General features: G+C 38.8%; 3 protein-coding genes across 4 annotated transcripts in view; 2 read left to right on the forward strand and 1 right to left on the reverse strand.

Annotated features, from left to right (window-relative positions):
- Window positions 1-3256: 3256 nt before the first annotated feature.
- On the forward strand, window positions 3257-50744 carry poc1a (POC1 centriolar protein A). Of its 2 annotated transcripts, none has more exons than XM_044349616.1 (11): window positions 3257-3624; window positions 7827-7911; window positions 8081-8252; window positions 8483-8662; window positions 8851-8958; window positions 9515-9630; window positions 11494-11627; window positions 17313-17381; window positions 17639-17782; window positions 37582-37848; window positions 49108-50744. In XM_044349616.1, exons 1-11 carry the CDS (start codon window positions 3610-3612, stop codon window positions 49216-49218), a joined length of 1401 nt encoding a protein of 466 aa, XP_044205551.1. In that variant the 5' UTR covers window positions 3257-3609; the 3' UTR covers window positions 49219-50744. The 2 variants fall into 2 exon arrangements, with proteins under 2 accessions (XP_044205551.1, XP_044205549.1); XM_044349614.1 differs by lacking the exon at window positions 3257-3624 and adding an exon at window positions 6831-7358.
- On the reverse strand, window positions 5896-6697 carry b9d2 (B9 domain containing 2). Its single transcript, XM_044349617.1, has one exon. It carries the CDS (start codon window positions 6578-6580, stop codon window positions 6053-6055), a length of 528 nt encoding a protein of 175 aa, XP_044205552.1. The 5' UTR covers window positions 6581-6697; the 3' UTR covers window positions 5896-6052.
- An 18751-nt stretch (window positions 50745-69495) lies between the features above and the next one.
- Window positions 69496-72089, forward strand: part of dusp7 (dual specificity phosphatase 7) — an 11724-nt gene continuing 9130 nt past the window's right edge. The window contains exon 1 of the mRNA XM_044349069.1: window positions 69496-70660. Coding sequence (XP_044205004.1) covers window positions 70252-70660 — 409 coding nt within the window. The 5' untranslated portion in view covers window positions 69496-70251. The remainder of the gene's footprint in view (window positions 70661-72089) is intronic.

A 72089-nucleotide genomic window follows, 5' to 3' on the forward strand; every position in this document is an offset into this window, starting at 1 on the left:
AATTTTATGTTCAATACAGGGACAATTAGCTCAGTGGCATGATTAGCCTAGCGTAGCGCAGCAACTGGCAGCATGGGCAGCTGCTAGCCACAGTCACAAGTGAACAAATAAAATTTTTAAAATGTAATAAACTTCTTTCAGCAACTCCCAAAAGTATTTTTTACACATGGTATCCTGTTCACCAGGAGACTAGTCACCAATACATCCAGGAGTCAGCTGGGGTTTGACACGTTCAGTTCAAAGCTAACAACTTTGCTACGCTACTTCCGAGATATGCAACCACTGGGCCCAGATGTCACAAGCAAAAAAATGCTTCAATCTGTATCCTAACTGCTCATTAAACCACAATGTCTCTCTTTACCAAACATTTTTAATGCATACAACATGCAGGTTATTGGAAGGCCTTAGTTAAGCTAGCTGTTTCCCTCTGATTCTAGTCTTTGTGATTAGCTTAACACCTCACAGAGTGACCTCTCGACTGACTGTACAGATATGAAAATGACGTTGATAAGACAACAAATTTCCCAAAAATATCAGAGTTCTTTGTGCACGATGGAAAACGGTAGCTCGTAGCCTCAGGAAATCACATGGATCCTGGTGAAAGTTGAAAGGTTGGTTGAAAAGATAAGATTAAGGCCCTTTGCAGGTTTAAATAGCAGCCATAAATTACTCAAGGACTCCACACACATACACTGACAGAGATACACACACAGAAATAAACCCACGAGTTCAAGATTCAAATGTTTTATTTGTCACATGCTCGTACAATATGTGCAGTGAAATGCAGGATGGTATACTCTGCTAAAAAAGGCTGGTATGCTATAAAGAATAATGATTAGATTTAGAGTACAAATAAGAATTAGAAAGAAATGAAAGGAGACAAAAAGGAAAGATAAAAACAAAAATCTGAATATATGTAATATAAGAGCCCACAGACATGCTAGCAGCTCTGTGAGGCTGTACTTAAGAACAGTGATTCCAGTCTTTGTGATGAGTTTAACACGTCACAGAGCAACCTCTCGACCAAATGTACATATATGAAATTAATGTAGATAAGACAACAAATTTGCCAAAATATCAGAGTACTCTTTATGCACAGTTGAAAACAAAAAGAACAAACAATGGTAGTTCTCAGCTTCAGGAAATCACATGGATCCTGGTGAAAGTTGACTGTAATAAAGATAAGATTAAGGCCCTTTGAGGGTTTAAACAGCATCCATAAATTACTCAAAGACTCCAATAACAGATAAAACTAATCACAACAAAGACATTTGCTCTTACCGAAAAGGAAACTGTGTCTGTAAGCCAAACCCTGAACTATATCCAACTTCCTTTGAACAATGTTCACAATGGCTTTGGGCACTTTGGACATGTTCACATACACACACAAACACAAACACACACAAGGTCATTTGAGCAGTTTTCAGATGGGTGAAGTGTTTAAATGTTTAGTTTAAAGCCCTGTAACCTTGATGTGATGCTAAAGTGAGCAAACCTGCATAGCATAGAGTGTGTAAACACCTGGGTATCGTTTACAGTCCTTTTACAATTACTGAGATATGAATATTAATCATTAGTTGTATTTAAAAGGATTTCAGTTAATTTGTCTGTTTCTCTTCCTCCTTCCTTCTCCAGGAAACGAGGGGTTTTCATTTAACAAGAAGTAGAAACTGTTGTAATCAAAGGATATGATTCTTTTTTTAAAAAAACAAAACTTGCTGACTTGCATTGCACGATACAGTATGACTTTAAACACACAGTGAGTGTGCACTGTGTGAATAATGTATTATTGTAACTATTTAAAAAGAGAAAATAAACCTGCAGCTGTTTTTCATATCAGGTTCACAGTCTTATTCAGTATAATTAAAATAAGGGTGAGGTTCACAAAGGGGAACTTTGATTCTCATTTTGTTTCTTACAGGATGGCATTTAATACCTTACACAAACCAGTTAAGACACAGTACGCCTGGAGCTTTCAGGGCACTGAGATACTTGGCTTCTTTGCCCGGTTGGTAACATGGGCAACATGTTTTCACCATAGTTAACATTTACAATAGGTTACCCAACTGAAAATAGGTCAAATCAGATCATTTTACCTGATCTGTAATGTTATTTGCTTCAAATAATATGGCTTGGCATACTGCCAGTAAGTGCAGTTATCATAATTCAGAATACAATAAGCACTGCATTCATAGGGCTGCAATGAATTAAAACATGTGGAAAACTTTAACAAAAACTGCTTAGAAAAATGTTGTTTCAGGCATTAAAGTGTGATATTTCAAGGGTTATTCACTCAAGAAATAACTCATTCTGTTGACCTATCCAGTGTCAGCACAAATTCTTTCTTAACCAATTCTCCTGCGGATGATTTCAGCAGGATGGTTGCTGTGTCACATAGTCATTTTGTATTGTGTGACTAGCTGTAATTATGTTGTTTTTCATGTGCCAGTATTATTTTCACATCATGTAGTCATGTTTCTGTTTTAGGATGTTTGAGATGAATCTAATATTGAGTTAAATAAGTTCTTTATCTGCTTGGAGGGTGCAGGTAAGATGTTTGGCGCTGATATTCAAAGTGATTTGCGTAACCTTCTTGTTCAGATATAAGTCAAAGTGGGCCTTTTTGTTAAGCTGTAACATCATCCACTCCTTTTTAAGATGGGTCCTTCTATATTACCTGATCCTGAGGCCCTGTCTTGAAGATAGAAAATCTAGTTTTAAGGTTTTTCCAGGTTTTTTTTTTTTTTTTAAATAAATAATTGTTGTTGGAATACATTGTGATACAGATAATATCACATTTAAAAGCATTCAATAGTTTTCAAACATTTGAGATAAAACTGTTTTTCCACATCATAGATCAGTAGTTCTCAAACTTTTTCACATCAAGGAACCCTAGACTGATACAAATTAGACCATGGACCACCATTTGAAAAGATTTTGTCCCGGTTTCCCCCATCTGATTTTTTCCTTTAGATGTTTCATTACAGAAAGTGTATGAAACCCATGACCAAAAAAGTCACACAATCTATCATCTATCAGTGTTACTTATGAATGGAATTACAGTGAAAATAAATTATTTCCCTTGTTACCCCTCAAGAACCCCTGGGGTCCCCGGACCCCACTTTGAGAACCACTGTCTTACAACATACATCCATGTCTTACATACGAGATAAATACACTGCTGACATCTGGTGGTTGACTGCAGGTCACTACACTTTAAAATGGCCTGGTATGACCTTCACTTTCACATGTACATGGATTTATATAATATGATTAATTTACTTATGATTTTCCAACTGTGTAGCAGTTTATTTTACCATACTTGCACACTTTTATATTATTTTTGCGAAAACACACCGACAGAAACGTCACACTGTCCCTTTAAGGACTCTGACCAGTAGCTCAGCGCCCAATCGCGGCGCGTAAACTGAACTTTGTTGTTGTCAGCAACTAGCAGCTAGCTGCCTGAGAGCTAACGTTAGCCGACCGGTGGGCTAGTAGCATCGTACCGGTTGTCTCATTCACCGTGATAAAGAAGTAGGGTACAATTATATAGCGGTAAAAAAAAAGCAACAAGTCGCTCTCAGCGGGTCTCCGATATCGGGAAAGATGACTTCTGCACTGGTGAGTGAGTGTAGTTAGTTACTTGAGCCACCGAAGGGAAGTTGGTTTCTTATGTGTAGCTTCAACTCTCGCTACTGACCAGTAAAAGTAGAAACACACAGTAGATTTGTAGCAAGAGTAAATCATAAATGGGACTTAACGGCGATTATTTTATCCTTGTTGTACATAGCCTGTGTTAAATGTCACGTAAAAGTTATTTCAGGCATTATTTTGAGATGGAGGGCGGCTGTAACTGATATGTCTATGGTGGAAATATGTCACAAATGAGTGAATGAGCCAGACAAGGACTCAGTTAGAGCTGCAAGTCGATTAAGTTGATTAATCGATTAGTCGATCAGCAGAAAATTAATGAGCAACTATGTCGATAATCAATCAATGGTTTCCTTCATTTGATGGTTCCGGCTTCCCAAATGTGATGACTTGCTGTCTTTCCTTGTCATATTTGACAGTAAATCTTCACATTTTTAAACTCTTTAACAGACAAAACAAGCAAACTGAAGACATTACTGTGGCCTCTGAGAAATTGTGAATACCATATTTTCACTATTTTTTAACATTTCATAGATTAAATGATTAATCAAGAAAATAATGGGTAGATTAATCGATAATGAAAATCAATAGTTTCAGCCCTAGACTCAGCATTAATCATGTCATTGTGTTTCAGGAAATATCTTCTACAGAATGTTGCAAGTCTATACAGGTGCAATAAATTGTTCAAGTTAATCACAACAAGGTCACAAAACCTATTTCAAAGCTGCTGAACAACTGAAATCTCAGGCATAGAAATCCACCCACAGTAATGTGGAAAAGTTTGGATACTTGTTTTTTTGCACTTTATTGTGCCAAAAAATCAATCACGTTTTCAACAATCTTTACATTTAGATTGTTGATTCATGATCAGACTGATTATGTGTTTGTGAGACCCTGATGAAGACTTAAAGTTGATACGCGTTGGTCTGTTTGATTGCCTTTGCTCAAAGAATAAATTCATTATATCGTTAAACCTGAAGACAGAGTGCCTTAGTTTTTTCCATGGTTGTCTGCACCACTTAAAGACAAATATTCAGCAAGACTTCCTGGATTTTTTTTTGTGTGTTTTCATCTCCCCTACTAAAGAGCACCTGTCGCATGAGCCATCATAACCATGCAACGCTTCCTCCTCCTGTTGTGAAACTTTACATTTATACTTGTGTAATAAAGCAATGCCATTGTGGTCATGTAATTCAAATAGGCTATACTTGTATAAAAAATAGCTTAAGTAACTGCATTGACTCATGGGGTAAATTGTGCCACTGTTTTATAAGTTTATATGATATAATTTCATGTATGCTGCTTAGGACTCATATGTTGGTTCTTGTAGTTACAGATTTGGTACATTAAAAGCCCTTCAAAGTGATAGAAATACTGCCCTTTTCACAGACAAGCAAAAATAACATGAATTTCAGTGAGTTTTAGGATGTAGGATAGATTGAAGAGCATAAAATCACGTAGTGCTGAATAGTGCAGTGAGGTGGGAGGAGGTGTTTATCTGGTGGCTACTAGGGTTCAGCATTTCCAGTTTTTAGATGGACATGAACATGTTTTGGTTGAGACATCAGTACAAATGATGTGCAAATAGAAAAAATATATGGCTTGTTACAAAGTAAAAGGCAGAAGATTGTGTATACCAAACTACAGGGAGAAGGAAATTACGAGTCCCAAGGAGAACTGCACTAAGAACCATCTAATCACATAGTTTAAAATCCTGTTGCCTATGAGCTTTACAGAAATTGTTAAATACTTTAGATTGAATCATTTTATTGTCAACTTTTGTAACTATCAAACAACTTCTGTGCAGTTTAGTTCCTAAAACTCAGATTCATGCCTGGCTGGCATCTTCGTCATAGCTTGGCCACAAACATAACCTTGCAGGATCCTCAAACCATCTGGGAGACTTCTCTGTCGCCCATATTTCATGTGATGAGGAGCAGAACAATTCGAATTTAGAGCTGGAAAAATACTCAATAACTTGCAGCTGCTTTGCACCCACTTTGGGTTTTAACTGACTTCTGAACAGTGTAATGTTTTGCAAAGATCTTGGTCTGCATACTTTTGGCCGAGGCAATGTTTATATTACATTTTAACCGAATTTTCAGAACTTTTAAGATAATTATGGAGGGTGAGGATAGGTTTGAGGCATAATTATGGATAATGTGGCTATTTGTGGACTCATAAATCATGTTTCTTGTTGTTTATACTCAGTGGGAAAGGACATACGAACAAGGGACCAACTTCATTGAGACGATAATTTATTTACATACATCTAATATATAAAAATTCAAGCAAATTTTAGAAAAAAGTACAAAACTTTACGTAGTTTGGCCTCAGCCTGCACAATATATAATCCATTACTAGTCCGTAAAGTCCTTCTCATTTCACTGTGTTAGTGTTAACTCTCGACGCCATATTTGTCGAAGTGTCTCATGATAATGCCCAGATCCAGCTCCACAGTCCCCATGGCTTCGGTGTTGAGTCTATATCTGTCCGCCCCGCTGTAAACAAGCTCCGGATTCCGGAGCTGGGGTCCTCCGCCGACAAAGACTTGAGCCAGCTGCTCTTGCCAGGAGCCGAGCGGCCTCCAGGTGACACAGCTAACGCGGTGATGTCCGGGGCTCGACGGGACGTGGCAGTACCCGTAGCCGTATAACTGGCAGCGTCCGTAAGAGTCCTGCTGCCACACTTGGAGGTGAAGCTTTGGCCAGCCTTGGAGTCCCTTGGTCGCGTAGTGCAGATCAATCGGGTGACTCCAGTACGCCATGTCTCCTGTTTGGGGGTTATCCACCTGGGTCTGACCCTCCTTCAACCCAGAAAGAAGACGCCATGCTCCTCCCGTATGAACTCCCCATTTGCAAAATAAGCTGTTCTGCGGGAAATCTCTGGCCCCGACGATCTGACCTATAATGTGCAGCTCCGCCATGTCACAAAAACACTCTTACACAAAAACATGCGGCACCGAAAGTAATCTTTTCTCTTTCTCCGAGTTTAACGGCTAGCAGTGACTAGCACCACAGCTCACGTCTCCTTGGTAACCCAGCCCGCTTTTCCCTTAGCAACATTCCCTGAGTACGGCTTGTCAGGCAGCACTTCCTGTCAGGCTACTAGCAAATACCGCCATCTGCAGTTTAATTTAAAGACTCAAAGACCATCATTTGCCAAATTAGTATTATTTCTTTAAACACAACACCTACAAAAGAGCAGTTTGACTGGAGGTGGTTGTGGTGGGTGGCACGAAATAGGTTCTGCTACCTAACAGGCTAGGTCCAGGGCAAAGTTCCCATAAATCACTGTCTTTGACGTATTTCCTTGTTTTGCATCGTTTATAAAATAACGTCGGGAGTGGTGACAAAATGATCCATCACCACCTTTTAATTTCTCATAATTAACCAATGTTGAATTGCTAGCCTCAAAACGAGTGTTAATTCGTTGGTTTTTGGCGAATTCAACAGGCTTTGGAGTCTAAGGAACATGAACACTGCGAAACAGCGCCACTACACGGCTATATTACGTATAACATGAACTACCAGTTTGTTGCAGAAATTACACCCAATGAGCAAAACTTGTCCACACACTTTTGTGTACTTTTGATCTGGGGCTGTTTTTCATGGTTTGAGCTAAACCTTTTAGCTCAAAATCTTTTGAAACGCCTTCCCAGAAGAGTGGAGGCTGCTTTGGCTGCACATGGGCGTAATGTTTGGGTAAATACCTCAGGCCATGTAATGTAGCTTTATTCTCAGTAGCATTTTAATGATCATTGTCATCAGGACGTGTGTTCTACCAGCCAAAGGTTTACTTTGCAATACTGGCCTACAAGCTGTATTGAAAGCAGAGTACAGTTAGTTAGTTAGTTGCAGGGAATGTCATCAGTTTTAAGCGATGCGTATAACAGTTGTGGGGATGTTTGCTTATGTTGCCAGGCCACTGTCAATCACATCTGATCGAACCCCACCCTCACAGTCCTGAATAAGCAAATCTGTTGAGTTTTTGAGTGTTAAACTCTTAGTAAATAATATCTAAGGATTTTTCAAAACTTGAACTTTGATTGTTGCTTGTTTAGTCATGGGAATTTCATGTCACCAAAAAATACTCAAGATTTGAAACCAGGTTTTTGTGGACTTTATTTTGTGGCTGGTGCAATTTGTCTCTCTGTGTCTTTGTCCATATAGTCTGATCCGACTCTAGAGAGACATTTCAAGGGTCACAGGGACACAGTGACAAGTGTGGACTTCAGCTGCAGTATGAAACAAATTGGTAACTGCTACTACTTTTCTCTGTGTGTTTGTATTCGTCTGTCTGTGTTCAGATATTTTCTGCATCTTGTTGTTATTGGCTTTCTGTTAGTTGATATGTTGTCATCATTTGGTTTTCTGTGTCATACACAATGTGCTCATTCCACTCACCTGTGCTCCTCCTCTCCCAGCCACAGGCTCCATGGACTCCTGTGTTATGATCTGGAACATGAAACCTCAGATGAGAGCGTATCGTTTTGATGGACACAAAGACGCTGTCATTTCTGTTCAATTTTCTCCCTCTGGCCACCTGGTGGCTTCCTCCTCCAGAGACAAGACTGTACGTCTTTGGGTTCCCAGCATGTACGTTTCAAAGTAGTCCACCTTTATTTGTTTTCTCTCATATTATGGTAATCCACTAGAGAACTACCACAGTGAGGTTGACTCATAAAAGCAAAAAAAAACTAGTCTGAAAACTGTTTATCTCTTGCTTCTGCCACCACAGAAGAAGGCACACATTTCTGAACACCTACTGGTCTTTGATTGTTTGTTTTAAACTTAAGTGTTGTCTTGGTGTTTGTGTGTGTTTACAGGAAGGCTGAGTCAACAGTATTCAAGGCTCACACTGCCACCGTGCGCAGCATTAACTTCTCTGGTGATGGACAGACTCTGGTCACAGCCTCTGATGACAAGACCATTAAAGTGTGGACCGTCCACAGGCAAAAGTTCCTCTTCTCGCTTAACCAGCACATCAACTGGGTCCGCTGTGCAAAGTATGAGACACATTTGTAAACAGAGAGCACATCATACAATTTTGTCAACTAACATATGACCTGTCAAATATTGTATACACTTCTTAATTGTTTTGTAACTTTAATGAGTACATGTCATTGGTAAAATAGAAAATGGAGACTTAGCTTATAGCCGATTTGATCTTGAATTTCCAATACATTTCTCACAGGTTTTCTCCAGACGATCGTTTGATTGTGTCATCCAGTGATGATAAAACTATAAAGCTGTGGGACAAGAACAGCAGAGAGTGTATTCATTCATTCTATGAACATGCTGGGTGAGCACATTAGACCAGAATTATGCATTTAAATGTGGATAAGTGTGTACACATTTCCGTATCAATTTTTTTTATTGCATGTTTTGCAAATGTTGAGTATTTATGAGATGATGTATATAGTTTATTTGTTTTTTGGTGCGGGCCGGGGGCAGCATGGTGGTGAGCATTATGATAAGTTTAGATGATTTCATTGTATTAGCTTTTCATGACTGTGGTGAGCTAAATGTTACAGAAACACATATTGTAGGAAATCGATGTCTTTCTTTGTCAGATTAATGTAATAGATGCACATTTATACTGATGTTACAGCAACAACAGGAAAAAGGCCATACGCCATCTCAATAATACTAATTAATTACAAGCTTAGATGAGACATCAGATGAATATAATGTGTCTGTGATTTTAATGGAGTTGTGTAAAAGTTTTCCAAAGTTTCCTCAGTGGGTGTTTTCCAGTAAGATCTTTAAACAAACGTTCCAAGTGTTCCTAGTGTTAGTTGGATTAAGCTGCTGAATGCCTCACTAAATTAAATGTAATGCTTTTTTTCTCTCTCCAGGTATGCAAATCATGTGGATTTCCATCCCAGTGGAACATGCATTGCTGCAGCCAGTACTGACAACTCTGTCAAGGTGTGGGACATCAGATCCCATAAGATGTTGCAACACTACCAAGGTAAAGACACCCCAAAAACTGTAAAAAAAAAAAAAAAAAAGCAAGCATCTGAGGCAATATTTAGTTTACAATGAAGTTGTTTGGAAATTTGATCATTTGCTGCAGCAAAGACAGAAGTTGACTTCACTTTTTTCCCCCTTTATTGAAGTTTTGTATTTAAATAGTAGGCTTTTATTATATGCAGCATCACTACCATATCTACACGTGTAAAGCCACAGCCCAGAGTTTGTGTTTTGGGAAGAAAATGTGTTGGATATTCCGCTTCTCATAATCCTGCTAAAAGAGCACAAATCACTCCCACTAGACTCTGCAACTTTGCTAAAGTAAATCCTCACCTTAAAAAACTTCAGTCGACAATGACTATGACAAATCACTGAAAAAAACACCTGGATAAAATTAAGCTTTAAAGCTCATGATTAAAGTGGTAATCAAGATTCATGAGATCTTGCATATTCAATACATCGAATGTTAATGCCATTTTGTCAGTCTGCCACTCAGTCTGATTGTTTTAATCAGCTCTCTTAAATGGATTTCAGTGGTGAGATCTAATAATGGATAATCACATCTGTCTGAGGAGATGGGGCATGAAGATAAAAGCTTTTCCCTCCTCTCCCCTCTCCCTCTCTTCTGCTCTCCTCTTCTCTCCGCAGCGCTTCACTTCACAACGGTTAATTGCCAATTTTGCCAGCCTAAAGTGTAAAATCGTGGTTAAAATGTGGTGTGGTTACTGTTAGGTATGCATGTGAATTATTAGTATCACAATCACAACGGTTTAAGGTGCCTGATTAGAAAAGTAGCAGTCCTTTCATGGGTGTTTAGTTGTCTTTTAGTCTTAGCTTGCTGTTGAGTGTTTACTTGGCTCATTATCCTTGCGTGAACCTAAGCCACAGAATACATTTCCCAGTGCTCTCAATAGAGGTGAGTGCAGCTATTCAGCATCTTTTTGCAGCTGGTGGTATCAGTATGTCTTGTTATGTGTCGTAGCATCTTTCAGCCAGCAGAGGGACCTTGTCACTCATCAAATGTCTGCTGTCCTCATTTTGACTCTTTCAAAGAACCCACTCACCACATGGCAAAATAATTTCATATCTGATTAGTTGCTATAGGCTACTATACTTGACGTAATAATATGTAAACCTGATGTGAAGCCATTCTCAAGTTACACAGCAACTGAGGCAGGGTGATGTACGGCAGAAGTGCACCTTAGTTGGGTCCAGGCAAACGTGCTAGCAAGAATCTGCCCTGCTGAAGTATCCTTGAACAAGACGCTGTGCTCTTAACAACGCCTGAGGTGCTGGTATATAACTGACCTAATCCTCTGACTGCCTGCAAACATAGCAAGACGGGAAAAAAACTATTCTGCTTGAATCAATAAAGGATGGAATTACTTATGAATTATCCAGAAGGGCTAACTATGTCAAGGTAACTGGACTCGTTTTAGATTCTTGAAGAAGTTTTGCTTCTCATTCAGAAAGGCTTCCTCAGTTCATGCAAAGTCCAGCCTTGGTGAGAGGCCAGATGTGTTTATGAATTGACAGCAAGTTCCAAGTCCAGTTACTCTTGACTTCGCTCTTCTGGATATAGCATGGCCTGGAGAATCTTTACAAACAGACTAATGAATTTCTGTGACCACCAATATTTTTTCTTGTTATTTTTATCTGATATTGATTATATATAGTATTTTGTCTGTCTCAGAAAGTTGGTTCAATGTCGCCTCAATAAGAATGTCTTTTGTCATAATCATTGTCATAATAATGTTTAATGATTCTGTGTTATTTAACAGGCATGGTTTGAATTACAGTGACAAATGTCTGTTCTAGTCCTGTTATAAATTGTGTGTGTGTGTGTGTGTGTGTTTTCCAGTCCACAGCGGTGTGGTGAACAGCTTGTCTTTCCACCCGGCTGGCAATTTCCTCATCACTGCGTCCAGCGATTCCACAATGAAGATACTGGACCTTGTAGAGGGCAAACTACTGTACACACTGCATGGACACCAGGTAGACACACACACACTCACGCACACACACACACACACACACACACACACACACACAATCTCACACACACAACAGATGACACATGAATACTGTTTGGATATCCTACAAGCCTATCTTCACAGTTTACCCGGTCATGATCATGATAGGTCATGTCTCTACTGAGTGTGTGTGTGTATGTATGTGTGTGTGTGTGTGTGTGTGTGTGTGTGTGTGTGTGTGTGTGGAATATTTGGCGTGGACAGTATGTGTGAGTGTGTTTGACATCTCCTTTGTGCATGTTTGATTCTCTGAAGTGTGTGTGTGTGTGCGTGTGATGTGATTTTTTTTTTGTATGCAATGTATTTTAGTACTTGCCAGGCGAGCGGGCAGCCCACTCATGATGACTCATCTCAGGGTTGTTGGAAGGAAACAGAACTGTGTTTCTGCCTCCGTTCCACTGGATCCTCTTCTTCTCTTCCTCCTCCTCCTCTCTGTTTCCGTCCCGTCCTTTTGTCCGACTTTAACGCTCCTTTCTGCTCGTCCACTTGTGCTCTAGGGATGTTTTAGCATTTCCACCATTATCATCTTCCTCATTTTCATCCCTGTCTATATTTTCTCTACATTTTATCTCCTCATCTTTTTCCTACATCTGATGTTCTCACATTTTGGCTGGCTGGACTAGTTGGCCGGACAGCTCACTGACTGTATCTGTTTGTTTGAACAGCTGATGGACTGGCTTGCTGGCTAGTTGTGGAAATCAGTGGCTTGCCAGTACCACATGTGGTCCGTCTGTTTATCTATCCCTCTGTACACGTTGCCTGTCTCTCATTCTGTTTTTTTATTTTCTGTGTCACCTGTGCTTCTCTCCAGCTGGTGCTGCTCGCCAAGACTCTTCTCTTTGTTAGGATAAAAAATTAAAAAAAAAAAAACACATTTTCCCCTTCTCTCTTCACACCTCCAAATTTGTCATCTCCTGCGTTCTGTCTCCATTTCTGTTGTTGTTCTTTTTGGCACAGTGGTGACTCCGCCAATCTGTTGTTGCTGGGAGCGCTCAGGGTGTTAATTGTCTCTCCAGTCGACGAACTAGAGATGGGAGAGACCCCCATCTGTTCGGTGTGGGTGTGTAGGTTTATGTGGATGCTTGAATGTGTTCTGTGTATGTGTGTAGGCCTATGTGCATGTATGTGAAAAACACATGATAGCTTTTAGAGAGTGTTGCTGTTGGAAATGACAAATGTGTTGTTTACCTAGCCTCAGGAGGACCATACCTGGCTGGGTAGAATCGTGCTAATTTAGGTTAATTTGTCTCTCTGTCTGACAACTGACTTTCACTGTGTGATCCAAAACTTTTTATGAAGCAACTCCACAACTGAGTACGTGAGATCACTTCAGCTCTTAAAGACCCCACAAAATAGATGAGATGCTTGATTTCTTCCATAGTTTAAAGCACTCCTGCTTGAAACGGATTGTAGAGTTGGACATAATGTCAGATGAGACTTGATTTTAGAAATTTAAAAAAAAAATAGACACTGACAGTACTCCTACAGTACACTGTATGTATTTATTAAATGCACCATGCAACGTTTTTGACCACTATGATCGCTATGGAGCAACATTTTTAAAAGTGGGTCCCTGTTTTGTTTGTATCTTGTGTTTGTGCATGAGAACGCACATTTACGTATGGTGCATGCGGATGACATGATACACAGTCCTAATGGTTTCATGCTATTTCACTGATCAACACTCGGTGGTGGTAATGTGGTAAGAAGTGTAGCAATGCACCAACAAAGACAAAGAAGAAGAAGAAGAAGAAGACTGTGAGCAAGCAAATATGGATATAAATAACTTAGGTTTCTAATTCTTCCAAATATTAACTATGCAAATGTTTTATGACTAAGAAAATGCATTCAACATATTTATTAGGCTTGAAGGTAACTTACAGTGTGTTTTGGTGAGAAACACTGAATGTAAACATAACATTGTTTACATAAAAACTCCACAGGGTACCTTTTAAGAAAACTCCATACAGTGTCCCTAAAATTTGCTCATCAGGCACATTCACTAAAAACTCACATGTTAGGGCCCATGACACATGTGCACTCAGTCTTTCTCTTGCTGAGCTAGCCAGCTGCCTACGCACAAATGGTACAAAACCATTTTGTTGATATGGCACTTTTTAATTTAAAAATGGCTTAAATTATAATGCAAAGATTTATGAAGGTGTGTGACACTCAGTAAATTCTTCACTATTTTACAGCAATTTAATTTGTTATGGTTTTGAATGGAGAAAAGGGCCGCATCATTTGACCTGCATTTTTGACTGTAGCCACTGTGCCTTATCCATTACCTCCATTATGAAGGAGTTTGAGGAGCTTAAAAAGGGTAGACGTGATTTTGTCCCTGGGTTCAGGCTAAATAGTGTGTTTGTGCCTTTGTCAGTCAGTAGCTGTCAGTGATGTTGGTTATGTGTTGTTACAAGCAAGACATAGAAACATACAAACCTACAAGACCTTTTATACACCCTAAAACCTATGGTAAGAAAAATCAACTGTACAGAGGAGAAAAGTGTAGAATCTTTCACCATAGTGATCCTGATCTATAAACCTATAGTATTGGCTAATAGCGAGTACTGATCTCATACTAGTGTCTTGCTCTTTTTCATTTTAAAGACAGTGTCAGTCATTCTGGAGAAAGATTTCTGATAATTGAACTAAACACCCAAACAGATACACCCCTCCCCTCATGCTCCTTCAGAAGCCCCCCCCCCCCCCCAAATTCATGGACGACACATTGCCATGGCAACGACCAAAAGAGAAATATGGCGGAATCCAGAGCTGTGCATCAGCTGTGGAGTCGCTTCTGTTCCTCTCAAACACTACCACAAGCCAAAAAAAAGACATTATCTCATGTGAGCCCAACAGTCCATCCACACTCTCTGCCTCTCTGCAAACTCCCTATTTCTCACTCAACCTGCGTTCAGCTGCAGCTCCTGGTGAGCTGAGAGAACAGCGGGCAGACAAACTGCCTTCACCAGGCTGACTGACTGCAGAAATTTACGGAACCAAATTGATATGGTTAATAAGTTGAAAACACATATACAGTGGGATATTTGTGTGATTTAAACAGCTGCCTGCTCAGATTACACTTCACTAAATGCAACAGAAAAAGACTTAAAAAAATGCAGGGGTCTCCATGATACTGTCTCAGATTCAATGTGGATTGATACATTTAATAAAATGGAGGCGTACCTGCACCATGAGAAAAAGTTTTCTATGTGAATTGGACACAACCTCTCTCTCCAGTTCACCAGGCCTCTCCCACCATTCAACGGGTGCTGGGGACTGTCATGGCCTCACACAGACAGCTGCTCTGATGACTTCCCTCTGTCCTGTGCATGAGCACGAACGCCCCCTGCTGATTGGCTGGAGTAGTGTCATGTGGCTGTGTTTACATGTGCATTTACAGAGCCAGTTCTGTGTATGAACATCAGGTTTTTTTTTTCAGCACACACAGAAGGGACAGCTAGCAGACCATGAGGAGATATTTGCTGAATTTGACCAAAAGTGTTTTGGATTAGAATTGCTGACTCTACCTTTAAAGTCTTTATTCATTTAATCTGTATCTTTATCTGTCTGTTAAAAAGATTTTGGGAAGGCATTTTTCCTTCATTTGACAGTGGACTATAGAGATAGACAGGAAGTATGGGGCAAGAACAAATGCTTTTCATTGCGATTAGATGGTGTATATCTTATGTATGACAATGAGGCCAGGGGGACGTCTCTATACCTCACTTCTTAGCTTGAAGTGATACATTCATACTGCAACTTTTTTTTTACTGCTGTGGAAATTTTAATTATTATTTTAGAAGCTGTATAAAATTGCGTCAGTACAGTTTATTGCAACGCAGACAAAGAAACAGTATTTGATGTATATTGGTGCGGTGTATGACTACAAAAATGGGTCCCACCTCAAACATTTTAGAAATACTTCAGTGCGTTAATAAAGCTGATGTTAACTAAAAATATGCAGCGCACAAAATAAAACCAGTACAAGCATGTAATCACCTTTATTAGTCAGTACTTTATGGATAGCACCATGTGGGGCCTGTCTGGTTTCTGCAACCCCTGTTAATTTATCAGCATATAAAATGTGCCAGTTAGGTTCATTGCCCTGTCAGACTCACCCTGTGTGTGTGTGTGTGTGTGTGTGTGTATGAGTGTGTGTGTGTGTGTGTGTGTGTGTCTGGCCATGGCAAGTGCCAGCCTGGCAGCAGGCATTAGTCAGAGCAGAGACAGAACATGCTGTCTGTCAGGCCGTCGCGTTGCCATAGTGACACTGTCTGCTTCTCTCAGGTGCTTCTGGGAAACCATTCCTCACCCAAACCAGCCTGTCTGGGTGCCAGCCACAGGACACAGCTCCTTTTTTCTTCCTAGCAGCCTCCCTGTCCGTTTCTTTTCCCTTCTTTTGTTTGCTCTCTCCTCCATCCTCTCTTTGAACACAGTCAGAGGGCTCAGGCTGTAATTGTTGACCCCATTCTGCGATTGTGAGGCAAAGAAAAGAGTAAACCAAGAGACAGCAGGATTTCTGAATTTTAGAACCTGGATGGTTATATATATATACAGAGGACACGCCAAAGTCCCCAGGTGATCCTTTTTGGCTCTGATCATTGTGTGACCTCAGCCCACCTGAGGCTTAGCTTTCTGTTATTGATTGCTCTCCAACATAGTGACTTCAATACGATACCTGCTGAAATATCTTGATACTGATACTGCAAAAACCTAAAACATCAGGAAAAGTAATGGAATAATATATTCGATGACAGAACACAAAACTTAAAATTCTTTGCTTTTTTTATTAACTGGTGTTATTGATCTGCATACTTTTAGTAGATTTTTAGTAGCTTGCAAGTTATGGTAAAGTTAATGTTACCAGTGTGAACGTTGCATTTGCATATAGAGATGTTTGCCACATTGGTAAGTTAGGTGAACAGTCAAAGCCAAATTAAACAGTTATCATTGCCCTTAATTGCCTCATCAAACTCCGAAGGTAAAAAAGTTCGCTCGTCACAGAATAAATCACACTCGTTTGAGATCTTAGATTTGAGTGAATGTAAATATGATACCTATTACATTTGCTAACCTGTCGCTCTTTGAATTATGTATGTTGCGTTTTCTGGGATAAATTGCATAGTGTTTACAACTCCCATGTTTTACATTAATACCCACTCTTTTACCACAGCTATATTGCTTGGCATTTAATTAATAAAATTATTTAAAGCCACTTTGTGTGGAATTTGAAAATGAAGGAATGGGTTCAAAGCAACTAATTGTTATCATTTAATTTTTCCTCAAGCAAAAATGTACAGTATGGTATCAGAATCATTTCAAACATGCCATAATCACATAAACAATTCTCACTGATGCAAAGTATGCAATAGATGGACACATTGCAGGGCTTTGATTTTTTCTGTGCTAATTGTACTACATGTTTTTCTTCATCGGTATTATTAAAAGTTTTTTGAAACAATATTTCATAGAAACAATGACTACACTACATGATTACATTCCTCTTCAACTTGAGCAAACAGTTTGCAGAATGCTGGTTTTTGTTAGGAACATAAGGCAACAGCGGTTCAGACAAAATTAGGACATGACCCCTTTTATTGTCTTTAAACCCATCTTTCCATTCTTCTCTCTCTCACTCCAGGGTCCAGTAACCTGTGTGGCCTTTTCCAGGACAGGAGAGTACTTTGCATCTGGAGGTTCTGATGAACAGGTGAAGACTGATTCTAAAAATTAAATATGATGTAGCCTTTTGATTTCTCATTTGTGTCCTGGTGTCAAAGATCATGTGCCTTCTTCATAATTTATGAAATAAGACTCCTGAAAAACTCCTGAAGAGCTAAGAACCCATAAAAAACAAGCACAACTGTATTTATAGAGTGCATTTCTTTTTTTTGTGCATAAGATTGTTGGTAATTTGACTTTGGAGTGCAACTTTGGAATAAGTAACAACTTATATTTAACCTATAGGTAATGGTGTGGAAGAGCAACTTTGATGAGTGTGGTGACACTGTCAGGGTGCAACGCTCCACTGCTCCCAGCCTGCAGGTGCCACCAGCCAACTCCACAACTCACCCCCCTTTTAACTCACATCCATCTGTGCTCCATGGCCAGGTTAGTTCAGACAGCGGGAGATAAACACAGCAAACTGTTTCATTTAGATCCAGCATTTTATGTATCTTCTTTGCACCTTAACACACATTCCTTTTTTTTAATCTTAAAGACCCAGACACACACCAGTCACACATCACATATCCTTTTTTTCCCTCACAAACCTATCTGTGCTGTCTTTAGTTAATAAATATGTACATGCATACTGTTCAGGCAGTACATACAGTGTGTATCAGATGTGCTACAAGCTTGGTTATAATGGTTTAAAGATAAGTTTTGCCAGGTTTATACTTTAATAGAACAGCAGCACTCATATTTCAGTTGATGTTGCTGTTTCAAGATATTTGAGGTTGATTAGAGCGCACTGTGATCATCTGGAACTTTGACTTGCAATCCATGGATTACCTCAACCTTGTAGAAACGGAAAAACCTGTGTCTACAATTGGTATGGTTTTGGAGGATAGTGATGATTTTGGTATTCTTAAAGCCTTATCAGTAGTGTGGCAAAAAATTGTCCAAAGGGTGGCTCAAGAGAAATGCTCCTAAAGGCTCCAAAATGTTATGAAAGGGAGGCATCTTAGAATCACATTATCACAAAAATCAATAACTGAGTGTGCACACAGATATGTGTCAATTTGTACAAAAATCTACAGAAACAGATATACATGCACAGATGCCCCTTAGTATTTCATGCTGCTTGTGCAGCTGGCTTAGTTCCTTCATGCATATCCTTCCTTTGAAGTCTGCATTTTGGCCCAAAGCTACATTCATATCTCTCTTGCAGGGCAAGAAATACCTACTTAGTCCTGCATCTACACTTTGATATGGAGGATTTTTTCCCCACCTCTCAGGCCTCATGAAATAGAAGAAATCTGTGTTCAGCTTATGTCTACATCCTCTAATGCTAATCATATAGGGATATTTTACGATATTGCATGTGAATTATAAATATATAAATAATGAAAATATAAAAAACTAATAAGCAGTGATGAAGTATGATGGTTTTCCAATAGATGTTTTTAAGCTACAACTTACAGTGATCATTGTGTTTATGAACTGACACTGAGAAACTAAAAGGAAAGATATCAATGAAAATGCCACTCCTGCCAAGTTATGCTAACTTACTCCTCATATGGCATTTCCAAAATTGCTCATGGTCATGTTTATTTTTTTGTTGTCCTATACAATCATATTTTAGCATCTTGTATCTTTGACATTGTGTATCTTAGACATAAAATAGATAGCACATACTGTATTGGTAGATCAGGTGTTGGGCGGGTATATAACGGAAGGCTTGTGATGAAGAACCAAGAACACATTAATGGTATTATTCTTAATGTCACTGCAGTACATTTGACACTGTGCTATTCTCATTCGTCCAGTTTTATTTAATTTGACATCTCAGAGGTTTGGATAATATCCTGAGTGTCAATAAATGCCAAAGTCAATACTAAAAAATATTCAGATGGAAATCAAGCCTTCCAGACTTTTAAGCCCATTTTGTGGCGGCATCTCCTCCATCTCCATGACTTTAATCTAATAGAACTTCATTCTCTGTTTTCAGAAGGAGTCTCGACTAGCACTGATTCCACCACACCCTTTCTGACTGCTGTGTAAATCTGTTCAAGAAGAAAGTGTAGATAATATACTGTTAAACTACCTTCTGCGGATCCACTCTTATAACTTTACCAATAAAAAAGAGTGATCATATGTTTCAAAAACAAGGGTAAAAATGCTTTTGCCCGTAATTCAAGCTTGAACACTTCATAAAATGTTGTAAAGAGTATTCAGTTTTAGAGGGAGAGGGAGATTACAGGCAGTAGCTACTGTAGCAAACTAGAGTTCAGACTGATGTCCTATAAATTAACAGAAAACAGTGGAGGCAGATAAATTAATGATGGATTTTTAATTTTCTGCCCTGATTGTTGATCTTTGAATAGCTCTACGGGAAAGCCTGTAAATATTGTATACTCATCTGTCTTAAAACGTAAACAATCTTCATAAAAATCATTGTAGGACCAATTTTCATCCCGAGTACATTATTTTAATTAACAGCAAATGTGTTTCCTCATCATCTCATCCTAGGCAGGAGTTTGATTACTCATTATGTGAGTGACTACTGTTCATGTAGTACAGTACATTATTATCATTATGAGGTAGTGATATAAAATGTGTGGATATTTGCTGAGTTTACATGTGATTTTTACTTTCTCAAGCCAACATAAAAATCAGCAAACTGTCCAAACTGTGGCTTTAAGCTGAAATCTGCATCTCATATGCTTGTTGCCACAGTTTGGTTTCATCTGCAATTCATCTTAACACAGATGTTGCAGAGCAGACTCATCGCAGTTCATAATTCAAACTGCTTTGAGAAATTAATCAAGACTGTTGAAATTCGGAGTTCAAAATAGGACTGCAACTGCAACAATTATTTTTTATTATCGATTATCTGCCAATAATTTTCATGATTAATAGGTTAAGTATTTGATTAATAAAACATCAGAAAATGATGAAAAACACCCATCAAAACATCCTGAAGTACAAGGTGATGTCCTCAAATGCCTTATTTTGTTGAACCGACAGTCCAAAACCCCAAAATATTAAGTTTACAGTAAAAATACAGTCAACCAGTGAATGCTTGGCATTTTTGCTAGAAAAATGGTTATTTGATTATCAAAATAATTGCCAGTTAAATTTTCTGTCCATCAACTAATCAATCAATTGACTAATCATTGCAGCACTAATTCAAAACAGTCTCACCACATGCTCCATTCAGTAGCATTCTGGAGACTTCAATCATCGATTATCATCATCACCTCATTAGTGGATGGAGTTGCACAGTTGTCATGGGAATGTAGATGTTCAAATTACCATCCCTCTGAGCACTTTTAAGACTTCTCATCTATGTTGGCTCAGAAGTTGACATTCAAAGTATGTCTGGGATTAAAGTTTGATTAATGTGCAGTCCTATACTTTGACTCATGACACTTTGTTTCCTTACAGCTAAAGGAAGTCAGTGTGTGCTTTCTCCTTGCCTACCTTCAGCACCCCTGAAGGCAGAAGAGCAAAAAGAGTTTTGACCCAAAGATAAATGATAAGAAACAAACAAAGCAAGAGAGCAGTGCAGCCATTAGTGATGTTTAAATATTAAAAGACCTTGTCAGATGACTCTCACACACTCACACACAAAGGGGACAGGGTGTCACAGGCTGGCTGGGGAACCTCAGGGAATGGTTTGGATTTCAACCCTTTGACTGCTACAGTGTTACTTACATCAACAAGGGCACAGCCAAGGTCCTCACAAACACACACACACACACACACACACACATACACACATATACAACCTCTCTTTCTCTCCTTTCTCTTATTGATTGCTCTGCTGTAAAGTTTAGATCCACCCACAGTGATGCTGCCAAGCCTTTGCACTTTATTGGCAATCCAGAATAGCTCAGTACTCATAATAAACAAATGCATCTCACAGGTGGAAAAAAACGGACGTGCTGTGATATAAAACTGGTGCTAGTCATAATACTTGAGAATCATCGATTCTTTTCACCTTTAAGTTAGTTTACTCTTAAAAAGACATAGAAAAGATTAGGAAAGCTTAATTGCCATAGTACATGGAACACTATTTTGATGCCAATATGCTGGACAGAATTGATGTGGATAAGATACAATTGTAAGAAGAAAATGTATATATTTTTTAATACAGTTATCATGTAAGATTTGTTTGTCAATCTTTCAGGCTTCACTTTTTCTTGATGCAGTATGGCTTCAGTATGTTGTTAGAGTGATTACGTTGACCATTTAGAAAAGATATAGGAAAATTTCCCAGAAAATGTTCCTTCAGCAACTCAACAATGGCAAACTAGAATTAGATGTTGGTTTATGGATTGTGTTTTTTTTTTCACCTTAGTTGAAAGCTTCCAACAGTCATCTTAGGCCCAATAATGGCGAAAAAAGTATTCTGAAGCAAGTGTTTAAGCAGCATCCGCTGTGTGAGTGCAATTATTTCTAACATCTGCTTCACATCGACTTGAACAATGTAAGCACATGGCTTTCAATATCCTTTTAACACCTGTTTTCCTAATGCCATTTATGGACCCTTCAGGGCTCTTTTTCCTCTATGACTCTGTCTTTCTCTCTTGCTGCTGTGATACAGGGTGGTAAATGGATTTTAATAGCTCTCCCACTCGACAGGCGTTATTACAGACTTGCCTCAAAGGGTGATTCAAAAATGGGCAGCTGGACCCTGTGAAGAGAGATGATTAGTGCAACGTATGAAATGTATTCTCTTCTTCTGAGAACTACTGTTCTTGTATAACCCTATTGAACCTTTTCATTTGGAAATATGGTTTTTCAGCTGTCTGAAGCTTCAACAGTAATGGAAAAGCAATACTTCACATCTGCTTGATTAAGAAATGTAGTGCAAGTCAGTTCAACTCTGGTGTCTGTGTGGGCTCTCTATCCTCTAAAAAGCATGCATTGATGAGATGCACACTTAATTGATGGTACATGTATTTGATTTTTACCCTATGAACCAAATAATTGCAGTCTATGTTTTGTTTCTGCAAAATTTGTTGTCTGGTCAGGTTAGCTCAACTCATGTAGATAGCATTATTACTGTAGTGAACACGTATTATAAAGCAGAGGTCAAAAATCCTCTAATGTACAAGGCCACATTGTCTGAAGGTAGTCCTCTAGAATTCTCAAAAGTTCAGTATTCAAAAGTTAATTTGTCAAAAAATGATAAATACATGTATGAAAGTAAAATCTACATACAGTAAATCACAGCAAATATGTTGTGCAAGGCAGTACAAAAGCTTCACTGAAAACAATGTGCTAGACAAGGGCAAGGACATACAGAGGTCAGAGGACAGTTCACCATCTTGATGGTGTGAGGAAAGAAAAATTTTCTTAGTCTCTCTCTGTTTTGTTTGCCAGAGCACAGAAGTGGGAATAGTCCAGTGCTGGGGTGATGAGGATCATTAATATCACTGTTTATCAATAAATAGATAGTGGATAAGTTTATCCACTTATGGTGTTAGTTGACATTTTACATCTTTATATTCAGTTCAGCTTTATTGTCATTATACTAATACACAGGCATGCAGCATAACGAAAAGATTATATGCTGGTCTCTCATTCATGGTACAACATAGATACAATAGTGCAACATAACAGTGCAGGACAGTAAAAACAAATGTAAAACAGCATTGTTTTGTATGGTAGGATGTATGATGTAGCTTTAAGTATACTGGATGGATATAATGTAACAATGTAATATAATGCATAACAATGAGTGGATCAGGGATGACAGGATGGCTATGGAGAGGTAGAGTTCAATGTCCAGTGTTTGATTGTGTGGGGATAGCAGTTTGACAGCTCTGGGATAAGAGCTGTTTCTCAGTCTGGATGCGCGTGGTCTGTATTGTCTGGAACCTCCTACCAGATGGAAGAGGGACAAACGGAGCCTTGCTGTGGTATTACCATACCAAGCCCTGATGCAGTTGGTCAGTGTGCTCTCTACTGTGCATCGTTAGAACTTATTGATAATCCTGGGGTGTAGGTTGACCTTCCTCAGTCTCCTGAGGGTGCCGGTGTGCTTTTTTGATGAGGGAAGATGTGTGGAGGTTCTATGAGAGGTCCTCAGTGATGTGGACCCCCAGGAACTTGAAGTTGTTGACCCTCTCCATAGCAGTTCCATTGCTGCGGATGTGTCTGTGATCTCTCCCTCCCCGCCTCCTGAAATCAATGATTGGCTCCTTTGTCTTGCTGATGTTGTTTGTGCACCAGTCTGTTAGCAGTTTGATCTCCTCCCTGTAGGCCGTCTCATCGTTGTTGTTGATCAAGCCCACCATGGTGGTGTCATCAGCAAACGTGATGTCAGAGTTTGTGCTGTGCTTGGCAACACAGTCGTGGGTGAATGGGGAGTATAGCAGTGGGCTAAGCACAGAGCCCTGGGGAACACCGGTGTTCAGGATGCATGTGGTGGAGGAGTGATTTCCCTTTCTAACAGACTGGGGGTTGCCAGTGAGAAAGTCTAAGACCCAGCTGCAGGGGGTGTTGTTAAGTCCAAGGGATTGGACTTCTTCGACTAGCTTTGTAGGGATGATTGTCTTGAATGCTGAGCTTAAATCAATGAACAGCATTCAAACATAGGCGTTTGATTTGTCGAGATGGGTCAGTCAAGGTGAATGGCTGTCAGGATTGCATCCTCTATGGAGCGCTTTGCCCTCTAGGCAAACTGATGTGGGTCTAGGGTGTTTGGGAGGGTGGCCTTGATTCGTGACATGACTAGCCTCTTATGATGATAGGGGTGAGTGTGACAGGGTGGTAGTCATTCAGGGATGTGCCAGCAGCTTTCTTCTGCACAGGTATTATTGTGGTGGTCTTGAAGCAGGTGGGGACAGTAGCTTGGGCCAGGGACATGTTGAAGATGTCGGCAAAGACCTCAGCTAGCTGTTGGGCACACAGTCCAGGGATCCCATCAGGTCAGCAGCTTGGTGTCTGTTCACCCTCTTTAGAGACTTCCACACATCATCCGTGTAAGCACCTGGTCACTTCAGGCAGGTATGGCCCTGCAGGGAGGCTCTGGGTTGTTGTCTTCAAAACATGCATATAAAGTGCTGAGCTTGCTTGTCAGGGTGGTATCAGAGGTTGGCACACAGCTGGTTTTGTTTCTGTAGACTGTGATTTTTTTTTGTATGCCTTGACACATGCAGCGTGGGTTGGTGCTATTGCTAAGGTGCTCCTCAATCTGTAGTCTGTAGTTGTTTTTACCAGACTTTATGGCACTCTGGAGTTTGTTTCTTGCCGTTCTGAGTTCCTCACTGCTGCTGAATGCAGTGTCCTGAGTTTGGATGAGGGAGTGGATCTCACTAGCCATTCGGGGTTTCTGCTTGGGCAAGGTCTTTATCTTTTTCTCAGTCACAACACATTAACAAATGAAGCCGGAGACTGATGATGCAGAATGTTTTTAAGAATCTTATGAAGTGCCGGGAACACAAACAAAAGCAATAAAGATGACTGCTACCCAGTAGTTGTTGTTTTTTTCTTAAATGGGACATAACATTTTTGTGATTTTCTGTTATTTTATGCTGTTATGATGTCAGATGTGTATGTGAAACACAGTCAAATTTCCAAAATTTGAGGTGAACATATATAAAAATGCTCCCTGAAAGTCAAAAGCCAGGCTTCTGTCTGCTCTGAATGCTTTGTTTGCAATGTTACCTCTGCTTCTTCCTCATGATGATGTGAGATTGTTGTGCATGCCCACAAGCAGCCATTCGTTGGTATCCTTTGTAGCTAAGGTTGTTCCATGGGTTGTTTGCGTTGTCTGCTTGCATAGTTTGAACCAGATTCAGGCTCGAACATGTACGGATGTATTTTAGAAGTTTCCATTTTGAGTTAAGAATGAGAAAAAGAATCAGGCACAAAGGGCCTGTATAAGATAAATAAGGAGTTTTTTTGACTGTAAATCATGTAAAGATGTGTATGATATGTCCCCTTTAACTATCTGTTTTGTTTTGTGGATATGGGTTTCACTGTGAAAATTAAACATGGTACACTTAAGTATAGCCATACACAGTGTAATGTTTATTTCACCAGAAACTGTGCCATATACACAGTCACTGTACTTTTATAATTACGTAATCTTGATAAATATTGCATAAATTGCAATTACAATAGCTTCACGTGCCCGTCACATCTAAAGTGACCCCAGCCAAAAATTCACAGACACTTCTCTGTGTAGAGACATCCTGTCTGCAACTGTGGAACAGTCACCGCACATCATTGTTTAATGAGGCTTCTTTGACTATGGATTCACAAAGCGAACTGCTAAGGTAGGCTAAGCACAAAGCTAAGTAAACAGTAGCAACGTAAGGCTACCTACAACACTAGTGTCATTTCATAAAGAAAACTTGCGAATCTAGTAATATGTGAACTAAGCACAGAATATAACAGTGAATAAATGAAGAGGTTTTTATATATGTATATAAATAAAGATGTAGCACAATGGCTGGTTTAATTTTGCACTTTTTACTCAGATTTCCACCTCTAAAACTGAGAGATGGCCAAAAAAATTGATGTGATAGTAGTCACAGCTTTTCATTTTATTTACATTGATTTAATAAGTTACAAGGCATGCTAACTTGTATTGTTTTGTTAGGCAGATAAAACACATTTGCAAAGTTAAATGTTTACATTATTCTATTCTTTATTCTATTTTTTATGTTAAACTATTCTAAAGTTTAACTAATGAACCCTCAGGTTTCTTCAGGCCTCAGTCATTAAAAGGATGTTCTTCAAAATGGCAGTATTGTCAAATTATATATCATGATAAATATTGATCAATATGGAAAAAATGATCATGATCATATTTTTTGCCATATCACCCAGCCCTAGCTGTTACCATTAAAGCTTCTTATTCAGCAGCAGGCATTATATCCAAAGGGATCATTTCAGCTTTAATTGAAAGAAGAAATAAAAGATATGTGTTTAAAATTATTGGTGTTGGTACTTGACTTCACATACTAGTTAATTTTTTCTACAAATACATCTTTTCACTGCTAATCCTAATCTTAAAATAATGCTCTAATCATATTTACGCACATTTAGAGTGTATGAACACAATCAAACACACATTAACCTCGATCTAAGTTAGTTCCCGCATTGACATTTCTTTCATCCTCCTTTTATGAATTGTCATCTGCAAGTTGTAACAGTCAGAGTAATGCTAGTAGCTGCACCTGGAAGTGCCAGCTTCCTAGATTTTCCTTTTCATGTATAATTTAGCCATTCATAATTTATTATTAATACAGACCCTTTCATCTATCATAAACTGCCGCAAGTCTCACACACGTGTCGCCTGGAAGGAAGCAGAGAAGAGAAAAATGTCACCAGCTCGCCTAAATGTATTCATTTTCTTCTCTCTTGGAAAGAATATTCAAAGGCTGTATGAGTTTAAAGGGAGAGAAAAAACCGAGAGAGGTGCTCTAATACAGGAAAAGTGGATCTAATGTGCTGTTATAAATTGACTTATTTTCAGAGAGGGAGAATACAGTAAACAGGATGTTCTTTCTGAAAGCAACCGTGAACACTACTGCCACTCATACATCCAAAAGCCAGACTGCAAGATAATTAAAGAGATGCAGAAAATGTGAATATCATCAGCCTGTTTACACTCACGATTATACTTATCATAAAACTGTAATCTTATATTGTAAATTAAAACTTGTGTGTCCAAAAACCTTTATATTTTGGGGGGAAAAAAAACATATCTCAGACATGTACAGTTGATACTGTTACTTATGACTCAAAACTAGGACAAACCACTCTAAGCCAAGCAAATAATGTGCAGGCTTTTACATGTACTCAAGGAAGTAGCACCAAAATAGCTAATTTTGCACAGTACCTAAGTGAAGCTTTTACAACAGTGTTACCTGAGAGGGCATTAGTATGGCTATTTTCAGTAAAATAACATTGTTTAGGCCAGTTGGAAGGCACAGCTCTGTGCCACTAGCAACACCAAAGTCACTATAATCACAGTAATGTAAGTTCATTTTTCAATTTTTTCAAATGACTTACTTAAAGGCAAGAGAGAAGTATCACCAACTAGCCCACTGAGATGTCTAAGCAACTAATAAAGTATGAATAACTGCAGAGCAGAGCTGGAATATGCATATACACATATTCCATTCTTCCTTTTAATGAGATTAATTAATTAATTCTCCCTTCCCTTCTTTCTGAGGCATTTGAGAATATCTTAAAGGAGACGTATCATACACATTTCCAGGTCTATATTTATATTCTGGGGCTCTACTGGAATGTCTTTGCATGATTTACAGTTAAAAAAACTCGTTATTTATCTTATACTGACCCTTTATGCAGCCCCTCAGTTCAGCCTCTGTATGAAACAGGCCGTTTTAGCTCCTGTCTCTTTAAGGCCCCCCTTCCGATGAGCCCACTCTGTTCTGATTTGCCAGCTCCTGGAAGCGGCCCCTTGGCAAATTTCCGCCAGCACCGGAGGCTGCGTAAACAAACTACAGTAGCAAGATTTCACTCCTTTTTCTCATTTTTTATTCCAAATGGAAACTTCTTATATATATCTGTATATGTTCGAGCCTGAATCCAATCTGAAATATGCAAGTGGACAGCGTGAACAACCTCAGCAACAAAGGCTACTGAATAGACAGCCTTTTGTGTGCATGCGCGAACAATCTAATGTCAGTTAGACGGGGAAGTAGATGTAACTTCGTAATCGAAGCCCTGGATTTGGACTTGCAGGAAGTGTTTCACATACAGTAGCAGTCAAATGTTTAACTTTTGACTGGTACTGTACATTCACCTTAGGTTTTTGAACTTTGACCATGTTTAACATAGACATCTGACATTATAACAGTATATAAATCACAAAAAGCAAAAATGCACCATGTGTTCCTGCATTTTGGAAACAATAATATATGTATGCCGTGTGTCAAGCCTTTCAAAAACTAATAGAAATCACAAAAACCATAATACGTCCCCTTTAATGCTTCTGAAACTATTTGTGTCTTCATGTGTGTAACATTTTTTGTGAACATTTAGGTACTTCAGATTAAATTAATAGTGCCTTATATCTGGTTAGAAAAATAGGTCACACTAAAAATACTTTGTCAGACATTATCTCATTCAATTACCAAGCAACATGTTGAGCTGAGCATATATGTTAAAAATATTTCCCTGTTTGTCCAGAACGGTATTAAACAACAACGGCTCCCTTGAGGCCTTGACAGCACTACTGTAGCCAGACTTATGGGATATCCTGTATTTGTATGCTAACAAGGTAATCAGTGTTTTATCTTTAAAATGGCAGTATTTTTTCCCCAGTCAGTATCCTGCGCTGTAAGAAAAAATACTAAAAACTACAACAGCTTGGGTGCCAATAAAATACAGTAAGATAACAGAAGATAACCATCTCATGAAAATTCAGTGATTTTCCGTAATTAAAATACAGTTTATAGCTTTAATGTTATGAAATTTTGTGTATTTTTGGCTTTTAATGATAAATAAGGGTATTTCCACCTATAAAAACAATTAAATTTCCTATAAAAATGTACTGACACTGCTATAATACAAATAATCAGGCTTAAAATTACAGAAATGTACTGTTATAAATCGAGTTTAATTACACTTAATAATGTGTTTATGTAAATTATATATTTTATATTATATTAAGTATATTCAATCAATATTTGATAATAATGAAATGATATACCACCGATAAACATTTGATTTACCTTTTACAAAATGTCAAAATAAAACAAGTAATCTGGTTTATAATTGTGTCAATGTACTTTTTTTCATATTACGTGTAATACGAGTTGCACATTTTTCATGTAATTGTACATTAGACATGTAAATTCACTGTATATTTCCGTAATTATATTGACATTTTCATGTTTTTCTGAAATACAGAAAAAGGTACAGATAGCAATTAAGCTTAGAGTATGGACAGAAAACCTCCTCAGTTAAGTATTTAAGCTTTTCAGAAGGACAAATTAAAGAATAGCTATGAGATAACTGGAAGCTCAGACTCTTAGTATGGAGGCTGGCTTGGAAAGAGGGGCATTACTTCAGCCCTCTAGTCTGTGTTGAAATCGTCTAATGTGACCTAGGTGTTAAAACCATCTCTTCTTGCTATGCTGAACATCCAGTATTACACAATACTGCCTTGGGTTATAATTCATTTTAATAGGAAGAAACTGACTAATGAGACAGTAATGCTGTTTTTATTCATACAGAAGCAGAGGCCACCCATGGCCGTTGCCCTCTCAGAATCAAATCCACAAGGAATTCATAAGAAGCTAATTTGATATGCTGATCCTTTAATGTACTTGGATGCGAAGCTCCACGATAATTTGCCAGTGATGGGCACTATACCAGGAACATGTAGGCCTATTTGTTAAACACAATAAGCCAGCTTTAAAATGAGGTCTCTTCAGCTAAAGACTGAGAATGTGTGTGGTTCAGTCAGGCTGTCTGTCCGCTCAACACAGCTGAGCAAATCTTTATTTGCTGCTGTTTCAGTGTGTGAGAATAGATGCATCGATGTGTGTGTGTATGTGCGTGAGTGCCAACCATTGCTGACAGGCAGATCAGCTCTCTGATCACATCCGCCCTAATCCCCCCCTCCCTCCCCTTCCTGTCTCTAGCTTCACATCTGGGTCTTTCTCCCACTCACGTGTGCAGACAGACGAGTTGCACACTCACAGCAGGCTTCCCTTCACAGCTCAACACACACACACACACACACACACACCACTGCACTGCTCAGCTCAGCTTTAGGATGTGGATTGGACAGTGGGGAGGGGGATCTGAGACTGCAGTAGCTGTATGAACTTCTAACTCCTTCACCATTATTTCATTCATTCACAGGAGATAATAGGGTGCCATAACTATGCTATAGCTGACCAAACTTTATTGGCGCTCGCCTTGATTTAAGACTCAAGAAGAGGGGAAACAATCCATACAGCACAGATGCGTTTAAGCTTTGCACTGTGGACTACAGTTTCTGATATATGTTTGTGATCGCGTGTGTGCATCTTTAAGGTGCTAGCATAGAATAGCAGGTGGTATTGCTCTGACAGCGGGAGTTGAATGCATTTGACAGCAGGGGATAGAGAGCAAAGAAGATAGAGAAAGGCAGGGGGTGTGACAAGGGAGCGTTGAAGACAAGACAGCAATGAGTTAAAGCGGGCCTAATGGTCTAGTGGAGCGAGAGAGCATCAGCGAGAAACAGGGAGAGGGAGAGTGAAAGGTAGGAGAGTGGGAAAACAGGGTGAGCACGTGAGCTAGCCAGACAACATGAGCGCACAGGAGACCAAAAAAAACAGACACCTGTTCATCCTGTAAAGACAGAGAGAGATCGAAAGAGATGGGATCAGGAGAAACTGGAGAAAAGAGAGAGAACATGGAGGCAGACAAAAGAACAGCAGGGAGAAAGAAATGTAGTAAGAGGTGATGAAAAAGAGTGAGAGAGAAACTGTAAATGAGAGTGAGGAGTTGAGTAAGTTTCTTTAATAAAAAAAGGTTTAATGAGAAACACCCTCCCTTGTTGATTCTGTAAGATATAGCCTAGTCCAGAAGCATAAGTCAGAGCTGAGTCACATCACAGGCTTCATTCATCAAAAAGCATCACTAGCAGTTTGTCATAAAATGTTTGCTCCACTGTAATTAACTGAGATGTCAGCAACTGGTGAAAAGATTTGTCTACATCTTATGGTTATATTGTGACACATGCACACACACATGCGCGCGTACACACACACACATACACATTCAGATCCTCTCCCAGTCAATCAAAACCTCAATGGCAAGTACTATATGATCCAATCCTATCTTGCTTTGGAAATATTCAGGACTGTGAAGGGTTTTTAACACTGTACAATGTAAATGTATGCAATAGCTGGTGTCAGTTACCTTTCTACTCCTGGGACCATATTGTAGTTTTGTACAGTATTGATTTTATTCATATGGATAAGGGACTGTGACATTACATGAAAATGTTTCAAGTGATGCTACAATACAATGGAGATTAGTAGGAAAACTGAACAATTTGAAGAAAATTGCTATTTTTCTCATCGATACTGCAGTAACAATTTAAATTGCACACATTTCTTTTAAATTGCAGGTATTTGTGGTCTACACAGTATTCAAGATGACAAATGACAACTCTCCAAGGGGTTTTTTAATTTTTTTTTACTGTTAGTCTGTCAGGAAAAATGACCAGTTTAGCTCACATTTATTAACGTATTATGTTATAGGTATACTTGAACTCTAAATAACAGTCCAATATAATCATGACATTAAAGTGATACATTTAACAGCTGCTGATTTGGCGTATTATGAATGTAATAGTGACAAACTCCTGGTAAGTCACGTACGACAATGTTTTGACATCAAGCTGACAACCCCAAATGCTTCTGTCGACAGATTCGCACTGTAGCTGCTTGAGCTAACATTAGCATCGCAAACTCACAGGACTGCTTCACATGTGCCATTTCAGAGCTTTTGAGCTTAAAATGATGATACAGTGTGACTAAAAGTTTGTCATTTATTGTCATTTACTCTCAACAACTGCAGAGCTACCTACCTGATATTGACATGAGATGTTCACCTGAATCAGTTATGTACAGAGGACTTGCCACTCTGTTGGTCTTTTATGAACATATGTGCATAAAAACACAGCTCACTTGTTATTTTTCAAACATCAAAAGTTTTGTAGAGCGGTGTTTTGATTCCACAAAATCATCTTTGAATAAAATGTACAGACAGACTAGGGGTGCAACGGATCACCAAACTCACGGTTTGGAGCGTATCACGGTTTTCAGTCATGGATCGATCATTTTTGGATCAGTAAAAAGAAAAGAAAAAAGTGGGGGGAGACAAATATCACTTTGCTTTCCATTTCTGTAAAACACTTAAAGCAAAGAACTTTTGCCCATGGTCTTAAAAGAAAACAACAATTAAGATGTCTGATGTTTAAAAAAAATTCTAAAAATATATAAAATATTCAATACTTAATCGTTAAATTAAAGTGCAATATGAGGCACGATACCTTCTTCCTTTAAACATGGGAGTGAGCAAAAGAATAAACTGTGTCCTGCACCTTAGATTGTTGAACGACCCACCAAACAACATTCACCAGGGAAAAGTGCACCGCTAACATCAGTTAGCAGCTAGATAGCTAATTGAGATAGCTAAAAGCTATCAACCTATCACGCAAAGTAGCCATGTCCTTAATTATGCATGAAATATTGTGACTTGCTGTGAATACTGTGATGTTGAAATGCTTAAAATTACTTACCAATATTTAAATTATTATTTAAAAAATCCTGTAGCAAAGTAGGAGATCCTAATTTTCCAGTTAACACAATCCTCAATAGACATTTTTGATGGCAGAGATTTTTTAACTTGTCAGAGCACAGGTGTAACTAATAACATTAATGATCATTTGGTTACATTTACATGTGCCAGCAGGTCAGAATGCATGACAGCAGAGCTCTGGCACCTAAAAGGAATGCAGCCATCATTAATGTTATATGTTACACCTGTGTCTGACAAGTCAGGTCTCTCTGCTGCCTCTACTGCACTGTGAGAGTTGTAGCTGTAGATGCAGGATTTTTCAGGTTTTAGTCTCCATTGTATCAAATAGTCAAACCCAGCTAAAGGCTTGTATCTGTCTCTTCTAATACATGTCTCACTTCTTTTCACTTTTCCCTTTTATTCTTAGAAATTTTCAGGTGGGGGACTTACTCTGTGTGTGAATATGTGTGTGTGCGCACGTGTGTAGTGTGATGAATGGTTTTGCATGCAGCTTGCAGGGTGTATTGATGGCTGGCTGTGTCAGACTTGGAGTTTAATTTGGGCCTCAGGAAATTTTCCACTGTTGGTTTTTCCACTCCAGGTGATTCATTACGAGGGTAGTTACTGTGTGTATTGTGTTTATGTGCACGTACGCGTGTGTACACTTGTGCGTATCAGGGTTTTCCCTGGCCCTACGTAAGGCTGCGGCAGTACAGGATGTGTTGAGTTTGCAGAGCAACATATTGTCTCAACATCAACAATGCAATGTACACATGTCACATTGCAAAGGATGCTATGTTATGAAGAAAATTAAGCCCACAATGGTACACTATAAACCATTTTACTGCTTGATTGCAAATGACAAGTGGAAAAAGAAAAGATTGCTAATATGAAAGACAAACAAGTGTGACAAAGACAAAGTGTGGTATTACATAATAACATAATTTAGTTTGATTTGGCTTCATTTTGATTGTTGAGCATACACTGAAAAAACCCACCAACATTGTGGATTTTTGCATCCAACTAAGTGTAGAAGATTATTGTCTCCATTGCAATTTCCAAAATGTCATAACATGTTTTGTTCTGTCTGACCAAAATATTCAGTTTACTACAGTGTTAAGACAAGAAAAAGCAGCAAATTTAAACAACTTTAAACAAGAGATTGTTTGGATTTTTTTTTACCTAAAAATTATTTAAACGATGAATCGATTAAAAATTGTTGTGATTCATTTTCTGTCGATTGACTGATTGATAAATTGACTAATCATTGCAGCTCTCGTTTTCAGCCGTGTCTTTTCCCCATGTGTTGTTTTTTCAGCTTTTTAGGCGGTCCAAAGAAACACGAGACAGGCTACCTTAGATTTAGGCGGGCAAAACCTCTGTGCGTGCGTGCGTGCGTGTGTGTGTGTGTGTGTGTGTGTGTGTGTGTGTGTGTGTGTGTGTGTGTGTGTGTGTGTGTGTGTGTGTGTGTGTGTGTAACACCAAGTGCATATGAAGTCGATGTTTGCCCCTGCTTTTCTGTATGAGCACGTCCATGTTCATGTTGTACCAGTGCTTTGTGTCTGTGTGTGTTTAAGCAGTTGTTTTAATACAAAGCTGTAAGTCGTACACTCAACAAAAGTTAATCCAGTCTTGGTGGAGCTTGTAGGCTCAGCAGAACGGCTCTCTTATCTCTTCTATCTCTCTCTCTCTCTGCTTCTTTGTACAGCCACCAACAGAAGATCAGAGTGGTAAACTGGAGTCACAGCGAATCAAGCACCATACTAAAAGACAAAATAAGGAAATCTATGGATACTGTGTTTTAATTATTCATCAGATTCACAAGTTAATCACAGAGCTTCTGTAAAATAACTTAAAATAATATTGTTCACACTTAATATAACTGCCACTTAAATATAAATTATCAATACTGCTTTGCAGTAATTATATATATTTATTAAGCATCTTTTAGCAGAATTATTTCTTAGATGATATTACAGTATTCTGATATTGTGACTCCACAGTTTTTCATGCTCCAAAATGTAAAACAAAATTATTTGATGTCCCGTTGACCCAGTTGTCTAAGACTCATACCATCTTATTGTGAATGTTCCTTGTTTGACCTTTTATGAACAGTGATATGTTGTTAATTGATGATAATGGAAATTCTCATTTGCAGGGCATCAAAAGTGCATTTACTCAATCAAGACCTGGACACACTGTGCTTCCAATACCCAGTAAAATTTAGAAAGTGAGAATATGCACCCTGTATGGTTTTGAGATCTCATTGAGTACTGAACCAACTGTTAGGTGGTGGCAAAATTTTTAAGGGCATTGAGTTCCTCTTCTGCCATTTTCTTCCTCAGCATGCAATTGATTCTGGCCGTGGGATCTCATTTTCACATATTACACTCTCTTGCAGAGCTTGCGTCCTTAAAACCAACCAATTTTATAATGTTTTATTCTTTGTCACTGGCTGAGATTTGCCACATTGTATCATTTATTAGTTAAAGACTGTTATTAGTATGTTAATAGTCCAATTTTAAAGAATATGTTAGCACAGTGTTGTCAGAGCTGACAAAAGATAACACAGGAACAAGAAGAAGTCCTATGGAGGAACATCTCGCAGTACAAGACAACAGAACACTGTCTTTGGCAGATGTGTAGAGCCAGGCAACCGCTGACAGTTCAGCTCATCTGGCTTCATTTACGTAGGAACAGCACAGTTTTGGTGTATTCCATTGTTTTCGGGGTAGTCGCGCCGAGCCATGCCGGAAGCACTCAAGTCAAGCTGCCACTGTTTTTCCATTACACAGCACAGCAAGGTAAAATAAGTTGTTTACCTGTTGGAGGTGTGCTGGTTTGCAGAAAATGCAGTAAGAGTCTGTTGTCTACAGCACTTCATCAAACTCAATGTGGCTGTTTCTGCTTGAACTGTTCCTCCTAGAATTATTTCTAACTGATTCACTGAAAAAATAGCTCTAAATATCTCCATGTCTTGTGTCAACCTGTTTTTATTGAAGAATGGCGCCCTAATTCGGTTATAAACACATTTCATATAAATATGTGCAGTAAAAGTCTCAATATTTTGTCATTAAAAAACTTTTAACATATGAAACAGCAAAAGCAGGAAATGTCGGGTTTTCATCAGCAGTAACTTAACACAGCTCTGATACAGCTAAAAGCAATGAGGAAACAGTAAAATAAAGCAGATATCTGAGATTCAGTTAGAAGCTACAAAAGTATTAAGAGCTGAACACAAAGAGACTTTAAAACAAAACTGCTTTCTTTCTGGTCTTCAGCACAGACACACACGTTGAGTCTGCAACACACCGCATGTTTGAGGGTGAGAAGGAGGGGTCGTCATGGGTTGGCCGCGGTCGGTCCTGCCAGCGAGCAGGACCGCAGCAGCGCGGCTGGCCACGGGCTAAAGCGGACTGACCTGGGCTAATGGAAAAACTCTATTTGACAGTGCAGGCTTGAACATGTTTAGCAGAGTGTGAATAGATTTCTTGTTGCGTGGTGACGAGTAAAACTGTTGTTTTCTCCCTTGCTGAGATGAAGAAGAAATGTTGTCTTGAAACACCAGTCAGAGGTCTGCAAAGACGGACAGAAAAACAAAAAAAAAAACCTACAGATGTGTGCACAGTTTTTAGTCACAAAAACATGGTGATGGAGAGATTTGGTCACCGACCGTCATGTGTTTATGTCTCATTGAATTAATCATATCACAGGCAGACTGACTGGCGATGTGTGTGAGAAAGAGAGAGTCAGCAGTTTCCCTCTTTTGATTCCATCTGAAGTCATTGTAACTGACTTCTTAACTGAAACTGGACTCATTCGAGCTAAGTCGATGTTGATTGGTTTCCATTTGCAAGTTTTAAGTTATGACTGTGTTGTTACATTCTAAGGCAAAATATAAGACATGTTAAACACAGTTAAACCAATCAATTAGATGATGGAAAAGAACATGATGAAGAATGAGTCATCTGTGGCCTCAGTTTAAAGTCTATTCAAACCAGACCCAACTTCTCAAAATCTTTTTCTGTTTCATATGTTTCTGTAATAATAATGTGTAATTTCAGATATATCTGCAAACACACAATAATTTGGCGAAATGTTTTTCTATGTATATGAAGGTTATTTATAATGCTGGAAATAGTTGTTTGTTTTTTGGGTTTTTTTTTCAAATAATCACACCAATGAATAATCTCATGTTTTTGATTGTTGAAAATTTCACACCTGTATTTTTTTTTCTTTTATTGGTGGTCTACAACCAAATAAATATCTTACCAGAGCTAAGTTTTGACAGGGTGCTTCAAACTTTGAACAGAATTGATTCTTATATTGTTCAACAATATTGTTAAATAAAAAACAGTAAGACTTAATGAAAAGGAAAGATTTGCCCACCGTATGTACAGTAAGAAGGGGCAAGAGTTGGTGTTAACTGCAAGATGAATATCATTGTAGACAGAAAAACATTTGAGTCACAAATATTTGTGGCTTCAACTGAAGTTCTGAGCAAAATACATTGTTCATACCAATGATAAAAAACGATTGTTGATGATATTATTATACTGTTATCAGGAGGTCCAATATTACTACTACTACTTGTCACATCTACTACTACTACTACTTGTCTACATCATACTAATATTATTCCTGATATGATGACCCCTCATAAAACCTGCTGGTGATTCATCAATGATCTAATCCAATGCGTTGTTCTGTCTTTTCATAAAGACTATCAGTATTAAACACATATAAAGTCTGTTTCATTGTTACAACCATTTCTGTTTTGATTGTACACTTACAGAATATCAAAAAAGGAACATATAGTTACTAATCTATATATTGATGACCCACCCCTCTACAACTGAGAAGTCCTCCCATCACTATCATATTGTCTATGAAGCTTGTGAGGCACCATCTGATTTTTTTTTTTTTTCTTTTGTCTTATCTGCTTTTAGGCCTCTGAACCGACTGGACTTTTTGACAGACAGGACTCCCGAACTGCTGTCCACACTCAGAGCTATAGTCGCAGTGGCAGCCACAGTAGAGCGACTCATCCCCACACCTACAGAGACCCCAGCAGAAGTTCCTCCTCCACCCACCAGACACAGAAGCAGGGCTCACCCCAAGTTCAAGCACAGTCCCACGCCTCAGATGGAGGGACACCCCCTGGTCTGGCTAACACACTGGAACACATTATAGGTCAACTGGATATTCTCACTCAGGTAAGCATAAGTTGTGCTAATCTTTCATGGCAAACAGCATGTACTGTACTTTGGCTGTGGTGCCACCCACTCACACGGTTGAGAACAAAAGCTTCCTTTACTTTTCAACCTGCAGGTCAGAGATGGTTTCAGCAACACAGACACAAAATGATTACAAAAGAACAACCTCTTCCATGCTGCGTGGTACTGCATTAGACTGGCCCACAGACACTCCACTCTACTCTACTCTGATTGATTTTAGTCATCACATTTATAGTTACATTAATTTATTCCATTAGCAGTTTTTCTCTACAGATGGAAGGAAACACTAAGGCTGTCACCTCTATTGTATTGAAGCAGCAGAAAGAACAGTGCGTGTGATAAAACTAGAGCAACAAACCCAACTTTAAAGATCCCCTCCAGACATGTTTGAAGACATAAAAATACCTTGCTTTGACTAATAATTTGTGTCTGATATAGTTTTTTCCACAAAAATTTTTTTTAAGGATTTTTAAATCCTTAAAAATCTTTAAAATTACATCTACTCCTTCTCCATCATTAAAAAAACATAATCTAGTGTTCAAATATTGTTCATTTCAAACGTTTAAATGCTGGACACATGATGTCTCCTACTTCACTGTAAAGTCCATTCTCAGTGTATGTGCACTGGAGGCTTCAAGTTTCCACATCACACTGGACCAAAATTGGCTCCAAAATTGTTTTGATGTCACAAATCATGCTCGTAAGTACATGCGTTTATCTCTGATTTAAGGTGAGGACAGAGAAACCTTCCACTTTCAGCAGCAGCCTTCCAGTGTCAAACTCTGCACATACATCATTCTTTACCGTGAAGCTCAAATATCCAACTGAAAGACCTAGAAGAAACATATATTTTTGACTGGAGGGGACTTTACCTACCTGCATGGCTACAGCCTGCCAGGGATGAATTGAGTCTTTGCAATTGAATTGACCCTCAAAACATGCATCATACACCTACACACACCAGTGTACTAGCTAATTGTAACATTATAACATTATTACACTAAGACAAACATTTGTGCTTTAATTTGTTCATTTATTACCTCTATAATTTTTGAGGGGAAAGAACAGTAGTGTGTAATTAGGCCCTAAGCTTATTTTGGTTATTGCCTCATTATTGTCATTTTTATTTAAATAGAAAGTCATATTTTTGTCTTATTGTTTCTCAACTCATGTTCCTGATACTAATGACCATGATGCTCATGGAGAGATTAGACTTAACCAATTAACTAATCTTAAACAAGAACTTCTTATTTAGGATTTCTGTCCTCAAAAGAGAGTACAGTTTTTCTGTCTCGCTTTAGTTTTCTTTATATACCGCACATCCACACAGCATGCTGGCTGTATTCAGTTAGGCTCCACTCTCAGTGTGAGTGCTCCCGTGGCTGGTGAAGGCCAGACACAGTTTGAAGCCAGACCAAACCAGAGCATGCGGGACTAAAAATAGATCCTTGAACAAAAACAGAAAAGAACAGCAACCAGTTAAGATCTGAAGGTCTGCTTCTTGCTAAACATTTCCTTTTTTTAAAATTTTGTTCAGCTTCATTGATGTGATTAGTGATGGATTCTGAGAATTACTGTCACAGAACAGAGCTAAACATTTGAGGCTCCGCTCTCGGTACACCAGCTGTAGTAAACTTGAGATTACATCTTTTTGTCACCATTAATATTTTTGTTGTACCATCCTAATACCTATCTGCAAATTATTTACACACACTATTTTTGTTTTTCCACTCAGTTAAAATGCTGTAACTGACATGCAACACTTTCTGCAGATGATTAAAAGTGTTGATCCTTTTTACTTCCATGTAACGATCTTATTGGGAAACGTGTAGCAGTGGATGTCAGATACTACCAGCGAGGTAGATTATCCTGTAATTGCTGCAAATCTCTTTCAACTTGCCTCAGAGTTGCTTGCGCTTTTCCTTGCACTGTATTGAATTAAGGATGTGTGCATTTTTACTTAAAAATTCTACTTTTCGTTTGTATGAGAAGTAATGGGCCGTTTGTGTATTCAAAATGTATTAGCTCACTTTAAAGTTACAGACTCTCAACTTTTTTTTCCTCCTTGTTACAAATACCAAAGGTGAAAGGTTCAGTTGAAGGACTTAGGCAGAAGTACATCTACAAGAAGCTTTCTTAAGGTACCACAGAGAATTTATTTAAGATGACAAGTGTCCTAAAGAAAATGGTCCAAGGGAGGAAAAAAAGCAGTTGAGAGAAATAAGAGCAACCTGAAAGGGTGAAAGAGGTCGACAGTAAGGTGAGGAGGGAGAGGTAGATGAAAACAATCAAGCAGCAAGACGATAAGAGGATACAGAGATGGAAGGAGTTGAATGGGGAGTAGGATAGAGAGCACATGGCGGTTTGGTGTGTGTGTGTGTGTGTGTGTGTGTGTGTGCGCGCAAGGTTTTAGCTGGAGGTTGTGAATGCGCCCTGAGGAAAATACATCATTCATATATGAGCAGAGTGAAGCAATCTGCCTCACTCACTGATAGTAAGTATAAATGCTTAATGGCTTCGCAGACACACAGAAACACTACTTGTATGTGTGTGTTTCTGTCAAAGGTTTCTCCCTGGCTCTTTTTTTTTCTTCTTCTTCTTCTTCATCAAGCTGCAGTCCAGCATGTGGGAACATTTAATATTGGCCCAGAGCAGCCAGGCAGCTAGCTAACCCCTCCCACGGGGGTGGTGCCAACCTCTTCCTTTCAAGCCCACTGTACACCAACCCTGATACCAGATGGACCGTCTGGTTTTATTCTCCAGCTCTTTTATTGTTGGGTTTTGTTCTTCAACAGTGGAAACATTAGTGATGCCTTGGATCCTGAGATGATTGGAAGGAAATCATTTACGGTGGTTTCTGCAGGGTATCTTTACTTATTGTATACAGTATATGCAAATTTCTGACCACCTATAGCAATATTTAATCTCAAGGCTATCTCAGTGCTGGAAAAAGCATTGTTCTTCCCATGTGGCTTTGCAGTAACTTACAGTAATGTTTGTAATGGTCCAGCAAATGTTTTCAGATTTTCTGTAACTTAGATTGTGACAATAAATAGAGACAGGAAATGCGGGGAGAGAGACAGGGGTATAACTTGCAACAAGATTTCGTGACCAGATTTGCACCGGGGACATATATACTTTAATAGGCATCTAATTAGCTGTTTTCCCAAAGAGACTGTTTCCAACTAAAAATCATCAAAAAAAAGGCTGCAAATAAAGAAAATTAGGTCGAAATGTTGAAATGAGGAATCCACAGAGTAAATCATACAAGTAGACATGTAAAAGCCAGTAGAAATGCAGCAAATAGCACAGTCGTACAAGCTTCGACATGCTTTTTCACCCATACAGATGTTAACGCTGACGGACCAGTGACCTGCACCTCAACTGCTGTCTCATACACAGCTTGTAAATGAGAGTTAAAAAAATAACCCAGTAAATAACTCATTCAGACTCCTGGAACCTTAAATAGTTAAGTAATATATAATGTTGAAGAGACAGGGGTTTTTAAAGCACAAAAATGTAGAGTCTGTCTAAAACCTTAAGTCTGATTTACTTAATATAGATTGAATTTTTTGGCTGTGTGGTAAAAAGCAAAGTTTAACCTATACTGCGTGTTATTCCCTAAAATACAGACTCTGCATGTAAGGCATGTTAAATGCAGCCCTATGTACCATATATACATATATAGTATCTTGCAGTTTATCTCCAAAATGCACTCATATAGTTTTACAAAGGACAGGAAGATGTGACTAGAAATCATCTAATGCTCTTGTTCTAGTTTCTGCTCAACTTTGGCTAATATGGCGGCTCAAATTACCGCCGTCCATCCCCTGGAGATTAGGCTGACAATGTGACGTTATTTACTTCTGCACTATATTCCTGCTCTGTTATACATCTTTTCCACAGCATTATTTTTCACTATTACAGCTCTTTGTAACTCTAATAGTCGAGGAGACCAAGAGGGAAGATGATGAATTATTCAACATTAGACTGAAGCTTCCAAAGCCACACTTTGCTGTGTTAGCTGCTTTTCACTTGTCTGCCCCCTCCCCAGTCTTCAACCCCCATACCCTTTTCTTTTTCCTCTCCTTCTCTCTTATGATTCATCATCTGACTCAACACTCATCCTGCAGTACACACACACTTATCCCTTTCTTTCACAGTGCCCCTCTTAATTAAGCAGAATCTTGAATGAAGTATCGCTCCCTCTCTCAATTTCATCTACTAATTCACATTATCCAAGCTTGAATTAGTTGATGCTCCTCTGTAATAGGCCATTAAGCTGCAGTTCAAGAGAAGAATTTGTGAACTTTCTCTGTGATGTGGCTCATGAGGAAAAATCTGTAGCAAAAAGTGTTTTATGAACACTTGCTCCTTTTTTCACAACATTTGTTAGTGTCCATCAAGAGTGCAGCAGTGCAGAATACACAACCATGCATAGCCTGTAATTCCCCCAAACTACCAGAATACTCAGCCAGACAGACTTTTCCAGCTTAACATTAGAAGAAAGTGAAAGAAACATGTTCCTGTACATTCTCTCTCAGCTTTTTTCTCGGAAGAGATGGAATCAGTTTCTGTAATTTAAGTGTAGGTTCTGGATTTTTAGAAGCCGCTAAACTGCTCACCAATCAAGTTCTGTACCACAGTGTTTCTGATTTTAAGGGACAGAAAGCAGCCTGTGAGTTGTATGTTTTTAGGAAAGCTGTGGGATTAAAAAAAGAAAGAAATTTTCATCTAGTTCATTCCATCTAATTCCTCTCTGAGCTGTAGTGAAGGAAAAAAAAATCAATTAATTTAGAGTGATATAGAAACTTGGCTCTATTGTAAGTTTGCACAAAATTTTCTACCAAGTTCAAATGAGTACAAACAAAACACTTTTTTTCTATTGAGAGAGCATTTTAAGTGAAAGTTTTACCTGGGTCTGAAAAGAATGCTTCTTGTTTTTTTGTATGTCTGGCATTTTGGTGTTAATGTTTTCCAGTATTTTGCCAACTTGTGAAAAATATGCAAAATAGAAGCAGGAACAATATATCAGCCAATATTATCTTATTGCAGATATATTGGTAACGGTGTATATGTCATCTGATCAATAACAAAAACTTGAAGTACAGAAACACCAAAGATGTGTTCAGTTAACAGGTCATTAACAGTGATGTGATTAAATATTTTGTCCTCCAGAAAGCACAGGTAGCTACGCTAGCTAGCAGCAGTCTGTATATATCAGGCTGATGTAAAGAAACAGAAACTGATTATTAAACTAGATGTTCTCTATTTAGGTGAAACATATGGTGCTTGACAGACAATAGCTGTGTAGGATAACCTGTATTTTATGCATAATGATGATAGCCTTGCAGGTGGTGCAGGTCTTTTTTTATTATTCTTGCTAATTATATGATGTTTCAAACAAAAATCAATTCAAAATGTGAATTCACCCCAAGCTGAAAAAAGTTGAGATTAAATTTTTTAAAATAAGCTGATATATCGTCCTCATGAAATTTAGAGCCACCACCACCGTGACGTCACTCATTGGTTTGTGGACTCCCTTTTGAAGCCTCGAGTTTGGCTTTTTGACTATCGCCTTTTTTTGGAGCCAGAAGTGATGAGAAGTGACATATTTGGACGTGAGCATGGAGCTGGGGAGGAGCTCCCCAGGGTCCAACTACAGCGCCTCACGCACCACCGTGGTAGCAACTTGTCAATCACAAGGTAGCCACACCCTAAAGCATACCCTGCTTTATCGTCTATTTTACACTAAATGAGGCCATAATTTACAAAATAAACATCATACTGTATTGAAGAAGACTTGAAACTAGCGATTGAGACCATAAACACATTAGGAAAGTGTTTACTGAGGTAATAAATCAAAGGAGAAGTAGGGTCAGTTCCCATAGACTTCAAGTCTTCAGGTTAAGACACTTCCGTATTTGCTTCACTTTTCAGACAGGAGTTACCCACTTGGTTGTGCATTTAGACGTCTAAAGTTCCACTTGTCCAAAACTTAAATTCATGACAAGATCAAAACTAAAGACCAACTCCTTTCAGCCTGTCCTTTGAGCTTAATGCTGTTATAGCATGCTAACAGGCTAACATTAGCATGTTAACACCTTATGGCTGTTTGGGTTTTTATTGACTTTCTGCCAATAGGATTGATTTTTATCTGGTTGTGAATATTAACACTGTTGGTCCCAAACCACAGCAGTACTGGTTCTCCACACCTGCCGTTAATTAATATTGGTTCACTACATTACTCACTCTATCAATCTGTCAATAATAATAGATTTTATTGAATCACTAACATGAGTCTGTTGAGTAAGTATCCCAGAATGCATTTCGCACTAACCAACAGCAAGCAGCAATGGCAGAGATTAAGCTGTTGTAATTTTCACTGTAGGACTGTTAATACCTCACTTTATTAAGTTTTAATATTTTTTCAGATGAGAATAGAGCTGCGTATTACATGCGTCTAGTGTCTTTTCAAAATAAATCAATTCCGTGTTGGTAAATAAAATAAAAGCAATATAACAAATACATTTACAAATGCAAACTTCACACACATGAAACACCCTGTATTGGGGTCATTTACACGTGGCATTAATGATCAACTTGATAGTTACTGCATTAAAACTATTTTTGGGGTTGTGTGTAAGTGAAATAATATATAAAACATAAAAAAATAGCCTAAAACTTAAAGGACCAGTGTGTAGAATTTAGTGGCATCTACTGATGAGGTTGCAGATTGCAACCAACTGAATACCCCTCCCCTCACCCTCCCCTTCCAAGCATGTAGGAGAACCTACAGTGGTCGTGAAACTCACAAAAAACACAAAAGGCCCTCTCTAGAGCCAATGTTTGGTTTGTCCGTTCTGGGCAACTGTAGAAAAATGGTGGTGCAATATGGTGGGCTTCGTGGAGGAGGACCCACTCTCTATGTAGATATAAACGGCTCATTCTAAGGTAAAGAAAACACAACAATTCTTATTTTCAGGTGATTATACACTAATTAAAACATACTTATGAATATTATATTCCATTTCTGCCATATCTGTTTTGCTAGGTGCCACTGAATTCTACACACTGCACCTTTAACTCAACCCTTCTTACAACAGCACCATATGGTCTACACCCAAAATCTGGTGCAATGTATTTTAAGTATTTTTTTTTTCTTATGTGTACGGCACCTTGAGTACAACTACTGTATGAAAAGTGCTATTCAAATAAATAAACTTACATAAAAACAAACATCTTGCTGTGATGTCAATGTTGGATTGTAACCAGGCGTCGTACAAATTAAAAGCCCTCTAGCATTTCATACACAGCCCAGACATATACTACGTTTTGACCTAGTCTTGTTTGTTCACTTGTCAGTTTACTAGTTGCATATTTAATAGCTTAATAAATCAGTTAGCTAGATTTAAACAGAATAATTGAATTTGCCGTGTATCACCAGCACCAGTTTGTCTTTCTTTGACTTTCAGACTGATGTAGCGCGGGTCATACCAAAGCTATGAGACTTTGTAACATAGGCCAGTAATGCTCAGGGCGATGGAGAGTATAATGTGTTCTGGAGAGAAAAGAAAAATAGCTCACTCTATTTTTAGTTGCATAAAGATTTGGTTTCTACTCCAGATGAAAACTATAGGCCCGTATAATGTTGCTGCTGCCTGAGGACACGTGCAGAATCTCACACACACACACAGCAATAGCACGGCTGAGGACTGGGTAGCCATATCAGATTGGTAAGATAAACAGGGTAGTATTGATCTAGAAAACAGACAGGAGAGACTAAACGGTAAATGGACTGCATTTATATGGCACTTTTCTAGTCTTCCGACCTCTCAAAGTGCTTTACAACACATGCCAATATTCACCCATTCACACACACATTCATACACTGATGGCAGAGGCTGCTATGCAAGGTGCCAACCTGCTCATCAGAAACGATATATCGCTTTTTAATCCAATGCGCTTTGGACTAAAAAGCACAGCCATCGGGAGCAATTTGGGGTTCAGTAGTTTGCCCAAGAATCGTCATGTCTTCTTTAGTCAATGTTATACTCACTGCCCTGATTGTATCATGTGACCATGAAAGAGCAATGATCATAAAAGAGATATATTCCTGGAACAGAAATGAAATAAGAGCAAACTCTACCATGTAATTCAAATCCTTAATATTTTTATTAGACCCTGTGTGTATCATATGATGGTTTTGAGTTTCTTATATCTTTAATAAATTGAACTAACATCTTATTTTTCGATGAAATGATTTATACCTTTACAAAAGGTGAAGACTTTGGAGTTAAGTCTGTTTATCCATCACATGTAATGTCTCATACACAGTTGGTTATATTTTGATAAAACCAGGACGAGTGATTCATCTCTGCGCTGCTTTGTAGAATTTTCAAAATTGCACTCGCTGGCACAAGGAGGGACATACAATTACAGGTCAAGACATGTTGACATATTTTTCACTCACTGACCCAAATGTAGAGAGCATCATCTTTCAAGGGATGACATGTTTACTGTTTGATGGTTCCTTCCCTTAACCAAATTTTGTTTCCAAGCACTACTATCCAAAACTGCTCACTAGCTGGGATTGTGTTTGTCACTAGGCAACATTAGCGCGGTAAACAATTATGTCAGAGATTCAGTGTGAACTGTCGCCTCTTTAGTGATTCCAGACAACTTTTTCAAATTGTTATCATCTTTTTACAGAGCGTGTTTTCCTAATACAACTTCCCAGAACTCAATTTGTCATCATTACAACATTTCTGCTCCAGCATTCAGACATTCAACATCTCTGTCTGTGCTACATTTTCAGTTTCAATTTTAATTTGAGTTTGCACAACTTTTATTTTTTTATTTTTGATATTGATTATTCAACACATCAGATCTATTCTTGTGTCTCATGTTGGCTGCATGGATCTAATTGCAAGCCAAGGCAAGTTTATCTATGTTGCACCTCTCAAACACAGAGGACATTCAAACAGCTGTACAGTACATTATGCAAAGAAGTGTATCAGGAAAACATTTAAAACACAATAAAGACAAAAATATAATAAATTGGAGTAAAATTTCAAATACAACCAGACAAATACAGTTTCAGCCTGCCGTGTTTTTTTGTTTGTTTGTTGAAGTTGAAGTTTTCCTTCTGCACTTGATGCTCAAACTGTTTAACACCACCCTGTAATCACCCTACTGCTCCGCTCGATTGTTGTATCTGATATATGTGTTGCACTCTCAAACGCTGCTGCTGCCACTACTTATCTTTGTACTGAAGTTATTTGAGACATTTACAATATAGCAGAAAGTCAGGAGGTTGTGATATGTAGCACAACAACCTAGCAAAGCTCTCCACAGAATCACGTTTCGTACGTAAGCACAGTGGCCTCTGCCTTACATGAACTGCTGGCTGTTATTAGTCTTTGGAGCCATTTCTAAACAAACTAACACACCCAAACTCTTCTGTGACAAAAGAACATGTCACACAGTGCAGCGCTGTGGTTCATTGACATGTTTTTAATCGTATTTGGACGGATAACAGAGGTCTACAGCACAGAGGAACAGGATATATCAGGCTTTGGATACACACACAATACTTGTAAGTAGAATCAGTTCATTGTTGGTTTGGTTCTATACATGAGATTTGGTGACAATAAGGAAAATATACAGCACCAGTCAAAAGTTTGAACACACCTTCACGTTCAGTTGAATGAGAAAGTGTGTCCAAACCTTTTACTGGTGCTGTAGAAAATTGCCAGACTTATCCTTTAAGTTTAGTAGATTATAACCTGAATATTAATGGCGTATGATGAGTGTATTTACATCATATAACTGCTTTTACATGATTTCTTGGACATATTTCTAGGAAAAAGGGTCCAAACAGTGAGATCCCTCTACATAGATTACAAATGAAGTGCTGACACAGTAGTTTGACTTACCTACTCCTGCCTGCAACCTGCATTCATATATAGTTGTCATTTACAGATTTTGCAGTCTGCTTCATTCACTGAATCTAAACAATATTTTACCACACAGCTGAACTGTAAACTCCCATTTCTAGCTTTAAAAGTTATCGGATGAACCTGCTGCAGGTGGAAAAATTGATCATGTTACATGACTATAAAAACAGTAATTAAAGATCAGACTATATCTATGAGAGCTGCATGGAAGTGTTAATGAGGTTTGGAGGAGGCTTCTTGTTTCAGTTCATATAATATTCTTTATTATGTGAATACACAGACGCACTAGAAATGAAAAAGAAAAAAAAAAAATCCCCGGATCCCACATGTTTTTGTTCTGGTAAATGGGATCAAGAGATTTCCTTGGAAACAGAATATCAGTTCCTGGTTTTAAACTCTAGTTTTGAGTAGGTACTACTAGCTGACTGCTTCCTAAACATCTAAGGAACCTACTGGGATTATATACTTCAAACAGAAATGTATTTTTTTTCCAAGCCTGTTAAGTGATTTTTGAAGAAGCAGCAGCACTAGTGTAAAGACGGAAAAATCGTTGGTCGTTATTGTTAGAGCTTTGAAGGCATGAGAAGTCTCTTGTCCGGACATGAATGTCGAGACGATAAAAGGCTGATTTAATTATTGCGTTGATGTGGCTGCTGAAGCTCAGATGGGATAGCAGATAAAAAAAAAATCCGCTTCTATTCTCAGTAATCTGTTCATGCAAATAGTGACACCCCTGGAAATCACACCTGGAGGGTCCGCTGATAAACAGGCTTAGATCACACAGTGCTCAAATGCACAATACTGTCACTGTTGGATGATGCTGAGAGGAAAAGTATGTCGCACTGTGATCTCACTACCCACACATGCCCGTCCTGTATCGGAAAGCGACTTTCTTGTTTTCTCTGCGTATGTAAGTGTGTTTATGCAACCGTGTGTGAGAGAGAACAAGAGAGAGTGCGTGCCAGACACAGAGACTCTGGTGTTTTCGGCTCAGGCAGCAGATTTCTCTACGATAATCAGCTGGATTGTCTTGCACGCACAACATCTGTCTCGTACACACACAAACTGCCTCTTTCACACACACAAACGCAGCCATTATATGGTCATTACTGTCAGGCTGATGCTGTACAGCCCTCTCTAACATGCTCTCTCTCTCTTTTATCCATCTCCTTCCTCCTCCTTTCTTTCCTCGTCTTGTTTCTCTCTTCACTCATTTCCACTTCTGTCTCCTCAATCCTCCCTCCTCTCTCGCTTTCTCTTTTCTTCTGTATCCATCCAGACGGTTTCGATCTTGGAGCAGCGGCTGACACTGACAGAGGACAAGCTTAAGGAGTGTTTGGAGAACCAGATGGAGATCGGTCTACTTCTCCAGAGAAAAGAGGAGGCCTAAAGATGGCGGCATCAGAGAGAGGTTGAGCTATGGTGTGTGCGGGGAGGGGGAAATGGGTTCACACCAAAAAGTGTCTCTTTGTTGTTATATCACACTTCAAACGTGTGATGTTTGTAAAAACAGTTGCACATTCACACGTGTAGCATCCTGAACCGTTTCCCCCAACTAGACTTTAAATGCACACTGAGCCTTACTGCAGATGTCTGGTTATTTCACACAGATATCAGAAGTGAAGGAGTTGAATATTAGAGAAGTTGTTCCTCTACAACAGTGCTGAGAGCGCAGTCTCTTTTCTGCTGACGAAGGACCTAATGTTACTAGTCACCGACCGTTGGTGTGTGTGTGTGTGTGTGTGTGTGTGTGTGTGTGTGTGTGTGTGTGTGTGTGTACACAAAACCATAGACACATGCAAGAGACTTTCAGAGTTGCCCATGCGCTGCACGTCTGGCTCTTTTAATCTCAGTTTATGTTTATGTGTGTGAGGACCTGCACAGAATGGCATCACTCTTTTTCATCAAAGGGCACATATACATATAAAAAAACTTCCCCAGGGCACAGTTATCGTTGTAGTTGCACTCAAGCCAGCACATAAATTATTTTTTTTTTTTTTAAATTAGAGAACGAGGCTCATTTATTTAAATAGGGACCTTAGGGACCCAAATTTGACCTTCTTCACTAGGTTTGTTGTCCACAGATATTAAGTTTTTGTTCATCTACTGTAAGTACAGACAATTTGAATCAACTAAGTAAACAGTGACTGCATACAAACACAGTGCCTTTATTCTGTCTTACATGAAGAAACAATGTTCATATCAGTAAGATTGGGACAGTTTTTGGTGATATTCTATAGTTTTTCTTATTGTCAACAAATCTCATTAAGAAAACAAAACCAACAATAAATTTATGAAGTAATGCCTGTGTTTCAAGGCCTGATATAGCTTGTTACTCTGTGCCATAGACATCCGCTGTTGTCCAGAAACTATTAGTTGAGCCATCACTGAGCCGCACTGTTGCACTGTAGTTTATTTTAAATCAGTCCCACATACAGTCTCTAGTCTGCTGCCATAAATACTCACCAGTTCACCAAATGTGCTCATTCACAGCTGAAAATAGTCCCCAAACAAATGCAAAATTTAAGTGTTTTGATTTTGAACTCATTTTTAGAGATAAATCATCTTCAGTGGGAATGGATGGACTTGGACTGAGCGCCACAGACAGAACAGGGAATCAAAGTATTTGAAAGACAGAATAACACATTGTTGATTTTTTGCTCTTTTCATGGGATTTGTTGACGATAAGAAAAAATGTTAAAATAACGCCAAATTTATCCTTTGAGTTAGAATAATGGTGCTTTCTGGATTGGTTTCCAAGCTGAAATTTCTACTTCGAGTGCAGAACGACTGATTGTAATTATTGCAGTTTGAAAGATAAGACATCTTGTGCCGTCCCTTTATATCGTGTGTGTGAAAGTTTCATTTCGAAAGTAAGTTATTGTGTACTTTCTTAATAAATGATTTTTACTCTTATCTCTGACTTGAAATTAAATCGACTCTGGTCGCTCTTTCATAAGGCCAAGCACTGTTTGTGTATCACTTGCGATAGAAAGAGTTTGTTTTCATAATCATTGCCAAAAGCAATGATGTCACCGGTCACTCTTAAGGGAGTGTTTCCTGCTCCGATTGGTCCACAGAGCTTGAGCAGTTGCCCGAGAAATCACGACTTTCCTGTGTTTATTGTCCTCAGCAGAGACGTTAAGATCATGAGCCGTGAGCTGTGTCATCACAGCTCACGGCGAGTCATTTTCAACCCTTTCTTTGCCAGATTTTTAGCGATGATTTATTACAAAAGCATGGGGGTGGCAGCTAAAAATGCCTCCCCTGCTTGTGTCCAAAATCCTTATGTTTCAACCCCCCCGAGTAATCTACGTAACCTGACCACTGATGCTGGATCAGTACTTTTATTTTTAGAAGCTTCAATGAAAATGAGGCCGAGGTTACGCTCAGACGCACGCAGTGATTTCTCTAGGAACAGATTCATCAGAGCCATAAAAGAACTATTCATTCATTTCACTTTTTAAAACATTTTTTTTAAACGGTAATATGTTTACATACTAAACTAATGAATCATACTGAGTCCTATTGTGGAGGTCTCAGTGACTCGGAGAACAGTGTGGCGTCATTAAGAGGGGAAAATATTAACGACTGTTTCTTTAAGACCCAGCTCAGACTCAGCTCTGCACTGATGGAAAAAGAAGAAAAACAAAACCGGAATTCTGGAGCTGTGCTGCCGGGCCCACTCTCTTCCTTCCTGTCTGGGGCCTGAGGACACACACACACACACACACACACACACACAGAGTCACACTCATGCCAGAGAAAACGGCTCCCTTTACTATGGGCCTCAACCAGACGGCCTGCCAGGAGCTCGTGGAAGAGAGGAGGGGCTGAAAGAGTGGGTTCAATAACTGCAAGGCTTGACTCTGTGTGTGTGTGTGTGTCTGTGTGTGTGTGTTTGCTCTTGTACGTATCTTGTATCTTTCTGAGGACCAAGTTTTAGACCTTGTCTTGGGAGCGGACCTTCAAAGAGCTGTTTTGCGGGTTAAGACTTGGTTTAAAGGTTTAGGTTAGAATTCGGTTCAGTGTAAATTTAAAAGGTGAGGTTTAGTGTAGGGGAAAGGCAGAGGTACGCTCAAAACTAACTAGTTTGTATGACGTGTCATCCAACAATGTTTTTGTAGCTGTTCCATTCAGCTACACTGACGCTACGTGTCACAGAAAGGGACGACACATGATGATCATTTAAAAATGAAGATAACAGCGCATATGTTCAGACATTCTTTCCTGAAGTGTATTTATAGTGTTGCACTCAGTTGTTCACACAAAAAGTGACAGAAGCAGTTGTGTAAAGAACGACAAAGAGAGCTAGTGATGTGAATGTCAGGTTGTTCTTTTCAGAAAGTTAAAGAAATTGTCAGACACTACCCCGGCACCTGTTCTGACATCAGAAAGGTGTGGGGGGGACAGGTTTTAGACGTATATTAATGCTTTTAGGTTACATTGGACCCTCATGTGAAAAAATTCAGCCCTAGCATTCAAGAGGCCACTCTTTTGATGGAGCAGGAATGCCAACGCGAGGGGCTCCAGCATGAGAACTCAGCGTCGTCTGGCAAAAAAAAAAAGTTTAACCTGGCTGATATTTTGCTAGATTGCAACACAACGTAATCCAGCAAGGAGCTGTGATGGCCAATCAGATGTGTGTAAGAACAGTTTCTAGATTATTTTGTAACATTGACACCAAATTTGTACTGCTTACCTGTATAATGATTGCCGCTGTGATAACTTTACAAAGTTGGTCAATTCTTCCTCATATTATTCTAGTGTGTAATTCTAGTCTGCCAAGCCTCCAAAACTCATAGATCTGTTACTCTAACTGCACTTCCTGGGTCATATTTCATCATTTCTGTACCTGAAGCAACACGCTCCCACTAATGCAGCCCCTTGCATCTTTTTAACGCAGGGCTGCTTTTGGTCTGAACACCCACTGAAGGTTGAGTTTAGGCAGTTGTGATTGTGTATTATGTCAGTGAGGATCGTGTGTGTGTGTGTGTGTGTGTGTATATGAGAAAGAAAGAAGAGAAAAGAAGTTGGAGAGCGAGCCTCTGTAATATGTAGCCCATGTGTGGCCCACAAGTGTGTGTGTGTGTGTGTGTGTGTGTGTGTGTGTGTGTGTGTGTGTGTAGGAGGGGGTTGGTGATCCTATGAGGAGAACATCTGGATATGTTTTTCCTGGTGCGCTGTGGTTGCTGCCACTGCTTGCCTGTGTGTGTGTGTGTGTGTGTGTGTCTTAGTGTTTTACTGGTTCAGTGTGTCAGGTCTTTGTACTCTTCTTGGCTTTTTGTTTCCTCAAACATTTTGTTAGACTCCAACAGATTTATGAGATTGAAATGATACCCGGCCGCTCTGACGGCCAGACTTCTGTGCCCCGTTGCAGCAGGTGGAGGCTACACCACCATGCATAGTTTCACTGTGGCTGAAAAACAGGCTTTTTTTTCCAAAACATCAATTGCCAGTGTGTATTCTTAGAACTACAAGTTCTAGTACTCAGTGTTATAATTTGTCTTCGCTGACCGAAACACTGAAATGATCATGGCAGCAGGATGTATGGTCACTGCTCAATGAGCTGAGGGGAACTGGACTTTTTGTAGTTCTAGGAAAGAAATGAGAGGTGGCCTGGAGACAAAAAATATCACTGAACTGTTTTGAGGAACCAGAATAGAAAAGCACAGTTTAGAAGCTATAGGTTGTGATGTACAAGAGTTTCCAGTGAGTCACAGCAAAGTCAGGTGCACTGTACATTTTTACAAGCCCAGAGAGTCACATACAGTACAGGGGTTGGACAAAATAATGTTAACACCCAATGGAAAAACTTAAGATCTTGGACTGTGCTTGAAGTTAATCAAACACTGTTACAAAAAATGGGTCCTCTGAAAGTCAGGTTGTCAGCTATAGAAGAAATCTGGAAATCGTTGTTTGATGTTTTCAAAAAAACATGAGTTAACTCTAAAGGAGCCACGTCATTCACTGTATGTCCACATTGCAGGTGCGTTGCTTTAAAAAAAGGCCAAATTAGTTGATATGTCAAGGGAGTTGTGTAACTCAAACCCTGACAGCATAGTGTACTAAGTATGTAGGTGACAGATACTGGTAATTTGCATGTTACCTAGTTATGTCCCTCTTTTGTAGCGTTGTTTGCAGCCGTGCTCAAAACCAAAGCTTAAAGTGTTTTATAGTGGAGGCATTAACTGTTACTAAATTTAAGAAATGCAGATAGACTTCTCAATGACACTGAGTTTGTGCCGTCTCACAGATTTCATGTACTGCTGAATGCTGAAAGGTGCTAACCCTACTCTGCAAGTTTGAGCCAGGTGCACTTTGCATATTGGGATACGGATGAGTGAAATTAAGTTGCTAGCAGCTAGCCGGAGAATGAATCGAGGTCATTCTTGGTATTTGGGCAGATCGGACCTTCTTCTTGTATTTACATTCTCACTCCTGCACCACCTGCACTGCAATGAGTGGAGTGGACACTCTCACGTGTCTTTTAGTGATGCATTTTGGTTCACTTAATTTTTTTTCTCTGTGAAAAGAAACCGAACCAAGGGGAAAATGCAACAAGTTTAACAACTAATCCACTGATTCGCAGCAGAGCAAATGAACTATAGGTCTGAAAACGCCCTAAAAAATCTCAATAAATGCTGCACCAAGTTCAAGGGTATTACTGCAACAAAATAGCTTGTAATAGCCTATAAAGTTAAATAATTATTTAGCTTCTTTTCTTTGTTTGATTTACTTGTGGCCCAGTAGCAAATAGTCTGAGGCCTGATGCCAGTCTGTAGCCCGGTTTTGGGAACCTTTACTTTAGGCCATCATCTACTAAATTTGTCACATCAGGATCTCTGTGGCTTAGCACCTCTGCTAAACCGTTTCCTTGAAGCACCTCTGATGAGGTGACGACATAATTTTGTCTACCACCTGTACATAAGTAACAAATGGTCCAAACAAATAAATATCTGTATGGGAAAAAATAAAAAATATCGGGAGGAACAAAGCCCTGAAGATGTGTTAAAAAAGTGACTTAAACAATATGAAACACCAGCTTGTTCAGGTGTGTACAGAAAGTTGTGTTCAAAAGAGGAGAACCTTGTTCGAGCCTCAGTCCCAACCATGTCCTCTCTGACCACCGCTGGATTTGCAGAACTCCCCTGTGCCTCATTTCCTGCTTCACCCCCCCCCCCCCTCCCTTCACTCTCCTCATCGCCTCCCACTCCTTCCCCCTGTGAGACTGAGCCGTGCTTGTCGGCAGTGGCTGAGGTTTGGCGCTCTGCTCCTCCAACCCACGCCTCAGCTTCTGCTCCAAAACCATCTTTTCCATTCGATTCCAAAGGGAGTGAATGGATGGATGGAGGGAGTGAGTGAGGTTTATTTTTTTTCTTCTGTTGTAAGAGGATACAATAAAGAAGGTTTTTAATCTTACCAAGCTGCAGTTAATCTAAAAAGCAACTTCCTGTATGTTGCCCTCTTATCAATCTACCATATATTTAGATTAAATGTAGTGCACAAAAACTTCACTTCACATCTGCTGCTCAGCCAAGATTTTCATACGATACACATCTATAATTTGCATTCACTAAATACATACTTAATACCACTACAGTTCTGTTCCTAAAGAAAAACTCATTAAAAGTAGCTCATGAAACCACAGTCCATGTAGTGTAACCTAAATGCTACAATGTCAGCTCTAAATCATACATGACCTCAGTGCCACAGCTCACGTAACACAAATAAAACCAGCTCACACACGCTTCTAGGTGTGTAAATGTGTGCTGAGAGTTTAAAATTGATGACCTACTTTACAACAGGCCAACCCATTAAACAAACCCGGTGATAACTCAGAGAACACCTGCCTCCGTCTTAAAGCCTCACCTTACCGTAACCTCACCTGCCTCTCTAAAGGTCGACCGCTCTTTCACACCCGTGATTTAAGGCAGCCTGTCACCACAAAGACATGATACCTTACAGTAAGATACTGCGTTTGCTACTACTAAGCTTATGATCAATTCTTTAACATTATCACAACTGTGTTTTGAAAAGTGTTATGAACATAAATTAGATTTTAGGAAAGTAAAACAAAAAGTTCAACATTTTTGGAAATATGTTTATTCACTTTCTTTCTGAGAGTTAAATGAGAAGCTCAACTCTCTCTGTCTTTGTGCTTGTAGCCAGTAGGCGATTAGCTTAGCTTAGCATAAAGACTGGAAGCAGAGGGAAACAGCTAGCCTGGCTGTCTCCCTCAAAAATACATCTACCAACACCTCTAAAGCTCACACAGAACTGTAAAAGCGACACTTTTTGTTTTTAGGTGCTGAAACTACTTCTTGGTGAGTTTTATCCTTGCACTCAGTCCTTGTCATTAGATTAATAGTGTCACTTTCGGTGCAGAGTTATCTAGACCTGAAACGATTAGTCAATTAATTACTCGGTAAGTATTTTGATAATTGATTAATTGTTTCAGTCATTTTTAAAGCAAAAATGTTCAATCTCTGGTTTCAACTCCTCAGATGTGACAGTTGGCTGTATTTCTTTGTCATATTTGACAGTAAAGGTTTAGGTTTCAGACTGGTTCCCAAAGCCCAAGGTGACGTCTTTAAATGTCTTGTCTTGTCCACAACCCAAAGATATTCAGTTTACTGTCATGGAAGACTAAATAGACCAGACAATATTCACATTTGATTCAGATAATTTGGACATTTTATCAAAATAGTTGGCGATTATTTAAAAGTTGGCAGCTAACTAACCAAACTAAAATACGGACCTGGAAATGTTCATGATATGTCTCCTTTAAGTAAATTTCCGAGCAGATTTGCCAAATGTTCACTAGTTCCATCTTCTTTGAACTTGTGAGGATTTTCTTGATCTTACATGATTATAAATTGAATATTTGGGGATTTTGGGCTGTTGGTTGGACAAAACAAACAAATTTGAAGACGTCATCTTGGGCGTTTTTCACTTGTTTTCTGACACTTTATGGACCAAACCATTAATAGCTAAACTGAGAAAATAATCAGCAGATGAATCCATAATTAAATAGTTGCAGCCATAAGCTGACATTATTGAACCCATTACACTTACTGGAATTAGTCATACATTTTTTAAAGTTTAATTCACATTCATATTACTTTTCACACCATAAGACTACAAGATCTTCTGAACTTATCTGCCTTTGTGACCTCTTAAAGTAATGATTTGTTTCACCACATATGGCTCTTAAATAACGAGATCTCGGCAATCAGATGTTTTACTGTAATTATGTAACAGCAGAAGTTATGAGGTCATTTGTATATGCTTTAAAATAGATGGCTTAATGTTGTGTCGATGTCTTATGAATCAACTCCTGCTGCTCTGGAACAAGCTGAGCTGAAATAAAAGAGGAGGAAAGTGAAACTGCTCAGGAGATGGAACAGATCATTAAGAGTTATTTGGCCACCTTTGACCACCTGTCTTTATGGCCCTGCCTCTCAGCTGTCATAGTGATATAATGGGGTGAGGCTGAATGTGTATGTGTGTGTGTGTGTGTTTGTGTAAAAGAGAGAGAGGTGAGGACTGAGTTAACACACAATGACTCACCTCAGTGCTTTTACAATCTTGCCTACGTAGGTACAGTGTGTTTGCTCTACAGGTTGATTAGATACAGTAGGAGGGGGAAAAGATTGCAGGTGGTTTTTAAAAAGAGATTCAAATGTTCAAATAAAGAGTCAAACAGAATCAATGTTGCTTTGGTCATTCGTTCAGTTATTTATTGAATACTCACTCAAACTGGGAACAAAACCTGCCAAATGTGTTCCAAAGTCAGAGAGCAAGCGAGTGATTTAGACGACAGGTTGGGTGACTCAGTTCTAGGTTGGACGGTGTGCCTGCCCACTCCATAAAGGTTGTTCAATTGGTAGATTGTTCATTCTTACCCTGTTTATACCTGGTGTTAAAATGTGATCTGTATTCAGATACATTATATGGAAAAGGAAGAAAAGCATGTTAAAGCTGGTGTAAATGCACTCAGAACGCAATCAGATCGGCCGGACCACATTTGGAGGTGGTCAGGCTTGCATTCTGATTGGATCTTAGCCAGGTGTAAATGCACACTTTACATTGTGACCACATTCATAAGAAAATCATCCCAGTAAGTAGAAAGGTCAACTAGAGCTTCCTCTTCCTGTAAGCTAAAGCAAGTCCAAGTGGTAGCAGTAGCTGGAGGTCTTCCCTCGCAAACAGTGATGTAGAAATGAATGACGTCCATTTGACCTGGGAGGTGCCATGGTTGTTGACAAGTCCGCCAGCTCCGCTTAGCTTATTTGCATATTGAATCTGATCACAATGCGGGTACAGATGAGAAAACGAGAACGCATTTTAATACCAGGCGTAAATGCAAAGACCCATTGATCAGATGTCATTGTCCAGATAATCCAGATAACAGCATCAGCCCCACTGAAGTGTCCTTGTGCAAGACGATGAACCAAAGAGATGCTGCTATAAACTTTGATCACTGACGTTGCTGTAACGCTGTCTCCTTAAAATTACATTCCTATACAACTAATCTGCATTAGCAAATACATTCTTTGGCATACAGCAACCCCAGGTCTCATGTTGCCTTACATAAAAATGATTCCAGTGAGTTCTTCATAGAGAGGTAAACAGATATTAAATTTGGGAGAAAGAGAGTACTGTTATCAAATGGATACTTTGTCTTTGTAGATATCCTGAGTTGAAGTGTTGATATCAGGGGAGAAAAAGCTGGATTGATGCATCCCCAACCGCAGTCTTTCCCTAAATTGTTTTAGGAGCCTAAACCTACCAATACATGTTACACAGTACATTGCATCTTGCCGCTATCTATGACGGCAGGCTTTCAGATTGACACTTTTGCCATTAGGCATGGTCGTATAACACCGTGTAACTAGTTAATTTTAGGCAGACCTTAAGGACTTCCTGGATTGGACAAAAAGATGGCCAATGAACATAGTCCAGACAGGAATTCTGTTTCCTCCTAAACATATATTATATTTTGTAGGAAACCCAAACAGTCATTAATGCTTTATATACAGTAATTGTTTCAGTCATGCCTACTACTAGATTTGTATAAACCCATTTCCATCATTGTCACTCTATTCTCCATATCATGTGTCTCTGAAGAGTGTTATCTTCATCTCTCTCTTCTTTCCTGCGGGGTATGTCACTCTCTATCTTTCTAGTTTGGTCTTTAATAATGAATTCTACAGAGAGACTTCTCTGTGGCTCAGAGACCCTCTCATAGTTCCCAGTGTAAGCACGTGTTCACAGCTCTTCAACAGAGACATACACACTATATACAAAATCTACACTTCACAACACACAGAGACACACTTCGACTATCTCTGGGATTCCTGAAAAATTCATAGCATCCAGTGCTAACAGACCTCAACTGAAGGCATCAGCATTACTACAAGCTTCCCTTTTATTTCTGAGGAACTCTTGAGTGCTCCACCAGTTCATCCGACGAGCTTGTCCCAGATGTGAGAGGATGTTCAACAGCTTCCTTTGTGATAGCATTAAGTTATTTTATTACATTCATCTGAGGTCAAATACGGATGTCCCAGCATGTATCTACCCAGAGGCAGTAATGTTAGTCAAATTACCTCACATTTAGGTTCTTCGTCTTCAACCATAATACCTTACTGCAGAAATCTTGGTGTGACCTTTGATAACAAGCTTAATTTTGATTGTGTCAAGTCTGTAGTTCAATGTTGCTTCCTGCACCTTCAAAGGATTTGGAGAATGTGATTTATGCTTTTATAACATCCTGATTAGCTTTCTTCAATAGCAAGACTCACAAAATGCAATATGAAAAGGCATATAACCTCAATTTTAGCATTTCCAAATTGAATGCCTGTACATTATAGATTAGATTTTGCGAGAGGGCAAGATGCAGTGAAATGGTAATAACGGCACACATTTTCCAGAAGTTTCAACCCTTACGAGTTGTTAACACAATTCATGGAAAATTCATGGAAAATTGACAGAAGTAGTTTTGTGAAGAAAAGAAAAAAGAGCTCGAGAGAGAGAAGTTTAAACCCTGTGTACTTTCTCACCTCTGGACACCGAGTGATTGTTAGACTGTTAAACTGTTGGTTTCAGAAAGTATCATAAATTGTCAGACACAGCCCCCTCCACCAGGTTTTGGGGAAAAGGGGTGTCAGACACTTTTCAACGATCCGTAAAGCTCATTCTTTGAATCATGCTGACACCTAGTCCCTAGATGAAAGCTAAACACCAGAGGAGACCAGGGACCAGGTGCATAAAACTGTGTGTAGATTCATGACTAAAACTCTGTGCACGCACAAAGACAGAAATATGCATCCGCCTTCTTTTCCTCAGATTTATGAAGCCGTGAGTACAAATGGTTCTGTTTTATACATCTCAGTCATTAAGGAACTGGGTGCTCATTTCCACTCCCACAATTAGCCATAAATGGTTGAAGACACACCCTTAACCCGCCGTTTTCATATCAATTCGCTGCCTGCTCCATCAGTCTGTACACTTGTCAATGAAACAAACGGAGAAGAAGAAGTGGCATTTCACCAATGGTGTTGTGCTGGCGAGGTTCTCCAACAGCAGAACAGCTGTCATTATGTGCAACCATTACGTACGGCTGTGCGGCTCATTAATTCATCACATGGACCCATAAACCATCGTCAGCAGTGATATCTCAGAAATGTAATCAATGATTAGTTTGTAGTGCTCATATCTAAACCGACTTTACAAGGTGTGACACAACTAAAGATAAAATAAAAAGAATATTAAAAGCAAATAAAATGTTGACTCCTATGTAATTTAAATGATTAATCACACAAAAGTAACTAATCAAGGTTACCTTAATAAAAGTGCCTTTGACTGGCATTTTACAAATCTCAAGGATCACACAATCAGTGTAGCTGGTTATCAACCTAAATAAACAATCTTTTACTAAAAAGCTGTCTCTCACCTTATATTTCATCTCCACCTCATCACATCACCCTCAGATTGCTTTACAAAAACATGTGCACAACTGGTCTGAAGTCAGTGTTTGCTGCACACACTCTGTGTTTATTAATATCACTTTATGTGCAGAACATGGCGTATTTGTGTGGTTTTTGTGTGTAGGCATCGTTTTTGCACGTGGCCCCTGGACATTGCATTCATGGCTCCTCGACCAAGGTAAGTCTTCAGTCTTGTTTAAATCCCTTAAAACACATTATTTTATAACTGTGCTTTCTAAAATTGTTTTATTCTGTACTTTTACTACACGTCTATTTTTAATTATATCTATTTATTGTTTATTCACTCTAATTTATGCATTTCAAAATATCTTTTGTAAAGCACTTTGTAACTTGTTTTTGAAAAGTACTACAGTATATGAATAAAGTTATTGTTGGAAATACACCTACCTCAATGAAAAATAAAATAATAGTAAAAATACATAACTACATTTATAGCTCTGTTATCTTTCAATAAAAAGTATTATACAGTAATAATCTTCAATTTCCTGAAAACCTCAGTATACTAACAGTAATCTTCTACTAATGGTAATCTTCTACCTGTGTATGTCTGATTGACGCAGAGATACAAATCAAAACAGAGCAAAAGATTCAGAGGAGAGGAGACAGACAGAATTCCTGATACTTTTTCCAGGCCTGTTTTATGTGTTGGCGACCTGCATGTTTGGGGGCAAAGGAAACAGCAGAGGAAATGCCAGCGTTAGCGTGGGAGAGGGGTGGCCACCTCACTCCATCACTGAGGTGAGTGGGTTTAAACCACAGTCTGCCTTAAAGAGACCTCAGACAGAAACAAGAAAAAGAGCTCAGTGCCAAGTACTTTACTGTTTTTTTTACATTGTCATCATACTGTATATGAGGCCTATTTGGATAGTTAAAGTAATGGAAAGAGATAAAAGTCATTTAATTTATAACATGATTTTATCAGGACTGAAGTGCTACAAATCCTGCCTAATCCCAATGAATTAGAATCACAAATGTTGTCTTAATGAACAAAAACAGTTCAGAAATGTGAACATGAAGTTTAAATCTCTGCAGAAGCCTGAACCAAGAACATTTTAATCTGTCAAAAAAAGGCGTTGGAACTGTTCCACTGACAATGAATGGGAGACTTTTTCTCAATACTGGATACAACCCAGGGTGATTTTCCAGGGATATGAGCAGATTTTCTGCAGCAGAAATGATCAGTTGAATGTAGTTCGTGGGTAAGAAAGCTCAGGCGAGTCCACAAAGATCAGATCAGTCGCTCATTCACTGTCAGAAGTGCACTTTTTCTCTGTAGGTAGAAATTTGAATTCTCTTCACTTTGTGTGGAAGGATTTAGCAACTATAACAACACTGCCACTATTGTGCACATTTTTACAGAAGATAAAACCTTTTTTGGACATACTGTATTTTTTAAATTTGCCTTTGCTAGTAGATGCACTGTCAGCTTCAGTGTGGTGCTACAGACTGGAGCATGTTTCCGTCCACCTGATTTTATTCTCATTTCAATGTGCGCATAAAAAACCTGAGTGGAAATATTGTAAAAAAAAACGTCTTATGCTTGGCTGAGGTGGAAAAGTTTGCGTATTGATTAGAGCAAAATGTGACAATGGAAACACATTTAGCAATTAAATCATGACGTACATGAAGCACGTGACTTAAATATCCGTTTATGTTTCTGCTCCACTGAAGAGACGAAAAACAGCCGCAGATGAAAACATCAGATCTGTGTGTAGCGCTGAGACTTTAGTGCTTGCTCTTCTAATTACATCATTTTGTTGCACGCGCTTCTTCTGAAATGGTTTAATGGCTCTGACTGGAAAAATAGCGTCACCTGCTGTTTATCTTGATGAACTCCAAATATTCGCAAAACGGCAGTGGATGTAAACTATTAGGCTATTAATTTGAATTTTCTTTTTTCAATAATCTAGAAATTTGGTTAAAATTTACACTAAATTTGTAGGGAAACCTAGATGTAAGACTTTTCACCCCTTTTTCAACAATCCTACAAAGCGTATGTTATGTACATTTGTCTGTCTGAGTTTATATTCTACTCAGACAGTGGAAGCTAGCAAGTTGGAAAATTAGTCACCAAATATTATTTTATGTTATCTCAAGGCCTGAGTTGCCAGGAACTCCCACATATTTAGTGTTGTGTGCTAGCTAGCGTTAGCCATTTATCTTTCGTATGTCCAGTTATGGTGATAGCAAATGACCAGACTGTGAAAACGCACAGCAGTGAGTGTAAACTTAGCACTTTGTACATTGCCCTGTGATGTAGGGAGTGCTCACATCAAAGAAGGGACTAAGCTACAGCTAACAATGTTAGCTTTCAGCTGCCTGTGTGTGGGTGGATCTGTCTTAGGCTGTCGGGGACAAATTTCAGACTTAAGACCAGTTAATTGGCGGTGGCTTGTTCAATTGTGGACAAAAGTCGTGTCCCTAATTGGGAAAAAGCTGATTCTTGGGTCAGTGGTTAAGGTTAGGGTTAAGCAAGTAGTGGTTATGGTTAGGGTAAGTCTCCAGGAAATGAATGTAACTCCATGTAATGTCCCCAAAAGTGACCTAGGACAACGTGTCTCTGTGTCTGTGTGTGTGTCATTAAGTATTTTTAGTGCTTGCCCACACATATTGCACAAATCAATGACAGCAGCGTCAGTCGAAACCAAAAATTCACATACTTCTTTTTGGTAATACCAATTTTGACCTAATAAGTACACAAGTCAAAACAAACATGGATATGCAGTAAGCTATATACTGATTTCTTAGCTAAAGTTTATTTTAATTTTAGCTTGACTTTAAATAATGACTTTATTCATGAGCACTTCTTCAAACAGAGTTATAAAATGATTTACAGTAAAAGCCAGCAGAATAAACAGTAAAAAATGCTAAAATAATTAGATTACAAGAAGTATTTAAAAGTACAATGCAGAATGAAACAGTAAAACAATGAGGGGCATAGAAAAATAAAACCAAAACAAATTAAAACAATAGTCATGATTTAAGAAGAGGCCATCCAAAATCAAACCTGAGAAACTTCAAGTGATAGAAAAGTAGCTTTCCAGGTTGGATTTTCACTTCAGGTGCAGTTTAGTAGAACTGTACAGCCACTTCCTGAGGGACAGAAACTCTTCATGTGCTTTGTTACACTAAATCCCAGCTAAGACAACACTTCTCCCCACCAAAAATCTTCACATAATAAGATTTATCTTTGTCCTTGTTTTTTAGGTTCTGCATGGATTTGCGTAATATTTTTGGTATGTGGCTTTTCATTCAAAGAAACATCACTTTATAACAGGCAGTGGGAGTGGGGGGGGGACAGTTAGCTTTGGTTTTTATAAGTAAGAGACTCTGTGCTCATCTCAACACCATGCTTCAGAAAATTACATTACCATCCTGGAATATAGATTTAAGATGGAATTAAGGGTTCTTCCATCTGGCAGAAGGAGGTTTTTTTTTCCATCAGTGAATGATGACTCTCTGTGTCAACAGTGCATAGATTCATATTGAATATATTGCCTTTTCTGTTTGAATAAGTCACACTGTATGTTCGCGTTTCTGTGTGTGTGGCCGCTCTTCATACCCCATTTCAATATGAGAACAATAAAACTGATTACAACACTCAAGAGCAGTGGTGTATGGAGGAGGGCAATTTTCTAAAAAACTGGATGGTGTTGACAAAGATTAGAGGTATTGTGAAACAGGAAATGTGTGTGTGTGTATAGACAATGTGAAAAGCTTCTGTGCTTTCCAAAATGGTAGATTAAAGGCTGATGATGCATGTATGAGCAAGTCTGAATGGTGGGTAAGTCTCCCCATGAGTTCATGTCTTTTGTTACCCAGACACTGGTCATCAAAATCTTTACATAAGCTTATTTGTCTTATTCTGTTTTTACTGTAGGATTTATAACTAAATCCTATAACTAAATCCTACTGTAAAAAAAAAAAAAAAATTCTGAAAATTCAAAGGCCCTGAAACCTTTTTTCTCAATCAGCTTCTCACTATGAGAAATGTGGCCCTACTGAGCACAAAACTCTTTGCCAAAGTTAGAACAGTTTTGATCATTTTGTATGTTTTTGTATGTGTTCTTCTCGCTGGTTTGACGCAGGCAGGCTGCGTGTCAGTTCGAAAAGGTTGATGTCACGTACGTCAGTGCATCAATCAGGATTTATCAGTATTTGAATCAAAATGTGATGACGGTTTATGCCTCCAGGCCATTCAATCACATCTGATAAAACCACACAGTCCTGATGATGCAGATAAGCAGCTTTTTTTTGTTGTTGTTGTTTTTAAGAATGTAATAATTAACATCTACAGATGTTTTTTGTCCCCCAAACTTTAACTCTGATCATTGTGTATTTAATCATTAATATTTATGGTTAGAGATAAATGCTCAAGATTCAAAACCCAAGTTTGCAGAAGCTTTAAGGCCCCTTTATGTTGCAATTTTGGGCTGTAACAGACAGAAGTTGACAAAAGTGAGAGAAATGTGGCAAAAATCTTTGGTCTTCAATCACTTTACATCAATGAAATTAAACTAGTGTCATTGATTTATTCATTTTTTGTTGTGATGTCTTTATAAACCTATTTTTATTTTTATTTTTTTCATTTCCAAGCACAATCCCTGTTTAATCCTTTAGCATATTTTTGTGTATTTTATGTTACCTGTGCATAAACTAACAAGGCCTAATTAAACTAAACTTAACTAAGCTAAAACAGTAGTCTTATATCATAATGGGTAAATTCACTGATGGCTGACTCAGAGCTTCAGCAACCAAAAATTGGCTGAATCACTGTCGAATTTAGAACCAAATTCCACAATGTGACAGTTGCTGTAACTCACAGTTAGAAACCAACCAATAAAAATGTTACACAATGCTACTGCTAAAAATAAAGTTACCAAAAACTCGATTTGGAACATGGGAAATTGTCATTTCCCATGTTCACAACCGGTTTCACAATCTTCTTCGGGTTTTTTTTTTTTTATACTTTTATTGGTATTTCCATTATAGCGTTACAATTCACCAGGCATCCATCCCATCACATAATCTGACATGCCTCAAAACTGTGATAGCTTAATGTGATGCAGATTAAGACCAAGGCCATAGACCCCCATATCGTACAGTCTAGAGGCACCATTAAAGCATTATTTAATTACGTCAAGAGACTCTGTTAGAGCTTCATCATAAGTAAAGTTCCTGAAAGTTCAAAATCCATGATGATAGTTTTGTTTACAACTGGAAAACAGTTTGTAGACAAACACACACCGAGTGGCTACACACTCTCTAAGAGAGCCTGTTGTTGTCCGTGAAGGGAGTGGAAATACAAGAGCCCTAAAGTTTGTGTGCGTGCGTGTGTGTGTGTGTGTGTGTGTGTGTGTCTGCTTGTGTACTTGTGTGTGAGCATGTATGTGTGTGTCTGTGTTTTGTTAGTGAGTGTGTGTGTGTGTGTGTGAGCCACTGGGGAGGATAAAGAGCCATTGTCTGCAGCTGGTGCATCCCCCACTCCTCCTCTCTGCAGCTGTGAGGAAATCAAACGCTCCTCTTTTCCCTCTCTCTGCCTCTGTCACAACCTGCTGATGCCTTATTAGGTCATTCATGGTGAAACGTAGCGATGACCCAGTGATGGTTTGTGTAATACAGCAGGTACACCAGCACCATTGAGTTGTTGTAAGTGGAAATGTGTTACATAACATCACCATGATACCCAGCATTAACAATAGTAATAAACTTTATCTATACAGACACTTTCATAGGAGAGTTATGACATGTTAGTTAGAAAAATTAAGAATGAGAGGGAATAGTATTTGCAGTTATCAGCATTTGATGCTCTGACCATTTAGCTTTTGGCATTTAGTTTAGCGACAGTACACACAGCTATTGGCTAGTGCTGAAATAATTCATCAATCTATAGAAAATGTAATTAATCAATGATGATTTTGATAATCTTCCAATAGTTTAAAGTCATTTATCAAGCAAAAATGGCAAACATTCACTGGTTCCAGCTTCTCAGATGTGACAGTTTGCTGCTTTTCTCTGTTTGATATCAGTTTTAAATAGAATATATTTGCGTTTGGACTCACAAAATAAGTGATTTAAAGACATCACCTTGGGCTCTAAGTACACGTGATGAGCATTTTTCACAGTTTTTGTCTTTTTGTAGATTAAAAGTAGTAGTTAATTGATTTATCAGAAAAAGTAATGGTCTATATGAACAGAAACACTGTGCCTGAACTGGTTAATCAGTTTAAAATATTATGTTAGAAAGCACCTGTCCTGCACTGGTTCAGACATTAATTCCTCACCAGTTCCAGTACCTCAGCTGCTGTAGTGGACTAGACTACCCAGTTCCCAGTGTTGAGGGAGGCCCTGTGGAAGCACCTTGAAAAAGTACACACACAAAGAGCTGAATGCTACCTGAAGAAGAGACTCATTTCCTATCTGCATGTTACATTTCAACCTGTGGTTTTCTTTCTTTTGCTTTGTGTGCACTTTGTACAAAAGAAAAAAGAAGAAAAACTCATTTTGTTTTTCCTCAAATATATATATATATATATATATATATATATATATATATATATATATATATATGTGTGTGTGTGTGTGTGTGTGTGTGTGTGTGTGTGTGTATATATATATATATATATATATATATATATATATATATATATATATATATATATATATATATATATATATATATATATATATATATATATATATTTAAATATGGTATAATTTCATAGGTCTGATGATTTTGAAACAAAGTTAAAATCTAAAAAAGACAGCAGCTGTTCTGTTACCAAGAGACAAACCAGAACAAACAAGAGTAACATTTGGCTCAGGTTTTCTCAGTGAGATAAAAACACTCCAGAACACTCCAAAAATTTTAATAATCAAAAAGATTATATGAGACAAATATGACTCTGAGACTCAATTAGTGTTGCCTAGTAAGTGGTAAAAAGCCAATTTTCAGTCAGGAAAATGTCCAGTAATAAATTGGTACATAAATTTATGGAAATGTATTTAAATTGTTTGTTATAGAGGAAGTAAAGGCTGTGAGGAGATAAGAGGAAAATGAATCAGAGTCATGTAGGCCGGTAAGTCTGAGCTTCACCTCTGTCCCCAAGTAATTTATTAAAACAGTCAAACATTGAAAATATTAAATGAACAGAATCACAATCCCACCTGAATCACTGGTAAACATGCAGTTTAGTGGATGCTGAGGACGGCAGGATTACAACCACATAGTTGAAGTTACTGCTTATGAGCTGGTGAGCAATTTATTCATCGTTTCCTTGTCTGCGCTCTCAGAAATGATTAAACAAATTTTTGCCTTTTGGAGTTGTTTTGACACATATTGGTGAGCAATATAATCATGAATGGATTAAAGCTGCTAGGTGGCCCCGTGGAGGCCCCTGTTAATTCCCCCTCTCTGTGCCGTAGGGGTTCTACCGGGGACCAGGTTTGCTGTTTGGTAATTTGATTAAACACATTCATTTAGAAATCATAACAGTATCCTCTCAGAGCTTTAGGTTTTGACACAGGGCCCTTTTTAAGACAAGATAAGAGACCCCTATACCCCCTATATATATATATATATATGATCCATCCCACATGAGATTACATGACACGCAATGATACGACATATAAATAACAACTTCTGGCGAATGACATCATGTGCCAAACACAAACAAATCATTGCTGCAAACCACATACTGTATGTAATACATAATGATAAACAAACATATAAATATAAACACTATCTATATCAATCATGTTTTCTTGATGACCAGGTATTGCCCAAATACTCACGCAGAGCAAAAAAGTCAATTTTAGTGTTTTCATGATTCCAACATCTTCCATGAGGAAGTAATTGTTTTTAGTTTTACTGAATAATCTCTTTGTGTTATTATAATACTGAAGGCAAAATGAAACAAAATTTCATTTCGTTGTCTACATCATTTAGCTCACATAACTGACACCTGATGTCCTGTTTCCAAATGATACCCTTTAATGTCAGTTGATATTGTGCTTTTGTAGTGCATATTCACATATTCCTAAACCTGTTGGTAATCCAGCCCAATCTGAGTACAGCAATGAACTATTCTCATACAGTTTCTTAGAGTGACCATGATGTGAATGTATTTGCTGTTTCTTGTAGGCCTGCCAGCAATATAAAGCATCATTTAATAGTGTCAAACAGGTGTGCAGGTTTAAACTTTGGGAACATTGTTGTATTCTAGGTCTGCCTCAGCTACTGAGTGTTATTGCCAGAGTTAATAACTCTTATAGGATGTAGGAGGATGTCCCACTGAGCGCAAAATAAAAGTCATGTTTGGTTAAAATGTACTTCCACATACCTCCAAAAGTGAAAGTTACAAACATTTACTTTAAGTCCCCGTATTTAGCATTTATAAGCTGCATACAAAGAGTTAATAAATGGTTTATACACACTATAATGTAGCTGTAAGCGGATATAAGTGCTTATTAGTGTATCTGTCAACAACTATGATCTGGATGATGGTATATAAACATTTAATGAATGACAAAGTAAAACACAGCAGCAATAACATAAGATGTGTCTTCATTGGACCTAAAAAAAGATTAATGAGCCTTTGACAAAAAGAAATTAACGTAAAATTTAATTTTATAAGATACTATTCTACATGTATTGCATGCTATTCACAATAAAATAAAAATGTCATTTAAAAAAAAGACGTTTAAAAACTGAAAGGTGACTGTCATCTCATTAATCGTGATCATATTTTGATTGGGAGGTTTCCCAGAAGTCACATGTGTTATCTGCATTGAGGACAGTCTATCAGTGAATGGGCAGCAGGGCGTGAAAACAGGCTGAGCTGGTGTGAAGCTCTCGCAGCTCTGCACCTTTAAATCTCTCCGCTCCTCCCTCTCCTCACTGAGGAGGCAGAACCTCTTTTAATGCATCCAGTGGAAATGACAAACCAGAGGCGCTCCACGGGGCCAGCATGTAATAACAATAATCATGGGCTTTAGCGACAGCAACTCATCCGAAACTCACATCCTGAGACGCTAAAACGAGGCATCTCTGGGCCGGTCTGTCGCTCCGCGGACGCCAAATGGACGTCGATGGACTGGAATGAAACCTCCACTTCTGCCGGACTGAAGCTGGAGGAAGGAGGGAGAGAAACCTCTGCATGTTTAAGTTTCCTGCTCCGACCACAGGGGCATCGCTGCGTGCGTGTTGGATGTGTGTGTGGAAGTGTGTGTTGGGTGCGTGTGTGTGCGCAGCGGCAGCAGCAGCAGCAGCGGCGGCGGCGGCGGTGGTGGAGGTGGTGGCGGCGGCCGCGGGAAGGGAAGTTTAGCGCCGTGATTTTTCTTTTCCTCTGTTCCGTTGTGTTGTTTTTCATGTCGCACCAGGGGACCGGCGGATTAACGTTTCCCTGATGAAAATTAACCATCTGTGGAGAGGCTCTGTGATCGTGACTATGATGATGATATCGAGTAAGAGCGTGGAGTGGCTGCAGGAGGAGCTGGAGTCCGGGGCCACCTCTCTGCTGCTGCTGGACTGTAGACCCCATGAGCTGTACGAGTCCTCGCACATCGAGTCGGCCATCAACCTGGCCATCCCGGGCCTCATGCTCCGCAGGCTGAAGAAGGGGAACCTGCCGATCCGCTCCATCATCCCCAACAACGAGGACAAGGAGAAATTTGTCAAGCGGTGCAAGACGGACGTGGTTGTGCTGTACGACGAGGCGACCTCGGAGCGGCAGGAGTCCGGGCTGGGGAGCTCCGTGCTGGGGCTGCTCCTGCAGAAGCTGCGGGACGACGGGTGCAAGGCTTTCTATCTGGAGGGTAAGATTAGAAACAACCGGCTTTTAAAATCTGAAGCTCTGGCTGTGTGTTCAACTCCTTCTAGGTTTTTAATTCATAAAAAAATCTCTCTCTCTCTCTACTGACTCCTTCCTTTCAAACCAGTTTAATTTCACTCTGGTTCAGTCGTCCCAGTTAGATCACATGTGTTGTTTTAACAGGCTCACTCTCACCACATAGTAGACAATTAAAATATACTTATTTATCTGGCCTGGGATAATTAAATTAATGAACACATTATTGGATTTTGTCTCCTGATGTCTGTGTCTGTGGCAGGTTTTGGAAAAATGTGACACATATCCGGCTCTACCAGTTTAATATACGTTATTATAGGTTATTAAATTGTTTTTATGGCACTTAAGGTGTCACACTGTGGCATGACTTTAAACAAATGAACCGTCTACTGAGTAAGTTTGACTTATTTTTTATTTATGTATTATAACAATGAAGCAGCAGCGGCGGCGGTTCAGTCTGTGATGACATAATAGATACAGTAATAACATAATGTCACATACTGTCAGTGTGAAGTCATAATGAACTTTGACAGTTTCATTCACTCACTTAAATTATTGCTCTAATTGATATTCTTATTTTTAGGACAGATAATCACGTCAGTTATAAGCCAATCAAAAAGAAACCTACAACAATGTCTCGTGTCTTAATACATGAAGCTGGGTCAAATATGTTTTCAATTAAATGCTGCAAAAATGGCCCCGCCATGTTGTGCTCCTTCAGAAAAAGACAGGCGTTTTTTTTCATGAATGAACAGGGAAACGAGGAGACCATGACGCTGTCTGAATCAACACGAACAGAAAAGATAAGACAGCCAGAAACGGCTAAAACAAGTATGAAATATGGTTAACACTAGAAGGTGTGTGTGCGTGCGCGCGCGTGTGTTTGTGTGTGTGTGCGTCTCTGTGTATGTGTGTGTGTGTGTATGTGTGTATGCGTGTACGTGTGTGTGAGATCTGTAGATAAACACAGAAATGTTTCACGGGAGTCACAAGCCGAGCTGCCATTCACAAAAAGTCCACTGAGCAGAGTAGTGTGGTAGCAGAGCTGCTGGTTCTCCCCAGGGCTCAGCTTTTCTCAATGGAGCACATCTGTCCGGCATGTTTGCCTATTCATAATGACGTAATGTCACGTTATTATCCCGTTATATGACATATTGATGTGTGATGTAGTGGTACAGAAAAAGACATGACTACAGTTCAACAAAAATGTATTTTTTTATTCAATTAAGAAGTCATTCATGAGATAAAATGCAAATTTAATACTTCTTATGATATATAACTCTTCATGTAGGTTAAAAGTAAAGTATGTACACAGATTTTATTTGGGTTAGCCTCCACTACACCCCTACCTGACTATAGTATATCATACTGTATAATATACTGTAATTAAGAAATAA

Source organism: Thunnus albacares, chromosome 4 (genome assembly GCF_914725855.1).
Source record: "Thunnus albacares chromosome 4, fThuAlb1.1, whole genome shotgun sequence".
In the NCBI taxonomy this organism is placed as follows: domain Eukaryota; kingdom Metazoa; phylum Chordata; class Actinopteri; order Scombriformes; family Scombridae; genus Thunnus; species Thunnus albacares.

Coding starts and splice junctions, on each gene's coding strand:
- b9d2 (XM_044349617.1), bottom strand. CDS start 6,580: ATGGCGGAGCTGCACATTATAGGTCAGATCGTCGGGGCCAGAGATTTC.
- poc1a (XM_044349614.1), top strand. CDS start 7,176: ATGAACTACCAGTTTGTTGCAGAAATTACACCCAATGAGCAAAACTTG. Junction 7,359..7,826: donor CACATGGGCGTAATGTTTGG/GTAAATACCTCA, acceptor TTGTCCATATAG/TCTGATCCGACTCTAGAGAG. Junction 17,382..17,638: donor CTGGAGGTTCTGATGAACAG/GTGAAGACTGAT, acceptor TTTAACCTATAG/GTAATGGTGTGGAAGAGCAA.